General features: G+C 38.4%; 1 long non-coding RNA gene across 1 annotated transcript; it reads left to right on the top strand.

Moving 5' to 3' along the window:
• The first annotated feature begins 42,072 nt into the window (after positions 1-42,072).
• Positions 42,073-49,491, top strand: LOC309630305. The gene is made up of 2 exons (XR_014245591.1): positions 42,073-46,817; positions 47,155-49,491. It is a non-coding gene; the product is annotated as an uncharacterized lncRNA (long non-coding RNA).
• The last annotated feature ends 22,598 nt before the right edge of the window (positions 49,492-72,089 follow it).

Here is a 72,089-nt window from a genome sequence, read left to right as displayed (position 1 = left end):
TTAAAACAAATTTTGTGTTATGAAAATTGAAAAAATATTGGCTGGAGAGGAAAACTGCCAGTATCCTAAAATGTGTCTGGCTTAGAAAAGACTGACATCCTTAATCTACAGAATGATTTGTCCTGTTAAGTCGGCACGATGAAACTTACTTCCTGTCTTCACACATCCTCTGGCAGATCCAATTTCTTTTTTTTTTTTTAATTTTATTTATTTATTTATTTATTTATGGCTGTGTTAGGTCTTCGTTTCTGTGCGAGGGCTTTCTCTAGTTGTGGCAAGTGGGGGCCACTCTTCATCGCGGTGCGTGGGCCCCTCACTATCGTGGCCTCTCCTGTTGCGGAGCACAGGCTCCAGACGCGGAGGCTCAGTAATTGTGGCTCACGGGCCGAGTTGCTCCGCGGCATGTGGGATCTTCCCAGACCAGGGCTCGAACCCGTGTCCCCTGCATTGGCAGGCAGATTCTCAACCACTGTGCCACCAGGGAAGCCCCAGGTCCAATTTCTTTTGCTGAGTTGTATTTTCTTGGGACTCAGCATCTCATTATAGGTGAGAAAGCTGATAAGAGCTGCACCCATTGATTCTTGTTGTTAGGGCTGATCAGGGATCTGAATGCACAGCCAGAGCTGAAAGCAGACTTTGGAGAAACATGAACCAGGTTCATGGTTAATTTTTTCAACCCCCTTTTTTAAGATCGACTTTTTTGGAAGGAAAAATACGCAGTAAACTTAAAGACAACATCACATTATGATGACCAAATTACTCTTTAGAGATATTAAAAAATATATATGATATATTTTACCTAGGCTCCTTATCTTCAACCATCTGCGTGACTCTCAGTCTTCCTTCTCATAAGTTATAGATCCACATCCTTGTCCCTGCCCCCATGGACGTCCAGATCTACCTGGAGAGAGAGTCAACAAGGTCAACCTGCCATAAACCCAAATCACCACATCTCTCTTCATCCTCTTAACTATCTCCTCCACCTCCTCTTATAATTTCTATCTTGATTGGCAGCGTTACCTGTAACCCAAATGAAGAACACTTGCTTATTCTTTTACTATCCCAAACCACCAAAAAGTCTCTTGATTTTCTCTTCACAATATTTCTCTGTCCAGTGCTTTCTTTTCATTCCTCTGCCCTAGTTTCAGCCTACATTTTCTCTTGCTTGGAATATTGCCACAACCTTGGCCTCTCTGTCTCCAAGGCGTTGCTGGAAACAGGATATGTGATGACCCAGTGCAAGCCTGGGGGACCCAGGAAGTACTTTGGTTACAAAACACACCATACGTGAGAGGACTCCTGCTCCCTGAGTGTCCATTTAGCTCTGGACTCTTTAGACAAAAATAGGTCCAGGACTCCAAGGCTGTAGATCTTTGAGTTCCCAAACAGTTGACCATTTCCCTCAAGGCAAGGCTGGATAACTCAAAATCCAGACTACAATGGGGGTGCACAAAAATTGAGGTAAAATGTTCTTTTGAAAGATTTAATACTGCAATAGAAGCATCAAATAAACATTATTAGCTAGCTTTTAACTCTTGGATCTTCTTACCCTTATTTTACGGTTTAGTATAATGATTACTTTGAATGACATTTAGGGCAGGAATGGTGATTTGTTGGGAAACATAACTCTTCTCAGTATTTAAGGGCCCTGAAGGTTTTAAGCTGACTCTGCCTTTAGGACACTCTCAGGCTGCCATGGTGACTGGTTAGGAAGGGTCCCATGACATCATCAGCCATCAAATGTTCTTAGTACTGAGGCTCTAGTGTTTAACCCAGGCCGCCCAACTAGAATCCAAGTTCCTACTTCTGGGAAGTTTCCTGTTTGGTTGTTTTATTTTCTTACGATTGGCCTCAATCTAAACAGGCTGAGCCTAAGACTTTGAACCTAAAAGGGAGGTGTCTGGAACCACTTTCTTATCTCATAGAAGGGCCCTTAGACCCTGAATAAACTCATAGTTTCAAACTGGTTAATTAGAAGGGACACAGCCCTTTTGATTGCCAATAGGATTTGAGCCCAAGGCTACTGCAAAGCCCAGCAACACTCCTGAAATTCCCCCCCTCAGAAGAGCTGAAAGACACTTGCTTTTAAAATTGTTTATAAAGGGCCATTTCTGGTGAACTTCCTGAAGCAAAGATAGCCTGATCCAAGGTGACTTTCCTTTCCCACCTCCTAGAGTAACACTTGCTGCACATCTCAGGAGAAGTAAGAAAGCTAGCTTATGTGTGCCTGAGCATGTTTTTATTCTTGGGAAAATGGACATTTGTGTTGTTGAGTCTGTGATTTTCCATCTGGCTTTGACTTTGGTCTGCTGACTTCTTTGACTCCACCCTTGACTGGAAGGACTGCCTCATGGGACATGCAGATCAGAATTATGCTAACTAGGTTGCTGAGTGCCAGTTTGCCTGCCCGTGACACCACACTATAAAAATCCTGCCGGGCAAATTGTCAACACCCAGTTCCCATTAAGTCCTTTGAGAACACGAAGATAAAACCAAAACCACCTTGGTCAGTTGCATTAAACACATTGTCACATGATTCAGTAAAAAGGTTTGGCCAAGAAAACCATTTGGTTTATTTAAAAGTTCCATTGTCTTATCATTGTGTGAGGATTTGAAACTGCCAGCTACATGGATGACTTAGATATTTTTGCTATGTCTTTGAAACATGCTCAAAGTGTTCAAGATAAGCCAAGTTCCTGAAATTGACTAACAACATTTTTAAAAATGTAAATCTTTATGATGATATTTTTTTATATTTGATTACCTTCCCTGAGACCCTACTGGATTTGTGTAAAGGAATGGAAAAAAGAAATACTGTGAAGCATTATTGGCCTGAATTTTTCAGACTTTCTGTCAGCAAGAGTGTCAGAGAGATTGGCAGGAATTTTGCCTCCACAAGAAACATAGGTTGGGCTCCGATATTTATAGTTATCAGGGGAACTATTTTTTAGATCAAATTTGGAGCAGTTTTTTCAAGAGAGAAGTTAAAGTAACTAACTGTGGTCCAAAATATCTCAATAGAATATTTCTTTTCAAATAGATTTATACTTTCCCAAGGTTTTAATATAAGAAGTTACCCAGATCATCATGATGGGTCATCTGCTAACTACATGAATTAAAACTTTTTCATTAACATAATTGGTGTGAAAAAATCCGATTGAATTAGAAATATTTTCAAACAATTATTACTTGAATAAGAAAATATTGGGGTTCTTGACATACCTTAATTTCTTATAATTCTGATATGAAGCACTATTTTGATTTTACAGATGAGAAAACTGAGGGTGAGAGAACTTAAAGCGAATAGGTCCTTTAACCCAGATTTGAATCTGTGTCTTAGATTATAAAGTCCATCATATGTGTTCCCCTGCTCCACAGCCATTTCCCAGTGAAGCTCTGTTACTCTCAAGTTCTCATGCTAAAAGTGCTAAAAGTATCAAAAGTAACATCTTCTGGGCCTGTTCTCATGAAAAAATTAATAGAAAAGTAAGGTTAGCACTTAGATTATGCTATTGTTTTAAAACACTCAGGAATCTTTTGAAGTGAAAACTTTATCCTTGAAATCTTGTCTATATTGCTAATTTGCTTACTACATCTTTTTTTCATAAATACTGGAAACGGTACCTTGCTGATTTCACATCTTAACTCAGGGTTTAACAAAGCATTTACATATTTGTGAATATGTCTTTGTAATTTTAAGAACTCTGTAAGTTAATTTACTATTTCCTTTTAAATGTAAGTAATCGCTCCCCAAAATTGTTCAGACATGGATGGAATGACGTGAAAGACTTTCTTTTCTCTAGTGCATAGATAACTTTGAAGATAAATAGCAAACTGGAAATGAAAATTTGAGCATTTCTACTAGTTCCAATAATAGTCTTGTCCCATGATAGTAAACATCCGATAGGAATGAAACGCACTGCTGCTTTACAGACAATAAACGTCAGTCTCAATGTTGAATATCATTTCCTGTTAGTTGGTGGTTTAAAAATGTACAAGATTTGGCAGTAGTTACTTTTTATTGAGAAGTTGCTAAGCTCTAAGGTCTCTGCTTAAGTTTCGTTCACATGTTCTTCCTTAAGCCAAGGAACCACACCGCAAGGAAGGCACCACTAACCACCAAGCCACAGATGGAGAGAGTGGCTTGCCCAAGGTCACGTGATAGGTGCATGGCAGAACTGGGATTCCACTTTGACTTTGCATCTGAAGAGCCTCAAAGAAGGTGGAGAGGCTAGCCTCAGAGTACTTCAAAGAGGCATCATTAGGTTAGGTTATAGGAAAACTGAGGCTGGAAGTTAAATGATGTCACTCAGTATCCTCAGTGTAATTAGTTGGTGATGTTTGCCTTTTAGCTAAGTGCTGTTTCCTTTAGGTTGCTTGTTGTCAAACTGCTCCATACAAGTCTTGGACTCTGTGGGTCATCTCTAGGGGATCCTGGAAAGAAGTGAGAGCCATGGCTGACCTGAGGGGCTTTGCATACACAGTGGCTTAAATGAGGTTAAATAGAAAAAGCCGCTACCCCAGTGCCTGACCACAGTATATCGCACAATGGTTGAATGGAGTTTTTCATCACCTTTGGCAGCCTATCCAATGACTTGGAGTCGTGGGGCAGGGACACAGACCAGGAAGAGTCCATAAAGGCAGGAGTTCATTTCCAGTTTGTTGCATGCCTGACACAGGAGTCTCGGGGGAAAAAAAAGCAGCTGAAACCATCTGGTCTAATAACTATTAGTGATTTATAATGTTCTTATTACCTATTCTGGGCCACTGACCTTAAAATTCAGTGCTTTTTTTCTATAAATTTCTGTTGAACACTTCAAGGGGCAAATTTATTATTTTTCTCAAGCATTGCCTGAGGTTGAAGGCCTCTGGTTCCTTGCCCAGTTTCTACTACCCCGATAAAGCACTTACATAAGAGCAAGGGCCAGGGCTTATATTTAGCTGGACTTCATCAGTAGGAGCATACCAGTTAAAACATTGAAATATTTGTCTACTAGTTGGTAAGTAACTATTCTTCTGAGCCTAGTGGGTACTCTTGGACCATCTCTCTCCCTCTCCCATGGCCACCTCCCTTGGGACGCCACAGAACATCTCATGATCTGGCAACTAAACAATTAACACATGGTCAGGGGCTGATTTAGGTTTTGTGGGACCTGAAGCTTATTTAATCTGGGGGCCCTACTTTAATAAGAAGACCACAATATTAGTTACAAACACAAATAGATATATAGAATAAGAAATCACAGCAAATTATAAATTTTGAACACCTGGCAGCAGAAACATCACAAAAATTCAGAAACATAACAATACCTTTTATTAGTTAGTTACCCTTCATACTGCCATGAAACTTTTCTTCTTATGTGTGTTTCTGAGCTGCATTCTCTTTGACCTCTTTATATGGCAACAGTTTTATAATACAATCTGTAGAAATAATAGAAAGATAATTCAGTCTTCTCACATGATTAACCAGATTCTATTTTTATTTTTAATAGTTTTTTACTAATTTTACTAGGCATTAATGAAAACAGAAATCTTCGGTTTACAGTTTTGCACAGCTGATGATGGAAAAAATTTTCTAAAGATTTGCTTCTCACACTATACATTTCAAATCTTGCTTTCCTTCATACCCACTTATTTCCTCATGTTGGTGGCTTGGGACACATTTATGTTGCCCCATAACCTTTGCTTTGCACAATCATATCATGCTTCTTGATAAATTAATTGGCAGTGTAGACATTAAAAATATTCCTGGTCTTGACACAGAAAGAATGACCCATACTATGGTCTCAATGTTTGTGTCAACCCCAAATTCATATGTTGAAATCCTAGCGCTCAAAGGTGATGGATTAATAGGTGGGAGCTTTGGGGGGTGTTTAGGTCATGAGGGTGGTCATGAATGGGATTGGTGCCTAATAAAAGAGGCCCCACAGAGCTCCCTAGCTCCTTTCACTATGGGAGGATACAGGGTGAAGGCACCAGCTATGAACCAGGAAGTGGGCCGTCACCAGAGTCCCACCATAGTGGCGCCTTGACCTTGGACTTCCCAGCCTCCAGAAGTGTGAGAAATAAATTTCTGTTGTTTATAGAAATACCTAGTCTGTGGTATTGTGTTATAGCAGCCTGAAGGGACTGAGACAATCCATAAAAGAAAAAATTGATAAATTGGAAAGATCAAAATTAAAAACTTTTTCTCTATAAAAGTTCAAGTGAAGAGGATGAAAAGACAAATTACAGATGGAGAGGATATATTCACAAACCACATTATCTGACAAAGGATTATTATCAAGAATATGTACAGAACTCTCAAAATGCAACAGTAGAAAAAACAATCTTATTATAAAATGAACAGAAGACAGATACAGACATTTCACTGAAGAAGATATACAAATGGCAAATAAGCACATGAAAATGTGTTTGACATCATTAGACATTAGAAACACACAAATTAAGATCACAATGAGGTATTGCTGCACATCAGAAGAGCTAAAATTTAAAAAAATGTTAATACCAAATGCTGCTGAAGGTGCAGAGAAACTGGACCACTCATACGTTGCTGATGGGAATGTTAAATAGAACAGCAACTCTGGAAAATAGTTTGTCAGTTTTTCTTTTAAATGAACATACAACTATCATATGACACAGCAATTGCATGTCTGGAAATTTATCCCAGAGAAATAAAAGCTTACGTTCACACAAAAATCTGTACATAAATGTTCACAGCAGCTGGAATCAGTGCAGATGTCTTTCAACAGTCAGTTGCAGGCAAACAACTGTGTACAGCCAATCCATGGAACATTACACAGAAGTAAAAAGGAATGAACAATTGATATATGAAGTGACATGCATGGATCCAAGGGAATAATGCTGAATGTAAAAAGCGAATTCCAAAGGGTTACATACTATATGATTCAATTTATATAACATTTGAAATGACAAAATTTTAGAGATGGAGGACTGATGAGTAGTTGCTTGGGGTTAGGGAGAAAGAAAGGGGGAGGAGGGGAGCTGGGTGTGGTTATAAAGGGATGACATGGGGACTTTTGTGGCTTTGGAACTGTTCAGTACCTTAGCTATGGTAATAGATTCATGAACCTATGCAGGTGGTAGATTGTTGGAACTTAATACACACATACACACATAAGAATGGATACAAATAAAACTGGGAATCTGAATATAAGTGGATTGTATCAAAGTTAATATCTGGTTGTGATATTAGACCCTTGTTTTGCAAAATGTTATCATTAGGGGAAACTGGGCAAAGTGTAGAAGGGATCTTTGCATTATTTCTTACAACTGCATGTGGATCTACAATTATCCCAATAAAAATGTTAATGAAAAATAAAATTTAAAATACTCCTGTTAACAATAACTTAACTATACATGGAAGTGACTGCAAACTACATGCATGTATTACTGCTAAGCCCAAACCAATGTACAGTATTCCTAAATCAATTTTTCTCTAGCCAGATCCCCAAATTTCCATGGCCACTCCAATACCACTCAACATGGGGGAGATATCAGAGTGGAAACAGACAGTGGTATTAACCACTTGGGGTTAATTTAACTTATCTTTGTAAATTTTCCAAAAACATATCACCATGTGACATTCTTAGAATCTCGCCTCTCCCCCCAGGGCCTGTGTGAGTGAGGGGTCCTGAGGCTTAATTAAGCACCTGTAGTTTCCCCATAAGTCTGACCCTAAACCTGGCTCCGCGGGGAGGGATCTCCATGACTGTGGTCACCCGCCTCCCCTCGGATTGCTGGTGCCTGGTTGGGCTGATTATTAGATATTTTGAAACAGGGTTGCTAATCTTTACACTTTTTAAATGAAAAATTTTGTCTCTTTATTCTGAAAACATGAAAATTAAATAGTTTGGTGAAGCATGGCAGAGTACAAAGTGGCATGAGAGGTTTACTGTGCGGCGTTTTGCTCTCATGTGGACTTGAGGACAAGGTGGGCTCATCTGAGAGCCCTTTTTAAGGAGTTTATTTACTGGAGAGCTTAGCATTCTAGTGAGGAGCCCCTTTCACCTGTAAGGTGGGTCTGCTGTCTGAACTCCAAGGGCAATGTTGTCAAACTCCTTGACAATGCAGTGGGCAAAATCCTTCTGCACTCCTGTAACTTCTTCCTCCTTCTCCTGGGATAAAGTGTGATTTATCTAACCGGTTGGATGAGGAAAGGAAACCATGTAGAAGGTCACACTCAGGTCCTTAATGGCTCTTTGCTTCAGAGCTGCCTGGTCAGAGGCCTCTTATTCTCCTTGGAGAAGGCTCACCATGACAGAACCTGTTGGGAGTGAGGCAGGCAGGTGTCCAGCTGTTCTGCCCATCTGTCCCTGGGTCAGCAGGCTCAGCTGGGAGGGTAACAAGGAGGAGGAAGGAGTTTCTTTTGACCCTGGGCTTAAGCCAAGGCCTCTCATCCAGCTTTACTGGGGATAAAGTTGATGCTTGGATCATGATCTGACTCTTTTATCTGTTTGTCAATTGGTCCAGAATGTATAGGGTTGAGAAATGTGATGAAATGGACCCGTAAACACCACACACATGAAACTCGCACTTACTCAACTTGCTGTGTGCCTAACACGTAGTCTTGTGATACTTGGTGAGTGAACCAGTAATGGTTCCTGCCCTCAGGAGCCTGGCAGACACATTTCAATGTACAGGGGTTATACTGCTAGTCTATGGAGAGGAATATTCCTTTAGTTCAGTACTGTACATTCCTCCAAGATTTTTTTGAAGCAGCTGGACTCAAGCCCAGCAATCCTGGGGGAATCACTTGGCCACTGTCCCAGTCTCCCTCCCAAACATGTGGCAGTCAAGGAGAATATTCCTTTTAGGATCTCAAGTCAGCTTAAAGTAAAACCAGCTAGGCTGTAAGAGAGGAAGCTGTGGACAGGGCAAATAAATCACCTGCGTAGCAGACAGTCGGGCTTCACCTCCTGACACCCCGGTGGGCCCCTGGCCATGACTCCAAACTGCAGAAGGAGAGAACAGATGAGCCGAGCACTGAACAGCCCCCTCAGGTGACAACAAGGTGGCCAGCCTTCTTTGCCCTTTCCCCAGCCCCACCCCAAATCCAGGTGGTAAGCTGTTGTTGTAGTCTTTCTTCTTCATTTTTTTCCCCTCCTAGTGTCATTTGCTTTGGGAAAGGCATTTAAAAACACAGCTGGGAGCTTCGTATTGAGAATGAATTTTACTTTCCTAAGAATAAAATGAAGTCTAAAGGTAGCTTCTGAGTCTTGCAATGACCAATTGCTTGTTGATATACTTTATTATTAAGTGTTTGGCAGAAGAATGGGTCCCCCAGCCTTTCATTCAAGTCTTCACTTCAGAAGATGACCTCTCCTTGTTGGCACATGTGCTCTGGAGTGGGAGAAGAGCCATGTTGCCAATGACCTATGAGGACACTGGACTGATGTCTAGTTAGGAAGACTGGTCAGGTGAGCCCTTGTTCTGGGCCAGCTCCTGGCACTGCCCCTGATGTGCCACAATTATCATGTTTGGGTGGAGTCTCCTTGGACTGTGAAAGTCTTGTCCCCCTCTTTCCATCAGCAAACTGGCCCTCTCAGAAGAGACAATGAGATTTCGGGTTCACATTGTGGTAGAAATAGCAATAGGCAGAACTCAGGGAGCCTGGCTCTACTTCTGACTTTGTCACTAGCTGAAGAGCTTTAGCTAAGTTAGTTTTCATCTGTGTCTCAGTTTCCCTCTTCGTATAATGAGCTGTGGAACCACTGCATCTTTATTTCCTTTCCAGCCTTCAGTCTTTAGAGTTTGAGTGCTCTAGCTTGTAAAGGGGAAGGAAACAAAACTGCATGCCAAACACTGAGACAGACACTTGACACTGTTGTCTCCTTTACTCTTCAGGAAATATCATTCTAGTTTTACAGATGAACTAACTGATGTTTGGAGAAGTTAAGCAACCTGTGTAATATATAACTGACATATTAGTGAGCAGTCTTTCTGTTACAAGTGTCAGGAAATCCAAGTTAAGCTGGCTTATGCAAAAAGAGAATGTATTGGCTCTTATAATGAGAGGTTCCAAGGGCTTTTTGCTACAGGTATGGCTAGATCCAGAGGTTGGAACATGTGACCAGGAACTGACTTCTCTCCATCTGTCAGCTCCTTTTTCTTTGTGCTGGTTTCGTTGTCAGGTTTCATGTAGTAACAAAATGTCTGCAACAGCTCCAGCCCTCACATCCAGTGCTCACAACTAGGGTGAACAACCACTCTGGTTTTTCTGGGATGAAGGGGCTTCCCTGGATATTTTTCCATTTTAAAACAAGGAACATCCCAGGAAAATGTGGCAAGTCAGCTTCAAGTCCAGCAGGAAAGAGCATGCTTTTTTGAGTACCTCTTGCAAACTGCTCTGACTTACTTATGCCCAACCGTCTTAGACCAGGGCCCATCCCTGAACCAGTGGCTGTGGCCAGAGGGATGCAGATGTGTTGATTGGCTTAGGCTCAGGGCGAGCCCTGGTGGGGCTCAAGCACAATGGTGGGGTAAGGGAGGAGCTCTAAAAGACAACAGGGACTGCGGTCAGAAAAGAGAGAGAAGAGACCTGCGGAGGTGAATAGGCATGATCCCTCTGCTGGTAAGTGGCAGGATCAGGTTTTAAACCCCAGTCTTCCTACTGCAAGTGCTGTGTTCTTCCCCCACAACCACAGGGAGGTGGATGATGCCAAGAGCTGCTGTGACCCCTTGCCAGGTGGAGTCAAGGAAGAATGCCTAGCGTAGTTAGAGAATGGTGATTCTGATGCAATAACTTTGGGAGTTCTTGCCTCCACTGCCTTTGAATAGAGAACAGATCTATTTCCTGGCCCCTACACCATGGTAGGATTTATGGAGGTGGGTGGGCGGGATGTGTGGGAGGGTGCCTCGCCGATTCTCACCATGTTAGCATGTTGGCCACAGAACTGAGTGGGGCTGGACTCTGTGCATCCCTTCAGCATCTGGGAAGATCCTAGTTGATGCCAAGGGTATAACCAAGCCCATTCCTTGTGGAAGCAGTCTCCCCAGAGGGAGGGGACATCTGACTGGGAGATAGATACCCAAAGGAATTTAACAGATACTTCTGGGCAGTACCAGCTTGGAGGGTCCTGGCTGCTAATCCTGCCTTTTATTAAAGCGTTCAGAAACACTCACTGGAGAGCTACTAGGCTAAAAGGAAAGATTATTTTTGGCTCTCATACTTTCTGTTTCAGGAGAAAATGGTATTCCAGAAAGACTTACAAAGGCTGAAAAACTGCTAACATAATGACATTGAAGACAGGAGAGAAATTTCACACTGAAAGTTTTACTTCAAGTGAGAGAGAAAGTGTGAAAATTATTATAAGGGTGATGATGGAAACACGCTGTAATCAGGAAATAGAAATATGTTCTATTTAAAAGGGCCTAATATCAGAGGTATTTTGTATATTTTAGGGCCAAGTTTATCTTCCTGCATACAGAAAATTGTTAGGAGTGTTACTAACAGGAAAGATTCTACAGCAAAATGATTATTCAAAAATATCCTTGGTTTTGAACCTCTAGAAACCTAGATTAAATGTACTGTAATAAACTTCAGTGGACATCTCTTTTTATTTTATTTTTTTTGCCTGCCCAGCATCTGTCCTCTCTTCTACTAATAGCAATTTGATTTCATCTTAAGGAATTAACCTTAATTTTCCCTATTCTCAGTCCAAGTAGTTTTGGATGGATTGAATTCCAGGGTTGGGTACCTGATCAAAGCCTGGCCAATCAATCACTGTGATTGGTTCAAGCATGGTCATGTGACCCAATCTGGCCAATGCAAATCATTAAGACTTTTGTTCAACTACCAAGAGGAAGGTATGCTATGTAGTTTCTGTTGGGATTGGTAAACTGGTAGTATGTAAAGCCATAGATGCTGGTAGCCGACTTTGTCTGAGATCAAAGGCAACATGGCAGAAAGTAGAGCCAAAGATGTTGAGACATGGAGCTTTGACAGTATTATTTAAGCACCTGGATCTGGCCATGCCTGAAGTAGATGGACTTTTCAGCTGTATGAGTCAATACATTCCCTATTTTGCTTAAGCCAATTTGATTTGGTCTTGGGTACTTGCAAATGAAAGAGTCCTAACTAGTAGATAACGAGAACATAGTCAACCAGATCATTTATTTGGAACTCAGCTGTCTAATCACTTGGCTATGTGGAACAAAGAAAACTAAACTGAGCTTGCGAGAACCCTGAAGAGCCAAAAGCAGTGTCATGTAATACACGCTGAAGATTCTGAGATGGACTCAAGCACAAGTATTTTATTTAGGATTTCTGTGGAATGTTAAAGTCAAAATGCTCTTAGCAGTTTTGATATTTTGTTTCAAACCAACAGCAGATAATGAGCAAATCTCTAGGCAAGAAAGGGACCACTCCTGGCAGGAGGAGAGAAGTGAGGAGAGACTGGGGCAGCCTTATGTGGGAAGAGCCAGAGAAGCCATAAGGATTCCCAAGCTACCCCAGTCTTGGTCATTAATGCGAGGTGAAGAAGGTCCTGAATTACATGAATGTTCTTGGTAATCCCTGAGTCATCAGGAAAAGACTGCGTGCCGTTCCATGGTTTTCTGGTTTAAAAGGTATGAAGTACACAACGCATGATATTACGTGACACGTTTAAAAAATATTGGTTTTCTTCTTTAAAAGGTATGAAGTACGTAACAAATTTAGTGTTTTAATTTTTGAAAACAAGTTTTTATTGTGAAAAGGATACAGTTCTCTAACTGGAAGAACTCTCCATCAGGACCGATTTCCTGAGAGTAATGGATAGCCTAGAAATGCTTTTATATTGATTTAGAAGTAATGGTGTCTGAGACCTTTTACAGTTTACCGCTAAGTGAGGCAGGCAGCCTGTGTTTCTTAATTTTTCTCTGCTTTAGTTTAGCCACAAGAAGATTTTGCTGCTGATGGTAAGAGGGAGAGAGGGACATACCAACCTGATAATGAAGCCTGAGGAGGTCAGTCTCAAAGGGGAGGCAAAGTATGTGCCTGCTCTTCAAGCATTTGTTCTAGGTGAAATGTTTTGTGTGATAAGGAGATGCTCTCTGGAGTCCCTTTAACCTAAAGAATATAAAATTGCCTGCTTGGTTTAGATGTTTTTTCTTTTTAGTGGCTATTTATTTTTAAGTAGTGTCCCATCGAATAAATCTATTTCCTCAGGTTCAGTTTCTTACAAGGCATATGACACTCCTGGCATCCTTTCAAAAGTCATTTCAGCCTTAGATAATGGCTTATCTTTACAAGAATCCCAGAGTTATCTTGGGTTGTGGCCCAGAGAGCTGTCCACCCCAATGTCTGCTCCCCTTCTGTGGTGTGGAGTTTTTGTCCTGGGAAATAATGGTCCAGGTAGGGACCACATTTCGCAGCCTCTCTTGCGTCTAAGAGTGACCATATGATGAATTCTCATCAAGGGACTGTGAACGGAAGTGATGTTTATTGATCCTGAGCCAGGACTTTTAGGAAGTGGGTGTGCCTTTCCCATGATTGCTCTTTCAGTTGGGTACAGAGGACTCTAGTGGAGCCACAAGATGGAAGGCATCTGGATCTGGAGTTGCAACTTAGAGACAAGACACCCACTAACCAGTAACACCTTCATCAAAATTTCAGGCAGATGGTTAAGAGATAGCTTCAGGTGGTTCATGGATATAGGGTTAAAAAACACTGGCTTGCATAGATGATTTCCTTTTAAGTTCTTTTTTATTTTTTGATAGTGTCATTCTATTGCACTAGATTTTAATACTCTGTATTAATCTCTCATTTTAACATAAAAGATAACAGGTCATGGGCTTAGAGTCTTTTGGTAGCAACATTTAGCTCTCTAAAATTTAAAAATATTGATTTGTTTTTATAGTACTTAACAGTCATCTTTTATTTATGGCAAGTGAAACTAGTTTTCTAATTATAATAGGAAAATAATTTTTCTTTTAAATATATGTATTTTTAAGAGGAAATTTACTTGATTTAAAAGTATATTAAGTAAGTAATGGTAAAATTGGTAGTTAAGATGGATATATTGCTATAGAAATTCACTGAGAAATCATTACTGTAGAATACTACCATATTCTTCTTTCTACAGATTATGGTGTTGAGAACAAGAATGATCATCCAAAACTATTAACAGTATAACCACTTCAAGAAAGCCAAATTGCATAAAGATGATGTATTCTAATCTGAAAAATTCTATTTAGATTCTTGGGATAAAAATCTCATGGTTATTTTTCAGGCAATCCTTAATTATTTAAATGACTTTTTAAATAAAACAACTTCATCGAGACATAATTCAGATACCATAAAACTTATTTATTTAAATGCTTTTTAGTATATTCACAGAGCTGTACAACCAATTATCATAATCAATCTTACAACAGTTTCATTACTCCCCTGCAAAAAAACCCCCCTATATCCGTTTCTAGTCACTCCCCATTTCTCCCCAAACCTCTTGTCTCAAGCCCTAGGCAACCACTAATTTATTCTGTTTATACAGATTAACCTATTCTGGACATTTTGTATATATGGAGTCATACATTGTGTAGTCTTTTGTGACTGGCTCCTTTCACTTAGCATAATGTTTTCAAGGTTCATCCTTGTAACAAGTATTAGTGCTTTATTCCTTTGATTGACAAATAATATTCAATTACACAGATATATCACATTTTATTTATCCATTCATCATTTGATGGACATTTGGGCTGTTTCCCCTTTTTAGCTATTATGAATAATGCTGCTCTGAACATTTGTGTATTTTGGTGCAGGCATGTGTATTCATTCCTCTTGGTAAGTATTTAGGAGTGAAATTGCTGGTAATTCTGTGTTTAATATTTTGGGAAACTGCCAAACTGTTTTCCAAAATGGCGACCCTATTTTACATTCCTACCAACAGCGTCTGAGAGTTCCAGTTTCTCTACATATTCACTGACACTTGTTATTATCCCTTTGATCACGGCCATCCTAGCTGGATGTGAAGTGATATCTCATTGCAGTTTTGATTTTCACTTCCTTACTGGCCAGTCACGTTGAACATGTTTTAATGTGCTTACTGGACATTCAGATTTCTTCTCTAGAGAAATCCCTGGTCAGATCATTTGCTCATTCATTTTTTTTTTAACGTCTTTATTGGAGTATAATTGCTTTACAATGGTGTGTTAGTTTCTGCTGCATAACAAAGTGAATCAGCTATACATATACATATATCCCCATATCTCCTCCCCCTTGCATCTCCCTCCCACCCCTCTAGGTGGCCACAAAACACGCAGCTGATCTCCCTGTGCTATGTGGCTGCTTCCCACTAGCTATATATTTTACTGAAACTCATTCACTTTTAATTATTTATCTTTTTGTTGTTGAGTTTCAAGAGTTCTTTATATATTCTAGATACAAGTCCCTTATCAGGTCTATGATTTGCAAATATTTTCTCTCATTCTGAGGACTGTCTTTTTGCTTTCCTGGTGCTATTTTTTTTTGCAGCATTCCATGAAGTAGCCTCCATGACTTGAGAATTTCATTCATCCATTCGTTTCATTCAACAGCTCACTGAGGTAAGAGCCAAGTCTTGATTGATTTACTTTCTCAGCTTGTGAGCAGAAGAATTTTCTGTGGTGTGAACCAACTTGACTGGAGACCTACTAAGGAATATGTTTTTTTCACTGGCTAATTAATTTAATTCTTATTTAATAGGGCCTTATGTTTTGAGGCATGGGACCATGCCTTGAAAGAGATTCTCCTTGAAAGAGAATGTGGCTTTGGAAAACATGTCAAGAAATCAATATCCTTTTAAATAGTGACTTCAGTATCACTTCTATTTCAATGGAAGATTTATATACTTTCAGAGAAGAATTTTATTTAAAATGTTTGTATTCACTTTCCACTCCACACACACATCACTCCTTACATGTTAAAAACAACAACAACAACAACAACAAAAAACCCTCAAAACTAACTTGCCCCATTTGCTTTGGAAAAGTCTGGATACTTCAGAATACTCTGAGTTAAACTGCATTATAGTCTGTTCAGCTAGTAAATACAAATAGTTATCTTATGATTAGTTCAATCAGTGAGAAAACCAAGGTGTTGTGACCACACTTAATTAGCTTTGCCTTTTTCTTTGACTTGAAATCTGTTCCCTGAATTACACCTGGTTTCAATTTCCTCATTTATATCATGGATATAACAATACTTCATAAAGTTTTAAGGGAGATTAAATATGTGTATGTGCCTTGTTCAGTGCCTGGCTTAGAGTAGGTGCTCAGTTAAGACTGATTAACTTTTATCTTTCTTAATTTGGGGTACAGAGGGTCAAGACTTGAGAGTCTGTCTAGATTAACTTCATGGAGAAAACCATTTATACAAAATGCCTTGTGGATCAGTCTACTGCATACATACCAAGAGAACACATTGCAAGTGTATTTCTCATTAAGGATTGGCAGGGGCGGCGGTAGGGGGGAGATGCAGTAAGATATCAGGTGTATGGAATGCTTGGAAATGCCAGATTCTGACTCACAGAGGCCACAGTTTGCCTGGTGACCCGTAGGTGGCCAGTGGAGACACATGCGGATCAGAGGGCTGGCTCTGGCCCCTGGCTCCCTGGGCGATCTCTCCAGGAACATCTGCTTTATGAAAAGAAGCAGATCAAATGGCTCAAGAACAGATCAGGGTTAGATGGGAAAAAATGAAGTCTCTTAAGCCCTAGGCTTAAATTCATTTCCCAAAAAAGGCCTGTGGTGTACTTAGTAGCATTTTTTTAGTGGGATCTACTTCCTCGACATTGGTGATGGTCTGGGATGTGCTCCCGAGTCAAGATGGGGTGTGTGGCTCCAAAGAGAATCTTTAGATCAGACTGAGTGAATGGGGTTGGGGGTGGTTGCCTTTGCTTTCTGGTTCATGATCTTGCTTCAATTCTGGGTGATCCTCTTTGATATGAACTTCCCTTCTCATTCATAGACATGCAGACAGAGCACGTGACATAAAATTGAGCTTAAGGAACTCAATGGCACGTGTTTCTTGAACATCTACTAGTTGCAAAGCACTGTGTGAAGCTCTGTGGGGGTTACAGACTGAGAGGTATATGACGCAACCTTGTTTTTAAAGAAGCTGGCCTTGACATAAACAAGGCATCTGTGATGATTGGTTCGATGTATAAACTTCGCTAGAATATAGTACCCAGTTATTTAAACAAACACTAATCCAGATGTTGCTGTAAAGGTCTTTTGTAAATGTAGTTAATATGTACAATAAGTTGGTTTTAAGGAGTTCAACCTTGATAATGTGGGTGGGTCTCATCCAATTGGTTGAAAGCCCTAAGAGCAAAAACTGAGGTTTCCCAAATAAGAAAAAATTCTGCCACAAAACTGCACCAACTCTTAACCTGAGTTTCCAGCCTGCTGGTCTGCTCTACAGATTTCAGATTGCCAGTCCCCACAATTGAGTGAGCCAGTTTCTTAAAATCTATCATCTATCTATCTATCTATCTATCTATCTATCTATCTATCTATCTATCATCTATCATCTATCTATCTATCATTTATCATCTATCTATCATCTATTTATCTATCTATCTATCTATCTATCTATCTATCTATCTATCTATCTATCATCAACTATCTATCATCTATCATCTATCTATCTATCTCCTGTTGGTCCTGTTTCTCTGGAGAACTGTGACTGATACAGTATCAAAACAACTCTAATACAAGTCAGAAGAATGTGTGCTCCATGAGAGCAGGGACTCTGTCTTGTTCACTTCTATATCTCAGCAATTAGGGCAATGCCTGGCACATGCTTGGCACTCAATAAACATTTCTTGAATGGCTGGCTGGCTGAAAAAAATGTGGTAAGGACAATAAGAATAGTACAGAATGCTATAATTCCAGAGGAAAAATCACAGAATTCTTAAAATCAAGCTTTAATGTCAATTTTTATTCTCATTTTTTTTCCTTCTAAACCTAGAATTTAACAAGTATAACATGATGCTGAGTCTAAACCAAAGGCAGCCCATTCCACTTGCTGGCAGTTAGTTTAAGAATGAGTGAGTGCCTCTATTCTGGACTGTGAGATGTTAAGAAGAAGTCTGTTAGGTGCCACTGGGAAGGGTTTTCTTCTCATGAAACAAAAATCCCTTCTCTGGTTACAAAATTAATTGTATAAGATGCTTTAAGTTCCTGCAGCCATCTTCACCAGTTGGAGAAGGGCTGAGCCAAGGGAATTACAGAGAAATAGAGTGAGAGTCCTGAGGTAGCACATCTGGAGCTCACCTTAACTCTGGACTTTGTGTGTGTGTGTGTGTGAGATAAGAAGATTTCCTATTCCTTAAGACAGTTTGAACCATGGTATTTTGTTACCTGAGCTAAAAGCATCTTGATTCATTAAATGAATTCAAAACTATGCTAGAATGGCCAGTAGTGGCTAGTAATTAAGAAAAAACGTCTGTTTCATATCACCAAAGAGAAACTGCTTACTAGGATACTTTAGTTGTTGGTATACATTCGTTTAGTTATTCTTTAATTGTGAGGGTTTTTAAAAGTCATGGAAAAGCTCTTGAAGAATCTGAAAGAACATAAAAGTGCCCGTGTGTCAAGAGTGGAACAAGTTTTAAGAAAATGCAAGCTAGTGTTTTTCACTCTAAAACAAGTGGAGGTTATTTTCAAGGGTTCTGCAGATAGCAAACTGCAATTCTCAACAGCTCTTTATTTTTCTTGAATGAATTATCTTCTTTTACCTCCTGGGCCACTGTACCCAGATACCCCTCCTAAGAGCCTTCAGGAGCTATAGGAAGCTAGGGTAAAGATGGGAAGTGTATGTTTGTGTCTGTCTTGTTACTTTGTTCTTTAGAGGCAGTCAGGACTATGTAGGGTCTGAGGTTTTAACCCCACTTGTAAATTAACAAGCTCGTCTGCCACAGTGTCATGGATGATGGCAGAAGACATGAAACTTCTAGGTCAGAGACAGAGCACTTTATTATTCACTCATAGCACAGCAAGCACCATGAGTGTCATGTTTACGTTGGTCACCTGTCCCCCAAGTCCCACGGGGGTAATAGGGAAGGACCCAGGTGGGTACTGAGCATGTAGTGGGCTTGCATCACACCTGAGGAACCCTAAGTTTGGAAACTGAATCTTTTAAAATGAGCTGCAAGTAACTAGTCCTTTGCTCTAGAGGGAGATATTATCTTTATTAACTGGAAAGTTGGCAAATCTGCCCTTTGCTCTGGAGGGCATCACTATCTCTCTGTTCCAAAGCTATTTACTCTACAAACATACTAGAAAAGGTAGTCCAGAACAAAAGAGCTGTTAGTGCCATACTGCAAGATACTCAGAAATGCAAGAGTCTGTTTCCCTGAAAGGGCCTGGGGATGGGTTTAGGGAATCATGGTGGGCCTCAGGGGGCTTCCAAGATGATAAGGTTGAGACCTACTGGTCTACCTATATGGGCACAGAGTAGCGATTAGGAGGATGGCTCTGTGACCAGATGATATGAGCCTCACAGTCAGTTTCAGATGATTGTAGAATAAGAAGGGAAATTGCTGTACCTCTCCCTTCAGGGCGATGATGTGTTACACCAAGCTACTTAGAAATAAAGTGTTCTTTTTCATTAACACCAAGAAGAGCAGCTAACATGTTAGGTATATACCATGTATCAATGCTGGTTCCAAATCCTTTGCTTAGATGATCTTACGTAACTTGACTATCCCATCATGAGGTAGGACTCATAATCTTCCTCACCATATGGAGAAGGAAAATGAGGCACTGAGCACGATTATGATTATAAAAGATTAATTGTAGGAAAGATTGAGGGTCTGCCTGGAGAATTTCAGGGAAGGCGCTTCCTGTCCAGAGCATTGCTTGGCCAGCTTGTCAGGATCAGAGTGCGGCTGGAGCTACCTGGAGTTAAACTGGAACATCCTTCCCTCTCCTTACCTTAAGCACCACCCAAAAGTTTGATAATTAAAGTTTTTTTGCCCATGCGGAGGAGGACAATTTATGGTTGAGCAACAAGAGTCAGTGCTCTGCATTCTCACATTTACTATCTATCAACCCAAAGACTGAAAATCAGGAACTAACAAGAGATGATGATGTGGTTTGTAGTCATGCCTGTCTTAATGGGTGTCTTTAGTCAGTCTGGGCTGCTGTAATAACTTACCATAGATTGGGTGGCTTAAACAACAAACATTTACTTCTCACAGTTCTTGAGGCTGGAGCCTGAGATCAGGGTACCAGCTTGGTTGAGTTCTTGGTAAGTGCCCTTATCCTGGTTTATAGATGGCCACTTTCTTTGCTGTATCCTCACATGGTAGAGAGAGAAAAAGCTCTGGTCTCTGCATCTTATGAAGGGCACCAATCCTCTTAAGGGGGCTTCACACTCATGACCTCATCTAAGGCCCACCTCCAAATACCATTACATTGGGGATGAGGGCTTCAACACAGGAATTCTTGGGGGGACACGACATTCAATCCATAGAAATGGGTGACCATGGCCAAACCTTTTACCCTCAGTTTTCAGATAAGAAAATAAAACATTAGAAAAGTTAGCCACACCTACCTCACAAGATTAAAAGAGATAACATTTTGTATAGTGTCTGGCATAAGGGGTGCTCAGTAAGTATCAGCTCCTGCTCTTCCCAGTGTAGCTCAGTTACCTAGTCAGTGGAGTGACATTAGGTATATATACAAACTCTATGAGTGCTTCTCCTTGATGTATAGTATCAAGATTTATAGGTGAAGAATAGTGCAGTTCTCTAATTCTGCCCCTGAAGTTTGTTCTACACTTCAGCGACAACATTTAGGGAAGTGTAATGGACCTGCTGGGAGTTCAGAAAGGAGTATATGATTTGACCATGAGAGAGCAGGGGTTTGTGACAAAGGCCCTTCTTCTCTGAAAGCAGCTGCCTGTGGTAAAATAGAGACTTGAACCTGGGGAGTCTGGCTTCTGTCTGTATTCTGTCTACTTGCTACTGATAGGGGGGTCACCTTGGTTCTAGAGTCTTTCCATTTTGTAATTCTAGTCATTTCCTGATGTTTAGCTGCACCACAACCCTTACAGAGTATGTAATATCCCCACATCCTTGTACCAAATTCTTTGTGAAGGTGGCTGAAGTTGGTTTCTGTTACTTGCCTACAGAAGAAACTTAACTAAGACAGTTGCCTTATGAAAGAAAAGGCACTGAAGACTTCATGATTGTTTTTTCAGATATAAAAAGTCAACACTATTCCCCAGCTGTATAGAATCCAACAGAACATGGCTTTAATTTTCCGGAAAGAGTGTTTTGTTAGACCGTTGGAGCCCATAAAAAGCCTAATCAGCAAGAGAAAATTATGGATTAGGTTCTTGAGGTCTCCAAAAACTAAGTTACAAACCTTTGTGAAGCAGGATACCAGAGCTGAAGATCTCTTGAGGGCCTTTCCAGTTACATATTTCTAAAAATAAAAGACTGTAGGATTCCAACATTTAGAGAGCAGGGAATAGACGGGTCAACCAGAAGAGGCTCTCTGGGGACTTAATTTGAACTGAATAGGATCTCTTAAATATGTTCTCTATGATGGTTAATTTTACATGTCAACTAGACTGGGCTAAGGATGCCCAGGTAGCTGATAGAACATAATTTCTGAGTGTGTCTGTGAGGATGTTTCTGGAAGAGATTAGCATTTGAATCTGTAGACTGAATAAAGATCACCTTCACCAATGTGGGTGGGCATCATTCAATCTATTGAGGACTCCAATGGAACAAAAAAGTTGGAGGAAAGGCAAACTCACTTTTTAAGCTGGGATGTCCATCTCTCCTCCCCTTGGACATCAGAGCTCCTGGTTCTCAGGCCTTCAGACTCTAGGATTGACACCAGCAGACCCTTGGTTCTTAAGCCTTTGTCCTCGGGCTGAACTACACCCCAGGCTTTCCTGGTTCTATGAGTGCAGATGGTAGTTCGAGGGACTTCTTAGCTTCCATAACAGCATAAGCTAATTCCTATAATAAATCTCCTCTTATATATATCTATATGTATCCAATTGGTTCTGTTTCTCTGGAGAACCCTGACAGCAGGGTTGTCAATCCTGAGAACAATCTCCAATCCAACCTTCTCATTTGGGGAAAACCTCTCAGGTAGGGAAAATGAGGTAGAAGGAATAGTGTCTGCTGTAGTCTGAGTTCTCTGAGGTCATGTACTTTATCTTCATTTTCCCACTTTTCCCAGCACTGTGGGAAGCTGTGATTTGATTCTGTTGATGATGACAACTGCAAAATTAATAGGAGGTTGTTAAGCTAATAAATTGTGTTTAACTTGGTATTTTTTTTAGAGCTTCTCAGTGGCTCACATTTTGGGTTGGGGGCGGGCAGATGCTTCCTGATAATTTTAAATCATTAAATGAATGATTTGTGACTCAGATGCTCATTGGAAATCTTTAATCTAAATCGCATGGCAGCCTTCAGCCCGTCTCACCAGAACGCGGCCTTCTTTCCTGGCTAGCGCATTTCAGAAGGGACGTCATTTCTCTGAGCAACTGCAAAGAGTAACTGGAATGTTATCAGGTCCCCATTATGTGATTTATGTAAAAAGTAAACCACATGGATCTTGTGCTGTCTTGAAGAATTTACTTAATCAAAGACTTAAAACCTCTGAGGGGAGATTACCAAAAATTCTTCCCACTTGAGACAGCTGCTGGAATGCAAGACATGGCTTCCCATGCCTGGTGGGCTCCTAAGACACTGAGTGGTTCTCTACACTTATTTCCAGTGCACGAAAACCTATAGGGGAGATTTGGGCAGCTCAGATGCCAAAGAGCAGCAGTCATTGCAAGAGAGGTAGATGGAGGAAATGAATGACCATTAATTAAGAAAAAATATCAGCAAGCTGCAACTGTGGTTCTCTTTGCTTTGGTTCATGTGAACATCTTGAAGGTCAAAATTTTCTGGAAACTTAGGCCTTCCCGAACTTTTGTGACAGAATAATGACACATACTTGTCATTTGAGAGGCACTGTGCTGTCGTAAAAAGATGTCAGGATTCGGTGTCTCCAGGTATGTATCCTGTAGTTTTGAGAAGTTCCTTGACCTCTCTGTGCTTTCATTTTCTCATCTATAAGCTGATGATACAAATGATACCTCCCAAGTTGTTAGGAGGCTCAGTGGAGCTCTGGAAGTGACAGCACCAACTAGCTGTAGAGCCCAGTGCAAGCCTTGGTTATCACTACCTGCAGCGGTAGAAGGTGAGCTCTGATGTCTGACCACCTGTGTTCAGATCCGGGCCCAGCCCACTCAGTGACCACATCACCTTGAATAAGTTAAACTTGACAAATTAACTTCCATAACCTTTAACAGTTATCCATTCTGATCCTCCATTTAAAAAAAAAAATCTAAAATTCTGATAATAAATTAATAACAGCTGTTTCATGGGGTGGTTGGGAGCAGTAAATGAATAGGGAAAAGTTCTTGGTTTGGTTCATGTTAAGCCCAGTATGTATTTTTTATTTTTATTTTTTAAATTTATTTTTTATTGAAGTATAGTTGAATTACAATGTTATATTAATTACTGCTGTATAGCAAAGTGATTCAATTATACATATATATACATCCTTTTTCATATTCTTTTCCATTATGGTTTATCACAGGATATTGAATATAGTTCCCTGTGCTATACAGTAGGATCTTATTGTTTATCCATTCTATATATACCAGTTTGCATCTGTTAATCCCAAACTGCCAATCCAACCTCCTCCTTCCCCTTGACAACCACCAGTCTATTCTCCATGTCCCTGATTCTGTTTCTGTTCATTTGTGTTATATTTTAGATTCCACATATAAGTGATATCATATGGTACTTGTCTTTCTCTTTCTGACTTATTTCATTTAGTATGATAATCTTTAGTTGCATCCATGTGGCTGCAAATAAGCCCAGTAAGTGTTAACTCCTACCATTACTGGTAGTAGTTCAGATTATACAGCTAAAGATTATACCCCCGATTAGAAGTTCCCATTTCCGCACTTTTCTCATCTCTAGTGTCCTAGGCACAGCCAGCTTCTTAGTTTTAAACTGGAAGTTGGAGAAATATTTATTTTTCCTCATAAGTATTATGTTAAAAATAAAACCATGGAATGTAGGTACTTTGTCATGTATAGTTTTTCCTGTTTAAGTGTTTAAAATGGAAGGACAGAAGAGTTTACTGTCTTTCTTATTGTATTTCATGGGTGTATGGGGTCCATAGCTAGAGAGTATTGCCTTGAGGACAAGGACCAATCTTTTGGCTTTATTTTATGCATAATTTTCACATGATCTCAGTGTCTGGTAGATGGATTGTTGGAAGGTTTGATTCATTTGGATTGAGAATATTTCTGTTTCCAGTGCTACATTGAAGTATATGAAGGAAGTAGGTAGTACTTTCATCTACTTGGACCCTTTTCTATAGATCCACCCACATACTAATTCAGAAAGACATTAATTTGCTTAACAATTACTGAGACCCCCTCTAAGCCAGGTGCTGTGCTGAAAGCTGGAAAGAGGAGTAAGCAAGACAGACACTGTCCCTGCCTTCACAGGACTTAACTCTCAGTCTAATATCATACAGACAGAAAGGTTCACATATTAAGAAGAACCTTTTAGATCTACAATTGCAAGGTACTCTCTAATTTTGATTATATTTTGAGTTGATTATATACTTTCCCCTTTGTACCTTGATCATCTTTGGGATGGCAAATTACTTTCCCAAGATACTCAACCTGAATTTTCTTTTACACATTGTTGACATTTAAATAAAATTGTGCATTTTCATAAATAGGCAAGGTATTCTGTCAAAACATTTTCTATTGAATTTTAGTACGATACTGCAATGGTAGATAATCACCAGACAAATGAACGTTATTTAAAACATGGAACATAGCTCTCTATTTTTTTCTTAGGGCTTCCTGTAAAAATCAGGAATGCTAGGCAAACTTTACTTTCATGGGCCAGAGGAAAGAAGTCCAAAGGGAAACATAATTTGTAGAAGGAAAAACACCATGGAGATTCAAAAAAAACAAGTATCGAGATACTTGAAAAGAAGGAATGGGTCACAGCATGCAGAACAGCTTTGGCTGAAGACCGGAAAACACCAGGGGTTAGTTAGCCGAAAATACATATAAAAATATTTTAGTTTTGAGAAACGGCTCATAGGAGATTTAATGGCTGTGAAAGCCTCCTTTTATTTCACATAGGAAGGGGACTTAAAATAGCCCATTTGCAGCACTGGGAAATCCCATCCCCAAGGGTCTCAATTCATTTGAGCTTAACTAACAGCTGCAGAGAACCTGCTTTGTGCCAGGCACAGAGCTCTGCACGGAGACACAGGAAGAAGGAGACACAGACCCCAGCCTGGAGAGGCTTCCATTCCATTGTGGAAAAAGATATCTAAGCAGGAAATTTCTCTACACTGTGGTGAGGTCTGTGATGCAGGAAAACCCAAGTTACCATGGGCTGCTGGGAGTGTAAGCATGGAAATTTGGGAGGGGGGAGCAGTGAGGGGTTATCAGAAGAATTTTTGGAGCAGGTGATGCCTGAGCTGCGTCTCCAAAGCGTAGGTAAGGAATGGTCTTATGTCAGTGATGTAGTATGATCATTTTGAAACACTTTCTAAAAAAATAAATGAGGACTTCCATGAGATGATACACACAACGTTGAAACTTTCAAAGTTGAATATAAAAAGCAGTAGCCACATTCCAGTTCTGCTGATTCCTCCCATGTTAAAGAGTAGAAGCAAAACCATTGAACAATGCAGAGTAAATCACCTGCAAATATGTTCATATAGACTCTGCGCACTGGATTCCCTGAATAGCACGCTCTCCTCAGATGACATTCTGGTAATTGGCAAACTCAGGAAGTTTCCTCACTGAAGAGTTTTGTCGCGAGAGCTCTTTCTTGTTGACAAGTAGCCAAGATCATTCTTGCAAGGGGAACTGGGCTTTGACTTTCTTCACTTGGTGACCTGTACCAGGTTCACAACATTCCCACAGGGTTATTTCAGGATAGCTATAAAAATAGATGATGTTTGCATTAATCCTTTCTCTGATGGTATTAATCACTCAAGTCTCATCAAGAGGCACATGCTTTAGCACAGGGAGATCAGCTCTGTGCTTTGTGACCACCCAGAGGTGTGGGATAGGGAGGATGGGAGGGATATGCAAGAGGGAGAGGATATGGGGATATATGTATACATATAGCTGACTCACTTCGTTATACAGCAGAAACTAACACACCATTGTAAAGCAATTATACTCCAGTAAAGATGTTAAAAAAAAAAAAGAGGCACATGCTTGATTCATTCACAAACTCTGTTGCTGATAAGATGGATTAATTGCTTTTCATTCCCAGGAAATCAACTCAGGCATGTCTAAGTCAACCATGGTATAAACTCATGACCTCTTTCGTCCTTGGGATAATTTCCCCTACAGGAAAATACATTAGTGGCACACAACAGTTTTGAAGATGGGAAGTAATGATCTTTTGATTCTCTGAAAGTGTATTTGTTCTGAGAAATGCTCAAAAATGATTCAATTTCTAAATACGTCTCTTTCACAACATTTAAACAACTGAAGAATTTGGGGATTTTCTTCATAATGTTCTTTTTTTTAATATCTTTATTGGAGTATAATTGCTTTACAATGGTGGGTTAGTTTCTGCTGTATAACAAAGTGAGTCAGCTATATATATACATATATCCCCATATCTCCTCCCTCTTTCTTCTCCCTGCCAACCTCCCTATCCCACCCCTCTAGGTGGTCACAAAGCACTGAGCTGATCTCCCTGTGCTATGCAGCTGCTTCCCACTAGTAGTGTATATATGTCCATGCTACTCTCTCACTTCGTCCCAGCTTACCCTTCCCCCTCCCTGTGTCCGCAAGTCCATTACCTACGTCTGTGTCTTTATTCCTGTCCTGCCCCTAGGTTCTTCAGAACCAGTTTTTTTTTTTAGATTCCATGTATATGTGTTAGCATATGGTATTTGTTTTTCTCTTTCTGACTTACTTCACTCTGCATGACAGTCTCTAGGTCCATCCACCTCACGACAAATAACTCAATTTCATTTCTTTTTATGGCTGAGTAATATTCCATTGTATATATGTGCCACATCTTCTTTATCCATTCATCTGTCGATGGACACTTAGGTTGCTTCCATGTCCTGGTTATTGTAAATAGAGCTGCAATGAACATTGTGGTACACGACTCTTTTCGAATTATGGTTTTCTCAGGGTATATGCCCAGTAGTGGGATTGCTGGGTCATAGGGTAGTTCTATTTTTAGTTTTTTAAGGAACCTCCATACTGTTCTCCATAGTGGCTGTATCAATTTACATTCCCACCAACAGTGCAAGAGGGCTCCCTTTTCTCCACACCCTCTCCAGCATTTATTGTTTGTAGATTTTTTGTTGATGGCCATTCTGACCGGTGTGAAGTGATACCTCATTGTAGTTTTGATTTGCATTTCTCTAATGATTAGTGATGTTGAGCATCCTTTCAAGTGTTTGTTGGCAATCTGTATATCTTTTTTGGAGAAATGTCTATTTAGGTCTTCTACCCATTTTTGCATTGGGGTTTTTGATTTTCTGATATTGAGCTGCATAAGCTGCTTTTATATTTTGGAGATTAATCCTTTGTCAGTTGCTTGGTTTGCAAATATTTTCTCCCATTCTGAGGGTTGTCTTTTCATCTTGTTTATGGATTCCTTTGCTGTGCAAAAGCTTTTAAGTTTCATTAGGTCCCATTTGTTTATTTTTGTTTTTATTTCCATTTCTCTAGGAGGTAGGTCAAAAAGGATCTTGCTGTGATTTATGTCATAGAGTGTTCTGCCTATGTTTTCCTTTAAGAGTTTTATAGTATCTGGCCTTACATTTAGATCTTTAATCCATTTTGAGTTTATTTTTGTGTATGGTGTTAGGGAGTGTTCTAATTTCATTCTTTTACATGTAGCTGTCCAGTTTTCCCAGCACCATTTACTGAAGAGGCTGTCTTTTCTTCATTGTATATTCTTGCCTCCTTTATCAAAGATAAGGTGACCATATGTGCATAGGTTTAATCCCTAGGCTTTCTATCCTGTTCCATTGATCTATATTTCTGTTTTTGTGCCAGTATCATACTGTCTTGATTACTGTAACTTTGTAGTATAGTCTGAAGCCAGAGAGCCTGATTCCTCTAGCTCCGTTTTTCTTTCTCAAGATTGCTTTGGCTATTCGGGGTCTTTGTGTTTCCATACAAATTGTGATATTTTTTGTTCTAGGTCTGTGAAAAATGACATTGGTGGTTTGATAGGGATTGCACTGAATCTGTAGATTGCTTTGGGTAGATAGTCATTTTCACAATGTTAATTCTTCCAATCCAAGAACATGGTATATCTCTCCAACTGTTTGTATCATCTTTAATTACTTTCATCAGTGTCTTATAGTTTTCTGCATACAGGACTTTTGTCTCCTTAGGTAGGTATATTCCTAGGTATTTTGCTATTTTTGTTGCAATGGTAAATGGGAGTGTTTTCTTAATTTCACTTTCAGATGTTTCATCATTAGTGTATAGGGATGCAAGAGATTTCTGTGCATTAATTTTGTATCCTGCTACTTTACCAAATTCATTGATTAGTCCTAGCAGTTTTTTGGTAGCATCTTTAGGATTCTCTATGTTTAGTATCATGTCATCTGCAAACAGTGACACTTCTAGCTCTTCTTTTCCGATTTGGATTCCTTTTATTTCTTTTTCTTCCCTAATTGCTGTGGCTAAAACTTCCAAAACTATGTTGAATAATAGTGGTGAGAGTGGGCAACCTTGTCTTGTTCCTGATCTTAGTGGAAATGGTTTCAGTTTTTCACCATTGAGAACGATGTTGGCTGTGGGTTTGCCATATATGGCCTTTATTATGTTGAGGTAAGTTCCTTCTATGCCTACTTTCTGGAGGGTTTTTATCATAAATGGGTGTTGAATTTTGTTGAAAGATTTTTCTGCATTTCTTGAGATGATTGTATAGTTTTTCTCCTTCAGTTTGTTAATATGGTGTATCACATTGATTGATTTACGTATATTGAAGAATCCTTGCATATCTGGGATGAACCCTACTTGATCATGGTGTATATCCTTTGAATGTGCTGTTGGATTCTGTTTGCTAGTATTTTGTTGAGGATATTTGCACCTATGTTCATCAGTGATATTCTGCAGTTTTCTTTTTTTGTGACATCTTTTTCTGGTTTTGGTATCAGGGTGATGGTGGTATCGCAGAATGAGTTTGGGCGTGTTCCTCCCTCTGCTCTATCTTGGAAGAGTTTGAGAAGGATAGGTGTTAGCTCTTCTCTAAATGTTTGATAGAATTCGCCTGTGAAGCCATCTTGTCCTGGGCTTTTGTTTGTTGGAAGATTTTTAATAACAGTCTCAATTTCAGTCCTTGTGATTGGTCTGTTTATATTTTCTATTTCTTCCTGGTTCAGTCTTGGAAGGTTGTGCTTTTCTAAGAAATTGTCCATTTCTTCTAGGTTGTCCATTTTATTGGCATAGAGTGGCTTGTAGTAATCTCTCATGATCCTTTTTATTTCTGCAGTGTCAGTTGTTACTTCTCCTTTTTCATTTCTAATTCTGTTGATTTAAGTCTTCTCCCCTTTTTTTCTTGATGAGTCTGGCTAATGACTTATCAATTTTGTTTATCTTCTCAAAGTGCCAGCTTTTAGTTTTCTTGATCTTTGCTATCATTTTCTTCATTTCATTTCATTTATTTCTTATCTGATCTTTATGATTTCTTTCCTTCTGCTATCTTTGGGTTTTTCTGTTCTTCTTTCTCTAATTGCTTTAGGTGTAAGGTTAGGTTGTTTATTTGAGATGTTTCTTGTTTCTTGAGGTAGGATTGTATTGTGATAAACTTCCCTCTTAGAACTGCTTTTGCTGCATCCCATAGGTATTGGGTCAGCGTGTTTTCATTGTCATTTGTTTCTAGGTATTTTTTGATTTCCACTTTGATTTCTTCAGTGATCTCTTGGTTATTTAGTAGTGTATTGTTTAGCCTCCATGTGTTTGTATTTTTTACAGATTTTTTACTGTAATTGATATCTAGTCTCATACTGTTGTGGTCGGAAAAGATACTTGATATGATTTCAATTTTCTTAAATTTATGAAGGCTTGATTTGTGACCCAAGATATGATTTATCCTGGAGAATGTTCCATGAGCACTTGAGAAGAAAGTGCATTCTGTTGTTTTTGGATGGAATGTCCAATAAATATCAATTAAGTCCATCTCGTTTAGTGTGTCATTTAAAGCTTGTGTTTCCTTAATTATTTTTATTTTGGAATATCTGTCCATTGGTGAAAGTGGGGTGTTAAAGTCCCCTGATATGATTGGGTTACTGTCGATTTCCCCTTTTATGGCTGTTAGCATTTGCCTTATGTATTGAGGTGCTCCTATGTTGGGTGCATAAATATTTACAACTGTTATATCTTCTTTTTGGATTGATCCCTTGATCATTATGTAGTGTCCTTCTTTGTCTCTTGTAATAGTCTTTATTTTAAAGTCTATTTTGTCTGATATGAGAAATGCTACTCCAGCTTTCTTTTGATGTCCATTTGCATGGAATATATTTTTCCATCCCCTCACTTTCAGTCTGTATGTGTCCCTTAGTCTGAAGGGGGTCTCTTGTAGACAGCATATATATGGATCTTGTTTTTGTATCCATTAAGCCAGTCTATGTCTTTTGGTTGGAGCATTTATTCCACTTACATTTAAGATAATTATCGATATGTTTGTTCCTATTACTATTTTCTTAATTGTTTTGGGTTTGTTTTTGTAGGTCTTTTCCTTCTCTTGTGTTTCCTGCCTAGAGAAGTTCTTTAGCATTTGTTGTAAACCTGGTTTAGTGGTGCTGAATTCTTATAGCTTTTGTTTGTCTGTAAATGTTTTAATTTCTCCATCAAATCTGAGTGAGATCCTTGCTGTGTAGAGTAATCTTGGTTGCAGTTTCTTCCCTTTCATCACTTTAAATATGTCCTGCCACTCCCTCCTGGCCTGCAGATTTTCTGCTGAAAGTTCAGCTGTTAACCTTATCGGGATTCCCTTTTATGTTATTTGTTGCTTTTCCCTCGCTGCTTTTAATATTTTTTCTTGGTATTTAATTTTTGATAGCTTGATTAATATGTGTTTTGGCATGTTTCTCCTTGGATTTATTCTGTATGGGACTCTCTGTGCTTCCTGGACTTGACTATTTCCTTTCCATATTAGGGAAGTTTTCAACTATAATCTCTTCAAATATTTTCTCACTCCATTTCTTTTTCTCTTCTTCTTCTGGGACCCCTATATTTCGAATGTTGGTGCATTAATGTTGTCCCAGAAGTCTCTGAGACTCTCCTCAACTCTTGTTCTTTTTTCTTTATTCTGCTCTGCTGTAGTTATTTCCACTATTTTATCTTCCAGGTCACTTATCCATTCTTCTTCCTCAGTGATTCTGCTATTGATTCCTTCTAGAGAATTTTTAATTTCATTTATTGTGTTGTTCATCATTGTTTGTTTGCTGTTTAGTTCTTCTAGGTCTCTGTTACACATTTCTTGTATTGTCTCCATTCTATTTCCAAGATTTTGCATCATCTTTACTAGCATTACTTTGAATTCTTTTTCAGGTAGACTGCCTATTTCCTCTTCATTTGTTTGGTCTGGTGGGTTTTTACCTTGCTCCTTCATCTGCTGTGTGTTTTTGTGTCTTTTCATTTTGCTTCACTTACTGTGTTTGGGGTCTCTTTTTCGCAGGCTGCATGTTTGTGGTTCTCGTTGTTCTTGGTGTCTGCCCCTAGTGGGTAAATTTGGTTCTACAGGTTGTGTAGGCTTCCTGGTGGAGGGGTCTGGTGTGTGTGTTCTGGTGGATGAGGCTGGATCCTGTCTTTCTGGTGGGCAGGACCACATCCGGTGGTGTGTTTTGGGGTGTCTGTGGCCTTATTTTGATTTTAGGCAGCCTCTCTGCTAATGGGTGGGGTTGTGTTCCTGTCTGGCTTTTTGTTTGGCATAGGGTGTCCAGCACTGTAGCTTGCTGGTCATTGAGTGGAGCTGGTTCTTAGCGTTGAGACAGAGATCTCTGGTAGAGCCCTCGCCAACTGATATTACGTGGGGCCTGGAGGTCTCTGGTGGACCAATGTCCTGAACTTGGTTCTCCCACCTCAGAGGCTCAGGCTTGACACCTGGTCAGAGCACCAAGCCCCTGTCAGCCACACAGCTCAGAAGAAAAGGGAGAGAAAACAAACAAACAAACAATAAATAAAATACAGTTATTAAAATAAAAAAATTATTAAAATTAAAAATATAAAAAAGTAATAAAAAAAGGAAGAGAGCAACCAAACCAATAAACAAATTCACCAATGATATCAAGCACTAAAAACTATACTAAAAAAAAAAATCAACAGACAGAAACCTCGGACAAATAGTAAAAGCAAACCTATACAGACAAAAATCACACAAAGAAGCATACACATACACACTCACAAAAAGAGAAGGAAAAAATATATATATATAAAGGAAGAGAGCAATAAACAAATCTACCAATGATAATAAGCTCTCAAAACTAAACTAAGATAAACATAAAACCAGAAACCAATTAGATGCAGAAAGCAAACCCCAAGTCTACAGTTGCTCCTAAAGTTCACTGCCTGAATTTTGGGATGATTCGTTGTGTATTCAGGTATTCCAGATATTCAGGGTACATCAAGTTGATTGTGGAGATTTAATCCACTGCTCCTGAGGCTGCTGGGAGAGATTTCCCCTTCTCTTCTTTGTTCACACAGCTCCTGGGGTTCAGCTTTGGCCCCGCCTCTGCATGTAGGTCGACTGAGGGCGTCTGTTCTGGCTCAGATAGGATGGGGTTAAAGTAGCAGCTGATTCGGGGGCTTTGGCTCACTCAGGCTGGGGGGAGGGAGGAGTATGGAATGCGGGGCGAGCCTGCGTCAGCAGAGGCCAGGGTGACGGTGCAGCAGCCTGAGGCACGCGATGTGTTCTCCTGGGGAAGTTGTCCCCGGATCACGGGACCCTGGCAGTGGCGGGCTGCACAGGCTCCCGGGAGGGGCGGTGTGGAGAGTGACCTGTGCTCGCACACAGGCTTCTTGGTGGCGGCAGCAGCAGCCTTAGCGTTTCATGCCCGTCTCTGGGGTCCGTGCTGATAGCCGTGGCTCGCGCCCGTCTCTGGAGTTCGTTTAGGCGGCTCTCTGAATCCCCTCTCCTCGCGCACCAGGAAACAAAGAGGCAAGAAAAAGTCTCTTGCCTCTTTGGCAGCTCCAGACCTTTTCCCAGACTCCCTCCTGCTAGCTGTGGCGCACTAGCCCCCTTCAGGCTGTGATCACGCCGCCAGCCCCAGTCCTCTCCTTGCGATCCGACCGAAACCCGAGCCTCAGCTCCCAGCCCCGCCCGCCCCGGCGGGGGAGCAGACAAGCCTCTCAGGCTGTGAGTGCTGGTTGGCTCCAATCCTCTTTGCAGAATCTCTCCGCTTTGCCCTCTGCACCCCTGTTGCTGTGCTCTCCTCCGTGGCTCCGAAGCTTCCCCCACCTGCCACCCCTCCCCATCCCACGGAGGGGCTTATGAGTGTGTGGAAACCTTTCCTCCTTCACAGCTCCCTCCCAGAGGTGTAGGCCCCATCCCTATTCTTTTGTCTCTGTTTTTCCTTTTTTCTTTTGCCCTACCCAGCTACATGGAGAGTTTCTTGCCTTTTGGGAAGTCTGAGGTCTTCTGCCAGCATCCTGTAGGTGTTCTGTAGGAGTTGTTCCACATGTAGATGCATTTTTGATGTATTTGTGGGGAGGAAGGTGATCTCCACATCTTACTCCTCCGCCATCTTGAAGGTCCCCCCCACCATAATGTTCTTATAATAGGAGATTATTCATGATTCTCCTCTTTATCCTCTTACTCCTGCCAAAAAAGAAAAAAAAAAAAAAATGGAAAGGAAAATAACAGAAAAAGAAACATCCCACAATGTCATAGAGCATATAGAGTATGTTGGACTGCCTATCACCTAGCCATTCAAGTTTTTGTTCATTTCAGATACACAAGTGTTGGAGCAAAGGTATGGCTTGAAAAGGCTTCAGCCCCATTTGAATTTCCATCAGCCCCACTGCAAAGAAATATACAATCTAAATAAAAACTGGGCACTTACCATGCACAGGCAAATTCAAAAGGAGAACCTCTTGCTACCAGATTACCCACCCTCTGTGTGCCAGACAACTCTTTAGAAATTGTAGGACATATGGGGGAAGGAGCTGTGACCTATGTCTTTGAAGTTCAGGTGTGGTGACTTAAATAACACACAACTGTTTTAGTCAACCTGGCATGATGCTTGAATTTCATATATTGCCAGGCTTCCCTTGCAAAGTTAAGGAGATAGAGTTGTCTAAATCCTATTAAGCTGTCATAGCTATGTTTTCAGGTTCCTTTTCTCAATTTTATTCATTCTGAGAGAGTTGGCACAGAGCTAAAGTTCAGACAAATGAGTCCAATTCATAACCCTGCTGTTCTCTCTCAACTCATCAGGGTCTGTGGAAATCAGCTCTCTTTTCCTGTCCCTGTAGGATGACAGTGTCCAGCAGTTTGTAGGTATGGTTTGGACATGCTGAGGGTAAATCCCATCCACACCTTTTAGACGACTTCCTAAAGCCATGAGCTAGTAGAATTAGAGGTCAACATCACTGCCGTTTCAGTCCACAGTGCTGCCTACCCAAACGTAACTTAGAATCACTTCTTCACTGTCTCTAACTGACAAGTAATTAGCTTTTCTTCTCACTGGGTGTTATGAACAGAATGTTTGTTTACCCACCAAATTAATATATGGAACCCCTAGCCCCTAAAGTGATAGTATTTGGGGGTGGGGCCTTTGGGATGTAATGAGATTAAGATGAAGTCATGAGGGTAGGGCCCCCATGATGGGATCATTGTCCTTATAAGAAGAATAAGAGACCTGAGATCTCCCCAGCACCACCCCCGCCCTCTCTATCTCCCTCCCCCCCACCATGTGAGGATACAGTAAGGAAGTGTCCATCTGTAAGCCATAAACCAGGAAGAGGGCTTCATCAAGACTTGAATTTGTCAGCACCTTGATCTTGGACTTCCAGCTTCCAGAACTATGAGAAAATAAGTTTCGGTTGTTCAAGCCATCCAGTCTATGGTATTTTGTTATAGCAGCCTGAGCGAAGTAAAACAGGCTGCCATTATCATTGCATATATGCCTCACCAAAACGTACAGGATAGAAATAATTTTAACTGTATAGATGGATAAGTGTATAAACTGAGGCTCGGAGAGGTTACTTAACATTCCTGCTTCAGGATTCAAAACCTCGGAAAGAGCAGATTGATCACAAAATCCAGGGCTGAGGCCAGAGCACGAACTTATCTAGAGTGGTATTTTCCGATACGGTTGCCACTGGTCACATATAAAATTAAATTTCAATTTCAACTTAAATAGTAACTTCAGTCTTTTCATGGCTTCATTTCAAGTGCTTGATAGCCACTTGTAGCGAGTGGCTACCACATTGGACAATGCGGATATGGAACATTTCCATCATCAGGGAAAGTTCTATTGGACTGAGTGCTGAGATCTCCTTTTTGCCAAGCAACTTGATGGGGCTACGGATGGACAGTGTCCTCGCTTCCCCAGGTGGGAGGGGGAAATGCCACTCAACGCTGGTGCCTGGGTGCCATTCCTTTCTCCATGTGTTGTGTGGGGAGACAGCACACTCGAGAAGCATTAAGGGGAAAAGATTTGGGTTACCATCAGGAACATAAATAACTACTGAGCTACGCATGACTTAAAAGTGTACAAGATTAGAGGTAGAAAGTAGAATGGTGGTTGACAGGGGCCGGCGGGACTGAAGAATAGGGAATTACTATTCAATGGATATAGAGTCACAGTATTACAAGGTAAAAATAGTTATGCCTCTGGAGGATGGTGATGATTGCTTAACAATGTGAATGTGTTTAATACCACCAAACTGCACACATAAGAATGGTTAAGATGGTAAACGTTTTATGTTATGTGTATTCTATCGCAATAAAAAAGACAAAAAAAAAAAAAAAGAGACAAAAATATACCATGCAAATATTTGCATGTCAATAAATACTGAAGCATCAGAACAAGTGTTTGAGGGCTTCAACATATTAATTCTGGGGGGACCCAAACATTCCGTTCATAACACCCAGTGAGAATAAAAGCTAATTACTTTTACATTAGAGACAACGAAAAAGTGATTCCAAGTTATGTTTGGGTAGGGAGCAAAAAAGTCCATCCCTGTGGACTGAAATGATAATGATATCAATAAATACTGAAACATCAAAAAAGAATCTAATTTCACTGCACCCCTCACTCCCATATCCATATTCTCCCTTCTCCCTAAATTGGGAGTTTGAGACAATCCCGGGAGGCACTATGTGGTCCTAACCAAAATTCCATGGCAGGGCAGGGCAGTGAGACCTCTGAAAGAAGCTGACTTTGAGGGGTGGTCTCTGGGCAAGTTTGGGCTGGCAAGGTTACCCCAGGAACAGACAAGCTGCACCCATAGAGCATTGCAGTGACACCCTATGGCAATGAGACATGATGGCAACAGTGGACTGTTATGGGTCTTTCTCACTCTCTCTGTTTGACATTTGAAAGTAATACTGACTCTCAACTACTCCAAAATCGGGACCAAATGTGTTCCCAATTACTTTCATAATTTGTGGGGCGCATGTCTCAAGAAGAAAATATTAAATTTCCTGCTAATAGACCAGGTCTTAAGTGATGAACCAAAGCTGCATGACTGTATTTGTGCCCTGTTTTTGAAATAGGTCAGACTATTTACTCTCACTACCTTGACTGCACCTTGGAATCATCTGGGGTGCTTTACGAAGTGCTGATGGCTGGATCCACCCCCAGAGAGTCTACTTAGTTGTCCTGGGCGTTTGGTGTTTAAAAAACCCTCACTAGGTGATTCTCATATGCTCCCAAGGTTGAAAACCATGGGCCACGGCATAGAGGTTGAATCAAATGTTTAAGTACATGTAAAGTGCTGGGAAGTTTACCTGGCACATAGAAGAGACACAGTAAGTGTTACTGTTTTTGTTGTTATTATTGGCATAGAGCTAAAAACCAAATCAAACATTGAACACATAAATAAACAGAGTATCTCAATACTCACACACTAACCATAGCCTGACCAAAGACTTAGGTTAGGTCTCTAACTATTGGGGGGCAATTATCCACTTTGAATTATGTTTCTCTTTCTACATAGAGAAGTATCACAGGGAAGGTGGACCTTTGATGTCTGCCTCTTAAAAGGAGGTTTAGTGACCCTGGTTCCTAATGAGAAAGGCAAGTTCGTGAAATTGAAACGTTTCTTTGTTTGTTAACACCTTCAAATTTTGGAAGAAGATGTGAGATGAATAAATAATGAGCCTTAAGAACAGACTAAATGGAAGCACATTTGCCAACTTTCCATCCCTTGTGGGGACATTACTGCTGATGAATTTGCACTGATCATCTGTTATTTTAGGGCTGCATTGCAGATCCAATGTATAATATACAAAACACAAGACCTAAACTTCTCAATTTAGAAGCTTCTAATGTTTAGCCATAACATACATAAAATTTTAATGAGAGTAAAGTTCATTTCACATGCTTAAATAAAAATCACTGGGCTACTCATTTTTAGAACTGTAGAAAGTTGATTCCGTTGCTGTAACAAATTTCTGCCCACTTTGTTACATATTGCTCATGTATTACTGCACCAACTGTAACAGGATACAAAATACTTCAGTGGGTTTCTCATCCTCCTTCAGAAAACGGAGAGACATTCACATGGAAATCAAAGAATATCTTTTCCCACCCAATTTTTACTATTTTAAAGCGTTAAATCTGTCTTCATGAGTTGAAATTGCCCAAATAAAGAAGACATTTCAGAATGAGCTGAAAAATAACTCTCAGCTGCTTTTGTATTTTACGTATCTTCACCGAAAAAGTATCTGGACAAATTAGCTTCGTAGAATCTTGTTCTCATTTTACTTGGTACTGTAGCAAGATGATAGGGTTGTCCTCAGTCAGTTGGGGAGTATAGTATACATTGGACATGTCACTTAAGATTTTTCTTACAAATTGTTAAACTCTGGTTTGAGCTGTCACAGAAAGGCCAGGCTGGAAATATTACCCGGTAGCTCAATCTCTCACAATGGAAAAGTACACAAAGTCTTGATGCATGCTACTGCAACAGCTTTTTGGCTCCAGTTCAGAATGTAAGCTGGCCAGCCTCCCTGGTGCCTCTTTTTAACTATAAAAATGGAGCCTCTGAATGTTGACACTGTTTCTTTGGCTTATTTGTATTGACAGTTTTGCTAGCGATGACTTATCCTCATGAGAGCTGTGGAAGGTGACATAGAGGGTTACTTTGTAAAAGACCTTTCTCAATGAAAGCCAATAGGTCTTTTCCATAAATTAGCATTGCTAAGATAAAACCTGGGCAGAACTGAGTCTCCACAGTCATCTAGTAATTCATTCACTTTTTTGTCCACTTCATTCATTCAGACAGGTATTTACTGGATGGCTGCTTGGTGCCAGGCACTGTGCTAAGCAGGGGAGAATACAGTGCAGTAGCAAGAGGTCTGATAAAGATTTTGGTAGAATCCCCACTCTGCCACTTATTATTTGGGTGGCCTGACCATGTGACTTTTGGTGCCCCTGCCTACGGGAAGGGAGGGTTATATGTCCCCATCCTGCTGAGCTCAGATGTCACCATGTGATTTGCTTTGACCAATGAAGTGGACAAAAGTGACATGCATCACTTTCATGTGAAAGCTTTAAGAGACAGCTCTTGGTCAGCCATCTCTCTCTGTCTTCCCTCTTTTGTGAGCCTAACAATGTCCTCAGTATGGGCTGCTCCTTTTCTTTATATCCAAGAGTAAAGGCAGAGTAGAGCAGATGGGAACTGACACCTGATGCCCAGGGATCATATGAGAAGAAAATATTCTTGAGATTTTGGATTCATTTGTTACCGCAGCATAATTTAGCTTGTCCTGATTGATGCAGTGTGGTAATTCTGCAGGTGTGCACTGTAGCTATAGGATTACTGCTCTATGATGACAGGAGTCTGAAAGGTCACTTCCTGGTCAACTCCCACCCTGTTCAGGACCCATCTGAGCCTGCATCATCCCTTCAGCCAGGTTCTTTCTTTCCTGAAACTTTCCCGAGTGAAATTTGTCTCCTGCGCAATTACATCACTTACACATTGTCTCTGCTACTCAGAGGGAGGAGCCGGGCATATGGGAGGGAAAGGGGATGCAGCGTGTGCTGGGGAGGTTTAGGATGGAACAGCGAAGAACTAAGGGATTTGCTTCAAGGGCTGCATCTTCAGGAACTTCTGTTTGATTCTTACCCCAGATGTCACAGCCCACAGCTGCTTCCAATCATTAGAGGCACGCATTTCCTGTCCAAACCAAATAATAAAAAAGAAGAGACACACACCACCAGAACCCTCATCTCCCTTCCCCCTCCCCTTTGTCCTCATCCCCTCCAAATCTCTAGATGTATATTTCCACATTTAAACAAATACATTTAGAAAGATCTAGTATTTTGATTTGGGAAAGCAAAATGCTTTCTTTAGATTATTTCATTTAATGAAAAAGAGCTCCTTCTGGAGTTAGAAGTGACTCCCAAGTTGGTGGTGCAATTGTTCTATCAGCAGTGTTGGCCTCAGGATTAAACTATGATTTGACCTAGTCCCCTGAGGGAGGGAGGGAGGGATTGAGGAGCCCTTGGAGGGAAGTTAAAAGCTTTTGGCCAAGGCCCTCTGGTTTTAACCTCAGCTTATCCTTTAGCCACTGATTTGGTGAAAGCGGTATTGATTCAATCATTCTACAGTTATTTACTGAGCACTTACTATGTGCCGAGATCTTTCTAGATCCTGGATATAATACATTTTCTGATTCCTCTTTGGCTTTTAAATGAACTTATATATAAAGCACACTGCCAGTATTTTTTTAAATAATGCTGTCAGTGAAATTATATTGAGGATTCTTGTGAATCAAGTTCTTCTTTAGATGACCACCAACCTGCTTTGGACGGTGTTTCTAGTTGAGTTTTCAAGGAAATTGATTCTTTTTTTTTCCACCTTTTTAAAAAAAAAAAAACCTCTATTGGAGTATGATTGCTTTACAATGTTCTGTTAGTTTCTGCTGTACAACAAAGTAAATCAGCTATATGTATACATATATCCCCATATCCCCTCCCTATCCCACCCCCTCTAGGTCGTCACAAAGCATCGAGCTGATCTCCCTGTGCTATGCAGCAGCTTCCCACTAGCTATCTATTTTACATTTGGTAGTGTATATACGCCAATGCTACTCTCTCACTTCATCCCAGCTTCCCCTTCCCCCCTTGTGTCCTCACGTCCGTTCTCTACATGTGCGTCTTTATTCCTGCCCTACCACTAGGTTTTTCTGCTGTTTTTTTAGATTCCATATATGTGCATTAGCTTACGGTATTTGTTTTTCTCTGAGATTGAATTTTGCAGACACAAAATTTATTGGAGGGTGTGTTCTGAAGCAACACCTGTGAGAGTGTGAGGGAAGCAGGATTGGGCAGAGGGAGAAGCTGGGCATAGATGCAGCATAAACAGAGGCTGAGCCAAGCCCACTGGAGCCAAGGGGCTGAGATGGCTCTTTGTTATTCCAGTTCGGGGCTGTCCCACAGCTGACTGAACAGTGCAGAGCTGGAACAGAACTCAGAATCCTGAAATCCTGACGGCTACGCCAGTGTTCTTCCTAATATCCACAGTGCACACGCTGGTCTTTGAAAACTAGTAGGGAAATGGAGCCTTAATTTAGCCTAAAGAAAACTGATCAAGGAATTCCTTCTCTATGTAACTATTAGAAAGGTGATTTATTTATACCTACATACATATGTTTGTGTGTATATATGTATATGTATGTATATAAACATATGTATATATAACTTTCTGATATATTATAAAATTATTTGCTTGATGAGGAAACCTTGAAAATTCAAATTATGGAGAATGCTACGCACAGAAAATCGGCAGATTATCAAGCCCCGAAAATCCTTTTTTATTCTTCTTTTACATCATCTCCAAATGCTTGGCTTTGATGTTTTAAGATGTCACTGCATACTTATATTGCTGCATAATGGTATTTGGGTCCTTTGATATTCAAACTTAACCAAACATGGTTAAGTCTTATTCTTGAGGATTTAGATACTGACCTAGACAAATATCCTGACCATGTAAACGGGATTTTGGCCCACAATTCAACCAGAATTAGGTGAGTTGTTCTTATTAGAATGTGTTTATTTAGTGGAACAGCTAGCTTGAAATTGATGACAGTATTGCAATGTCTCATTCCTCTAATCTAAACATGCAAAAACACATATTAATCAAACTATCAAAAATTATATACAAAGAAAAAACATTAAAAGCAGCAAGGGAAAATCAACAAATAATATAAAAGGGAATTCCCATAAGGTTAACAGCTGACCTTTCAGCAGAAACTCTGCAAGCCAGAAGGGAGTGGCAGGACATATTTAAAGTGATGAAAGGGAAAAACCTGCAACCAAGATTACTCTACACAGCAAGGATCTCATTCAGATTCGATGGAGATATTAAAACCTTTACAGGCAAGCAAAACTAAGAGAATTCAGCACCACCAAACCAGCTTTACAACAAATGCTAAAGGAACTTCTCTAAGCAGGAAACACAAGAGAAGGAAAAGACTTACAATAACAAAACCAAAACAATTAAGAAAATGGTAATAGGAACATACATATCGATAACTACCTTAAATGTAAATGGATTAAGTTCTCCAACCAAAAGATATAGACTGGCTGAATGGATACAAAAACAAGACCCATATATATGCTGCCTACAGAGACCCCCTTCAGACCTAGAGACACATACAGACTGAAAGTGAGGGGATGGAAAAAAATATTCCATGCAAATGGAGATGAAAAGAAAGCTGGAGTAGCAATTCTCATATCAGAAAAAAATAGACTTTAAAATAAAGACTATTACAAGAGACAAAGAAGGACACTACATAATGGTCAAGGGATCAGTCCAAGTAAAAGATATAACAATTGTAAATATTTATGCACCCAACATAGGAGCACCTCAATACATAAGGCAAATACTACCAGCCATAAAATGGGAAATCAACAGTAACACAATCATAGTAGGGGACTTTAACACCCCACTTTCACCAATGGACAGGTCATCCAAAATGAAACTAAATAAGGAAACACAAGCTTTAAATGATACATTAAACACGATGGAATTAATTGGTATTTATAGGACATTCCATCCAAAAACAACAGAATACACTTTCTTCTCAAGGGCTCATGGAACATTCTCCAGGATAGATCATATCTTGGGTCACAAATCAAGCCTTGGTAAATTTAAGAAAATTGAAATCATATCAAGTATCTTTTCCAACCACATCGCTATGAGACTAGATATCAATTACAGGAAAAAACCTGTAAAAAATACAAACGCATGGAGGCTAAACAATATACTATTAAATAATCAAGAGATCAGTGCAGAAATCAAAGTGGAAATCAGATAATACCTAGATACAAATGACAATGAAAACACGATGACCCAAAACCTATGGGATGCAGCAAAAGCAGTTCTACGAGGGAAGTTTATAGCAACACAATCCTACCCAAAGAAACAAGAAAAATCTCGAATAAAAAACCTAACCTTACACCTAAAGCAATTAAAGAAAGAAGAACAAAAAAACCCAAAGTTAGTAGAAGGAAAGAAATCATAAAGATCAGATCAGAAATAAATGAAAAAGAAATGAAGGAAACAGTAGCAAAGATGAATAAAACTAAAAGCTGGCTCTTTGAGGAGATAAACAAAATTGATAAACCATTAGCCAGATTCATCATGAAAAAAAAGGAGAAGACTCAAATCAATAGAATTAGAAATGAAAAAGAAGTAACAACTGACACTGCAGAAATACAAAGGATCATGAGAGATTATTACAAGCAACTCTATGCCAATAAAATGGACAACCTGGAAGAAATGGACAAATTCTTAGAAAAGCACAACCTTCTGAGACTGAACCAGGAAGAAATAAAAAATATAAACCGACCAATCACAAGCACTGAAATTGAGACTGTGATTAAAAATCTTCCAACAAACAAAAGCCGAGGACCAGAAGGCTTCACAGGCGAATTCTATCAAACATTTAGAGAAAAGGTAACACATATCCTTCTCAAACTCTTCCAAGATAGAGCAGAGGGAGGAACACTCCCAAACTCATTCTGCGAGGCCACCATCACCCTGATACCAAATCCAGACAAAGATGTCACAAAGAAAGAAAACTACAGGCCAATATCACTGATGAACATAGATGCAAAAATCCTCAACAAAATACTAGCAATCAGAATCCAACAGCACATTCAAAGGATCATATAGCATGATCAAGTGGGGTTTATCCCAGGAATGCAAGGACTCTTCAATATGGGCAAATCAATCAGTGTGATAAACCATATTAACAAATTGAAGGAGAAAAACCATATGATCATCTCAATAGATGCAGAAAAATCTTTCAACAGAATTCAACACCCATTTATGACAAAAACCCTCCAGAAAGTAGGCAGAGAGGAAACTTACCTCAACATAATAAAGAACATATATGACAAACCCACAGCCAACATCATTCTCAATGGTGAAAAAGTGAAACCATTTCCTCTAAGATCAGGAATAAGACAAGGTTGCCCACTCTCACCACTATTATTCAACATAGTTTTGGAAGTTTTAGCCACAGCAGTCAGAGAAGAAAAAGAAATAAAAGGAATCCAAATCAGAAAAGAAGAAGTAAAGCTGTCACTGTTTGCAAATGACATGATACTATACATAGAGAATCCTAAGATGCTACCAGAAAAATACTAGGGCTAATCAATGAATTTGGTAAAGTAGCAGGATACAAAATTAATGCACAGAAATCTCTTTCATTCGTATACACTAGTGATGAAAAAGCTGAAAGAGAAATTAAGGAACAAAAAGAATAAAATACCTAGGAATAAACCTACCTAAGGAGACAAAAGACCCATATGCAGAAAACTATAAGACACTGATGAAAGAAATTAAGGATGATACAAACAGATGGAGAGATATACCATGTTCTTGGATTGGAAGAATCAACTTTGTGAAAACGATTATACTACCCAAAGCAATCTACAGTATCAATGCAATCCCTATCAAACTACCAATGGCATTTTTCACAGAACTAGAACAAAGAATTGCACAATTTGTATGGAAACACAAAAGACCCCGAATAGCCAAAGCAATCTTGAGAAAGAAAAATGGAGCGGGAGGAATCAGGCTCCCAGACTTCAGACTAACTACAAAGCTACAGTAATCAAGACAGTATGGTACTGGCACAAAAACAGAAATATAGATCAATGGAACAGGATAGAAAGCCCAGAGATAAACCCACACACATATGGTCACCTTATTTTTGATAAAGGAGGGAAGAACATACAATTGAGAAAAGACAGCCTCTTCAATAAGTGGTTCTGGGAAAACTGGACAGCTACATGTAAAAGAATGAAATTAGAACACTCCTTAACACCATACAGAAAAATAAACTCAAAATGGATTAAAGACCTAAATGTGAGGCTAGACACTATAAAACTCTTAGAGGAAAACAAAGGCAGAACACTCTATGACATAAATCACAGCAAGATCGTTTTTGACCCATCTCCTAGAGAAATGGAATTAAAAACAAAAATAAACAAATGGGACCTAATGAAACTTAGAAGCCTTTCCGCAGCAAAGGAAACCATAAACAAGACGAAAAGACAACCCTCAGAATGAGAGAAAATATCTGCAAATGAAGCAACTGACAAAGGATTAATCTCCAAAATCTACAAGCAGCTCATGCAGCTCAATATCTAAAAAACAAACAACCCAATCCAAAAATGGGCAGAAGACCTAAATAGACATTTCTCCAAAGAAGATATACAGATTGCCAACAAACACATGAAAGGATGCTCAACCTTACTAATCATTAGAGAAATGCAAATCAAAACTACAATGAGGTGTCACCTCACACCAGTCAGAATGGCCATCATCAAAAACTCTATAAACAATAAATGCTGGAGAGGGTGTGGAGGAAAGGGAACCCTCTTGCACTGTTGGTGGGAATGTAAATTGATACAGTCACTATGGAGAACAGTATGGAGGTTCCTTAAAAAACTAAAAATAGTACTACCATACGACTCAGCAATCCCACTACTGGACATATACCCTGAGAAAACCATAATTCAAAAAGAGTCATGTACCACAATGTTCATTGCAGCTCTATTTACAATAGCCAGGACATGGAAGCAACCTAAGTGTCCATCGACAGATGAATGGATAAAGAAGATGTGGCACATATATACAATGGAATATTACTCAGCCATAAAAAGAAACGATATTGAGTTATTTGTAGTGAGGTGGGTGGACCTAGAGACTGTCATACAGAGTGAAGTCAGTCAGAAAGAGAAAAACAAATACTGTATGCTAACACATATATATGGAATCTAAAAAAAAAAATGGTTCTGAAGAATCTAGGGGCAAGAGAGGAATAAAGACACAGATGCAGAGAATGGACTTGAGGACACAGGGAGGGGGAAGGGTAAGCTGGGACGAAGTGAGAGAGTGGCATGGACATATATACAGTATCAAATGTAAAAGAGATATCTAGTGGAAAGAAGTCGCATAGCACAGGGAGATCAGCTCGGTGCTTTGTAACCACCTGGAGGGGTGGGATCGGGAAGGTGGGAGGGAAACACAAGAGGAAGGAGATATGGGGACATATGTATTCATATAGCTGATTCACTTTGTTATAAAGCAGAAACTAACACACCATTGTAAAGCAATTATACTCCAATAAAGATGTTAAAAAAAAAGTTCTTACAGCTAAAAAGTCCATTTTGTCATTATAAGGTCATATTTTGTATGTAAGAAAAGTACTGCAATTATGAGTTGATTAGATTGTTCACTTGATTATTTTTATTACCTTCATTACCTCTACATTTCAGCCTGCCCTTTCTATTTTAGGGCCCTGAGGGCAGACCCATGTGCATATAAATCTTTGTTTAGGCTCCACTATGGCAGAATGTGGGACTAACCAATCAGTTTTCTTGATAATCATTTTGATGGATCTGCACAGAATTTTAATTTCATTCCTAATTGTGGATTATTTAAGATAAATACTTATCAACAAGCCATAAATCTTCAATTATTTAAGATTTAATTAACTTCTGGTGTCTGATTTTTTCTGATACAGAGTCTATATTTAGATACCTAACTACTCACATGGAGGGCTTTAGACTAGTGTGTGAAATATCAAAGTTTAGAGTTTTTTTATTTTAAAAATAAGATTCCAATGGTCTCATCAACCTTGTATCAAATTTGAGCAAAGGAACCATCCAGTTTTCAGAAGTTCTGGCAGCAAATTCTCTAGATTTTTATTTCCAGAAACCGATAAATGAAAATCTTACATAAAGAGCAAAAACATTAAATCATAGGCCCAAATATTAAAACAGTGAAATATATGAGAATGAACTTCTTGCAATTAGAGTTACAATTGCAATTTCTGAGAAAATGGATTCCAATCTCTTAACTGGAACACTCATATCACTTACATTTATACCAGAAATTATTTCTGGGAAAAAAGGGCTGCAAAGCAAAAATTGAAAATCAATTGTTATGAAAACTACATAATTTCCCCAAGTTTATCCTCAGCTTCTTCAAAGACGGTTTCTGAATTCTTTCACATTGATAAATATATTTTTCCATTTTTTGGTCTCTTTTGGAGTAATAATAAAATAAGAATTACAAAGTACGATTAAAACCCTGTGCATTTTTTTTTAAGTGTTGCACTTTATTTTTTTTTAAATTTTTACACTTTATTTATTTATTTTTGGCTGTGTTGGGTCTTCGTTTCTGTGCGAGGGCTTTCTCTAGTTGCGGCAAGTGGGGGCCACTCTTCATTGCGGTGCGCGGGCCTCTCACTGTCGCGGCCTCTCTTGTTGCGGAGCACAGGCTCCAAACGCGCAGGCTCAGTACTTGTGGCTCACGGGCCCAGCTGCTCTGCGACATGTGGGATCTTCCCAGACCAGGGCTCGAACCTGTGTTCTCTGCATTGGCAGGCAGATTTTCAACCACTGCGCCACCAGGGAAGCCCAAAACCCTGTGCATTTTTATACAAGGCTAGAACCGTGTAGCATGTTAGATATAGCCTTAATCTACTTATTGCTCTATTATCTCATTTATCTGATTTTGGTATACTTTAGAAAACGTTTATTATAAAATATGTAATTCTAACATTTATAATTGATTAAATGAGCTGCCTGAGGCCATTACTCTAAAATTGAGCATCTGAGACTTGATCGAAACTTAGAAATACACACACACACACACACAAAAACCCATGCAAAATATCTGATCAAAGATGTCTTCACATCCTAATTTATTTTTCTGTGTTTGCTGTCTACAGTGATACTAACCAGAAAAAATTGAATTCTAGTTTTCTTCTCATAAAGAATTTCTTATTTCTTACAACTTAAGTTCTAAGATAAAAAGAAAAATTTGGATTTTAGCATCTTTACCATAACAATATCAATTCATTTTACAAACACCATCTGTAATGTATTAAGGATTTCCTGTAGAAGGAAACATGGTAAAAGGATGATCTTTAGTGTTAGAGCCAGTGTGATAGTGACAAGAAATCACTGACTACCACTGACCTTGAGAGGTTCTTAATCTCTTTGAGTATCGTTTCCTTTCCTGTTAAAATGGACTTTTCTACATCTCACAAGGATGTATGAGGATTGCCTTCAATAATGCAAGTAAACCATTGGCTCATGAAACATAGTTGGTGCTTACTAAACTTTAGTTTCCATCCTCTTCTTTTTTAAGCATCTCATTTCTTTTGCTCTTATTTAACCTGTTGCTGCTGTATCTGGGAAGTTACCAGAAAATGCATGTAGTAATCTGCAGTCCACAGAATTTAAATCACACAGCATTATTTCTGTTAATGAATAAGACAAGATTAGAACCACAATGAACTATTCCTCACCTGCCAAGTGTGGTTAAGTGATTTGCCCAGATCACCCAAAAGAATGTAGAAAAACAGGAACTTCTTCACTGATGATGGGAGTGAAACTGATACAATAATTTTGGAGGTATCTCAGAACTATCTTTTTTTTTCTTTTTTCTTTTGAGGTCTTGCTTTCTCTAATGTCAATATTTTCAACTTTAGTAAAAATTATCTTTTAAAAAATAGAAGTAGATTTCCTTTGCTGTGCAAAAACTTCTAAGTTTCATTAGGTCCCATTTGTTTATTTTTGTTTCTATTTTCATTACGCTAGGAGGTGGATCCAGAAAGATACTGCTGCGATGTATGTCAAACAGTGTTCTGCCTATGTTTGCTTCTAAGAGTTTTATAGTATCCAGTCTTACATTTAAGTCTTTGATCTATTTTGAGTTTGTTTTTGTATATGGTGTTAGAGAATGTTCTAATTTCATTCTTTTACATGTAGCTGCCAGTTTCCCCAGCACCACTTACTGAAGAGACTGTCTTTTCTCCATTGTATATTCTGGCCTCCTTTGTCATAGATTAATTGACCATAGGTGTATGGGTTTATTTCTGGGCTTTCTATCCTGTTCCACTGATCTATATTTCTGTTTTTGTTCTGGTACCATAGTGTTTTGATTACTGTAGCTTTGTAGTATAGTCTGAAGTCAGGGAGCCTGATTCCTCCAGCTCCATTTTTCTTTCTCAGGATAGACATGGAAGCAATCTAAATGACAATTGACAGAGGTATGGATAAAGAAGATGTGGTACATATATACAATGGAATACTACTCAGCCATAAAAAAGAATAAAATAATGCCATTTGCAACAACATGGATGGACCTAGATATTATCATACTAAGTGGAGTCAATGACAAATATCATATAACTTACATGTGGAAGCTAAAAAAATGATACAAATGAACTTATTTACAAAACAGAAACTCACAGACTTCAAAAGTAAACTTATGGTTACCAAAGGGGAAATGTGGGGAGGGGGATAAATTAGGAGTTTGGGATTAACATATACACACTACTATATACAAAATAGATAATCAGCAAGGACCTAGTGTATAGCACAGGGAACTCTACTCAGTATTCTGTGATAACCTATATGAGAAAAGAATCTGAAAAAGAATGGATATATGTGTATGTATAGCTAAATCACTTTTCTGTACACCTGAAACTAATACAATGTTGTAAATCAACTCTACTGCAATCAAATTAAAATATTAAAAAAAGTTAAATTTAAAAAATCATCTTTAACAAAAGCTAAATAAATAAAATAAAACATAGGTAAGGAGTTGAAGCAATTAGCATGCAATGAAGATCTTGTTAAACACATGGAAGACAGAGTCATTTCAGAATCAACCATTTTGTTTTTCCACTATACAATCCAGAATGTTGATAATAAATAAATTCACATATTACATAAATAAATACATAAATACAAAAAAATAGAAGTAGAGAAATGTAAATGTTTTTGAGAATAAAATGCTACTAAATAGAGTTTGAACCGGTAGAAAATGTAGGCTTTCCTTGTACAGATAATGTTAATTCTGTAAAGTATAATTTTTTTTCATAAATACAACAGGGTTTTACATTGGGAAATAGATGTCTTCATGTTAAACTACTTCCCATGATGTATAGACACAAGCTCAAGTTTCATCTGTTAAACCTGACCTCAAGCTTCTCCACACAATCTTCTTGTAAGACCATGGCAGAAAGTGCATTCTGTTTTTCAGACACTGATGGCACCAAGGCCTGCTTGATTGTTTTGTTTGTTGTTCAGAGTCAGGAAGTATCCTTAGAAAGACTTCCCTCAGCTGGTTGGTTTCTGCACTAGCTCTTGGGGTTGGCACTTGAGGCCTATATTTTGAGAAGGTTCTGTCGGAGGGGGGAAGTAGGGTTTCTGGAGAAGCCTTGTCTTGGAGGAGCTCCCTGAATCTTTGCTGGAGGCCAGAGACTTTTGCTAAAGTGTGGGTTGAATGTGCCCTAGCTCGGCAGGGCACTGAGGAGTGGTTGCACATTACTACGGAAGATTTCTTTCTAGAGAAATTCTTCTAAACTATGTTTTGGCATCTTTTAATGGCAAGAAAACATATGAAGAACATGCCAGCCTTATTAGTCATCAGGGAAACGCCAATAACATCACAATTTTGTTTTAGTGAACATCAGGGCCACAAAAATGAAAACATCTAATGTTAAAGAGCAGGAACTCATGAAATGCTGGTTAGAACATAAATTGGTAAAACTACTTTTAGAAACAATTTAGTATTGTTTTGTAAAAACTGAAATTTACATGATTTTTGACTCAGAACTTCATCTTTCAGGTCTATGCCTATGACAAACTTGCACATATGCACTTCTGGATGATATAAAATAATTTTTCATAGCCGGTTGTTCCAAACACCCTAAAAACTGGAAACATGCCAAATATTCCTCAACATTAAAATGTATAAATAACTTGTAGAATATTTAGACAGTGGAATATTCTACAGCAATGAAAATGGATGAACCATAACTACCAATATAGTTATATTCAAAAACATAATGCTTGAAAAAGCAAGTGGAGATTCAAGTTATATGAAGTTGAAAGATGTGAAAACTTTATCAACATAGTGTTTTGGGATAATGGTAAACTATAGTAAAAATCATGATATGATAAGCAGAAAATTCAGATAGATGGGGAAGTAGTGAAGTTTAAGAAACACAGGTCCCTTATAAGATATTGGCAATTTTTTCTTAAAAGTTAATAGTATGTACACCTTATGTTTATATTATATACACACATATGAATATACATATGTACATATTATTTCATATGCATTAAGTATTTTATAATTTAAAATAATAGATTATTTTTCCTGTAAGTTCATTGGACCTTGACAACTCTACTTTAGCAATGTAAAGAATAATTCAAAAAGGGGAGAGGGAGTCTTACCATTTCTAATCAGTACATTGCATTTTATAACCTGAATAAATCTTCCTGGCCCTCCAACCAGTCAGTCTCTTTATATAGTCACTTTCCCACCCAGATTTATTGAGATATAATTGACATATAAAATTATATGAGTTTAAGATGTACAAAGTGTCAATTTGATACATTTGTATATTACAAAATGATTACCACAATAGCATTAGCTAACATCTCCATCATGTCACATAATTACCATTTCTTTTTTGTAGTGAGAACCTTCAAGTATATGATACAATATTATTAGCTATAATCACCATACTGTACATTAGATCTCTAGAACTTGTTAATCTTATAAATGGAAGTTTGTACTCTTTGACCAATAGCTCCCCATTTCCCTTACCACCTCCCATGCCCCTAACAATTACTTCTACTCCCTGTTTTTCTGAGCTGGGCTGTTTTAGATTCTACATGTAAGTGATATCATACGGTATTTGGTTTTCTCAGTCTGACTTGTTTCACTTAGTATTTGCAGTCTTTTTTTTTTTTTTTTTTAAATCAACGAACTTTTTTTTTTTTTTAATGCTATTCTTGTCTGCTTACATTCTTTTTATGTATGTATGTATGTATGTATGTATGTATGTATGTATGGCTGTGTTGGGTCTTCGTTTCTGTGCGAGGGCTTTCTCTAGTTGTGGCAAGCGGGGGTCACTCTTCATCGCGGTGCGCGGGCCTCTCACTATCGCAGCCTCTCGTTGCTGAGCACTGGCTCCAGACGCGCAGGCTCAGTAATTGTGGCTCACGGGCCGAGTTGCTCCGCGGCATGTGGGATCTTCCCAGACCAGGGCTCGAACCCGCGTCCCCTGCATTGGCAGGCAGATTTTCAACCACTGCGCCACCAGGGAAGCCCTGCAGTCATTTTTTAAAAAACAAATTTCAGTAGCCAAAAGTTATTAAAAAGAAATTGAATATTTTACTTGGAGCTCTCAGAAAAACATTAAAGGGAATCCAGACTGTAACTAAGAGGAAAAAATTCCCTTTTCCTACCTTCTCTGTTGTCTCACAACCGTTGGCAGTCAACTGGCCAACCGCGTCCCCTCCCCACAGGGTCCCACTAACAGATCAGGCCATGCATTTGATATCCCCTCCTCCTCCTCCTTCCCTCTCTCTTTTTCCTGTCTTTCTCTTTCTCCTCTCTATATTGAGGACTATACTAGCTGCATGAAATGTATTTTGTATACCACCCTCTTTTTCTCTTTGTTGGTATGGTTTGTATAAGGTTGAAAATTTCTCTTCCTTGTTGAAAATCTTCTCTCAAGCCTTTAGACTTAGAGCCTCTTGGGAGGTGGTTTCTGACTACCAATCCAATTTATTTATTTCTGGTTCTTTTGGGTTCTCTAATTCTTCTTAAGTCAATTTTGTTAGTTTATATTTTTAAATTATTTTTATTTCATTTAAGATTTGTAAAACACTGAACTATATAGTCTTTCACAGTAATATCTTTATTTTAAAGGTGTCTACTGTGTCTGAGTTTTGACACATTTTCATTCCAATATTGTTTATTTGTGTCTCTTTCTTCTTGTGCACTTTTACCACAGGATTTTCTATGTTATATCTTTCAAAAAAACCACCTGGTTTAAAAAATAAATACTATTTTTTTTTAACAAAAATGTTTCTATTTTATTTATTTATGCTACTGTGTTTATCTCTTCTCTTCTACTTTATTTTGAATTACTTTGCTGTTCTTCTTCTAGTTTCTTGACTCAAATGTTTAGGTCAATGATCTTCAAAACTTTAAAAGGTCCATATGGAAGAAAAAGGCTCTGAGTTCTGATTTTAGGTTTAGAATTGTCAGAGGCACTTTTATTTAATTCGACCTGGTTGTAAACAATTGTGGCAAGGATGCAGGAAATTATCAACCAATATTTTAAAATATTAGAAGTTGTACTGAATTTTTATAGTGGGTTATAAACAAAAAATTCAACCTAAGAAGGGAAAAGAGAAAAAAATCATGTTTTTGCCTTCAGTTATATCTGAAGTGATTGCCAATAGGTATTGTTTATGAATTATCATATATTTTATGACTTCTCACAATTATTCAAATATGCTTCAAAATCAAATATGCTTCACATATGTTCAACAAACATTTTGATAACAAAATAATTATATTATTACTATTTTGATAACAAAATAATTTTTATCTCGTTATGTTAAATGGCAATGAAGGAGGAACTGTGATATTCAGCAAGAGAGGCAGGAAAACTCAACAGGAATCTATCCTGTGTTATAAACACCAGGGTATAATCAGATTAAATACTACTTGGGAACTAGGCCTTAGTTGGTTAGCTAACCATGAAGTTGTTGTTTAAGTCACTAGGTCATGAATTCAGCTTCACTTATATAACAGTTTAAGATACTTTATAGCACAGCATCTGAATAAACAAAGGACTTCGACTGTTATGTCATTTTTTCAATTCATACACACAAGATAGTCTTTATTAAACTCTATGATCAGGTTTATAGGTTTTGCTCATGATATGAAAAGGGAATTTAGAAAATCTGCATTTCTGGAATATTGCTTGGTAATAGATTTAAGAAGTCAACTTTGTCACTGATCTCTTTGAAAATTGCCCCTTGGTTGCAGAATGTACATACTTGCTCTCACCCTGAGGCAATTAATGCCAGTGATTCAGTGTTTGGAGTAGTCATAGGAAATCAGCAGGGAAGGCTGATAAGGGATGGAGTATTATCAACATTGTAAGCATTTAAGTGCACCAACCATGCTCATGTTTCTGACAGCGGCACCTAGTGCACCTGATGGTCAGCAGTGTGAGCATGGATTATGGGTCTGACAGCTTTGGGAACAAAGGAAGATAGCTCTGTTAGCACAGACACCCTTGATGACAAGCCTGGAGAACAGAAGAACAGATAAGTCAAAAGAGTCTGAACAGGAGAGAAGAAAAGTAGCAGATGTTTTATTACAACTGAAAATACTTATTCATGAGCAACCCCTGGGGATTCTGTGACATAATTGAGAGGGAATAGGCAGTCCTTTTATTTTTAAGTTATTGTGGCAGGGAAACATAGGCAACATATTTTGTAGGCCAGGATGCCTGGGTTACGAGTAGAAGGAGAACATGGATTAAGCAGAAGCAATAATAGTAATTATTATAATATCCAGCTTCTACTGAGAATAAAGCTTTACATGCCTTAAACTGTCTATTGCATTCTTTCAATAGTTGAGCAAAACAAGGTAGGTAAAATTGTTAACCTTGTCATTACAGACTGTGAAAACTATAAAAGTCATTTAGCTTGCTCAGGACCACATAGTAAAATGCAGAATCATCATTTGATACTGAAGATTTCTGACTTTGGAATCTGAGGGCTCCCTCTGCCTCTGTAGGCTGTACTGAGGCTTAGGACCAGGAGGGAGACAGGAGTCCAGGAAATCCTAGGGCTTCTCACTGCAGCTTCAAGGGGAGTTTTTGAATATAGGATATTGGAGGATCCCATGAGACTGGCCTAGGCTCCTGATCTCCTCTTCTTATAAGGACACCAGTCGTGTTGGATTAGGGTCCACTCTAATGACTTCATTTTCACTTAATTACCTCTTTAAAGACCTTATTGCCAAATACAGTTACATTCTGAGTTACTGGGGGTTAGAACTTCAGCATATCAATTTTGGAGGGACACAATTCAGCCCATAACAGATACACTGACATATTTTAGGATTTCATAAAAGGGATTGCTGTGAAAAATTATCAATGATAATATTGTAAAATATGTGGTAAAATATAATGTGCAAATGGAAAACTTTGAACTAAGGGAAGAAATCGGTTAATAGTAGAGTCTAAGGACATTTTATAATGATCAAAAAGTTAATCCATCAAGAAGATATAACAGTCATAACCATATATGCTCTTAACAACAGAGTCTGAAAATACACAAAACAACTGACAGAATTAAAGGGAGAAATAGGCAATTCAACAATAATAGTTGGAGATTTCAGTACCTCACTTTAAATAGTAGAGAGAGCAATGAGGCAGAAGACCAATAGGGAAATAGAAGATTGAACAACACTATAAACCAACTAGATATAACAGACATCTATGGAACACAAACCCAACAATGCTTGAATACATATTCTTCTCAAGTGCATACTAAACATTCCCCAGGATAGACCATAAGCTATATTATAAAACAATCATAGATAAATGTAAAAGGATCAAAACCATACAAAATATGTTTTCCAACCACAAAGGAATGAAATTAGAAATTAATAACAGAAAAAAATTGATATATTTACAAAAAGTTGAAATTAAACAAAATATACCTAAATAACCAATGGGTGAAAGAAGAAGCCACAGAGAAAATTAAAGAATACTCTGAGATGAATGAAAATAAAAACACAACATAACAAAACTTATGAGATGCAGCTAAAGTGTTTAGGGGGAACTTTATTGCTGTAAATATCTCAAATCAATAACCTAAACTTCCACTTTAAAACACTTTAAAAAGAAAGGAAAACCAAATCTAAAGTAAGCAGACAAAGAAAATAGTAAATATTAGAGTGAAAATGAATAAAGTAGAGAATGGAATAAAATTAATAAAATAGAATCAACAAAACCAAAAGTTAGTTTTTTGAAAAGATCAACAAAATTGACAAAATCTTTAGCCAGAATGACCAAGAAAAAAAAAAAGAGAAGACTTAAATTACTTACATCAGGAATGAAAAGGGAGCATTACTGCCAACCTCACAATAATTAAAAAGAATTATAGTGGAAAACTATGAACATCTGCATATTAACAATTAAATAATTTAGATGAAAGGAAGAAATTTCCTAAAAGATACAAACTACTGAAACTAACTGAAGAAGAAATTGAAAATCTGTATAGATCCAAAACAAGTGTTTGAATGAATCCCCTGAAAGATATGTTGATGTCCTAACTCCTAGTAACTCAGAATGTGACCTTATTTGGAAATGGGGTCATTATAGATGTAATTAATTAAATTAAGGTAAGGTCATACTGAAATAGGGTGAGCTTTACTCCAATATGACTGGTGTTTTAAGCTAGCCAATTTGTGGTACTTTGTTATGGTAGCTCTAGGAACTAATGTAATAAATAAAGAGATTGAGTCAATAATCAAAAAACTTCCCACAAAGAAAAGCCCAGGCCCACATGGCTTCACTGGTGTATTCTACCAAATGTTTAAAGAATAATTAAAACCAATCCTTCCAAAACTTCTCTAAAAAATAGAAGAGGAGAGAATTCTTCATGTCTCATTCTATGAGGCCAGTCAAAACATCACAATAAATCTACAGACCAGTATCTTTTATGATCATAGATAAAAAATCCTCAGTAAAATACTAGAAAATTGAATTCTTCAACTAAAAAGAATTATACACCATGATCAAGTGGGCTTTGTCCCAGAAGTGCAAGGTTAGTTTAACATTTGATGATCAATGAATGCATTGCACCAAATTGATAGAATAAAGGGCAAAAACCACATTATAATCTCAATAGACACAGAGGAGCATTTGAAAAAGTCCAACACCTTTTCATGATAAAAACACTGAACACACTAGAAATGGAAGAGAGCTTCCTCAACTTAATAAGGAACATCTATGAAAAACCCACAACTAGCATCATACTTAATGGTGAGAGACTGAATTCTTTCTCCCTAGGATAAGGAATAATACAAGGATTCACTATTGCTACTTCTATTCAACATTGTACTGGAGATTCTAGCCAGGACAATTGACAATAAAAAGCTATAAAAGACATCCAGATTGGAAAGGAAGAAATAAAATGATTTCTATTTGCAGACGGCATTATCTAATACATAAAAAAGTCTAAGAAAACCAGTAAAAATTAACTAGAACTAGTAAATGAGTTACACAAGGTATAAAATATATATAAAAATCAATTGCATTTCCATAGACTAGCAGTGAGAAATTTAAAAATGAAATTAAGAAAACAAATCCATTTTTAATGGCATTGGAGGGAAAACGGTACTTAGGACTAAATTTAACAAAAATGCAAAACTCATACTCTAAAAACTACAAAACATTTTTGAAATAAATTAAAGAAATAAATGGAAATAGATATCCTATGCTCATAGATGGATAGATTAAATATTGTTAAGATGACAGTACTTTCAAATACAATTTGATCTAAAGAGTCAACACAATCCTTATCAAAATACCAGCTGACTTTTTTTTGTTACAGAAATTGACAAGATGATTATAAAATTCCTGTGGAAATACAAGGAACCCAGGATAGAAACAATCTCAAAACCAGAAAAACAAATTTGGAGGACTCACGCTGTCTTACGTCAAAACTTATTACAAAGCTACAGTAATCAAGACAATATGGTACTGGAAAAAAGATAGACATGTGGATCAATGGAACATTAGGAGTTCCAAAATTCTTAGATTTACGGTCAATTGATTTTGACAGGGATGTCAAGAAAATTCAATGGAGGAAAATAATCTCTCAGATGCTGGAATAACTGGATATATACTTGCAAAAGAACAAAGGCAGATCTCTTCCTTATACAATGCACAAAAATTAACTCAAGATGAATCACAGACTAAATGTAAAGGCTAAACTGTAAAACACTTTAAAAGAAAGTACAGGAGTAAACCTTCATGGTCTTGGGTTAGGCAAAGCCTTCTTAAATATGACACCAACAGTACACACAGCAAAAGAAAAAGAAGATAAATTGGATTTCATCAAAATTAAAAACTTTGGTGCCTCAAAATATACCATGAAGAAAGTGAAAAGAAAACCCACAGAATAGGAGAAAATAATTGAAAATCATATATCTGATATATGAGAGCTGTATATAGAATACGTAAAGAACTCTTACAATTCAAAAATAAAAAGATGAGAAACTAAATTTAAAAATGGGTAAAGGATCTAAATAGACATTTACCCAAAGAAGGTATATAAATGACTAATAAATCCATGAAAAAATGCCCAACATCATTACTTGTTAGAAAAGTGCAAATCAAAACCACATGAAATACAACTTTTCACTCACTAGAATGGTAATAATAAAAAAGACAGATAGTAAATGTTGTGTTGAAAAGAATGTAGAAAAATTTGAACACTTGTACTCTTTTGATAGGAATGTAAAATAGTACAGCTGTTTTTAAAAACAGTGACTGTTCCTAAAAAAGTTAAAATAAGAGTTATATGTCCTAGCTATTCCACTCTTAAGTATATACCCAAGAGAAATGAACACTATGTTCATACAAAATCTTGTACATGAATGTTCAGAGTAGCATTGTTCATACTAGCCAAAATGTTGAAATAACTCAATGTGCATCAACTGATGAATGGATAAACAAAATTTGATATAGCCATACAATCGAATATTATTGGGTAATAAAAAGTAATGAAGTACTGATACATGCTTCCACTTGGATGAACCTTGAAACATTATGGTAAATGAAAGAAACTAGTTAGAAAAGACCACATATTGTATGATTCCATATAGGAATGTTCATAATAGGTAAATCTATAGAGATGGAAAGTAGATTAATGGTTGTCTAGGAAAAGGAGACTGGGGAAGAAATGAGGAATGACTGATAAAGGTTTCTTTTTGAAGTGATACAAATATTCAAAAATTGACTACTGTGATGGTTGTACATGTCTTCGAATATGCTAGAAAACATTGAATGGTACATGTTAAATGGTTGAATTGTATGGTATGTGAATCACATCTCAATAAAGTTGTTATGTATATTTTAAAAAAGATTAGAATATAGAAGGGACTGACCTAGGCTCCAAGAAGAAAAGTAGAAGATCTAAAAGGAGGATATAGAAAAATACAGGCTACTGGGTGAACCTAACTCATAGTGAAGAGGGCTCCTGATGCCCAAAGAAGCTACAGGTATCAGTAGAAAGAAGTGGGGGATAAAAGGGAAGAAAACTGTCCAAGAACCTACTATAAGCTCAGCACTGTGATAACTGCTTCAAGTGTATTAACTCACGGGGTCATCTTAGCATCTTATGAGATGGGCATTGTTATCCATAGTTTACAAATAAGGACAGTGAGTCTCAGAGAGGTCAGTTGGCTCATCCAGAATTATACAGCCACCAATAAATAAGAACTAGAATTCAAGACAGGCTGGGTCACTCCAAACCCTAGTTCTTTTTCCTGTACCTGTGTGCCCCGGAAGCCCCGCGGGGACCAGACTCCAGTGACTGCTGTCAGACCTGCTCTTGGCCCCTCCTTATTAAGGGGGTAAATCTCTAGGAAAGAGGGGAAGCAGTGAGAGGGTGGGATTTCATCAGGTGACTGAGGTGTGGAGGGGAGGAAATCAACAATGAGGCTCAAATACCACCCGGAGTCCCCAAGTCGGCTTTCATTTCCTGCACCTCTTTTCTGGGCTCAGTCTCATAACCAAAGGAGAGTGCTTAAAGATGGGCACAGTGGATACTAATTAGAAAGCAGAGTATCTGTGGGAGTTACATGCAGAACATGTCTAAAGTCAGTTTGACAAAGAGTTAAATGTCACAATTTGGAATTTACTACAGGAGAAACTGAGATTAAGATCAAAAGAACTTCAAGAGCTACAAGAGCTCATTAGTGTCTAAGAGCCTTGTTTTTCCTACTGTGACATCATCAAGCTGCTTACTTTGTATGGCTAGAGTTTATACAACTACTGCAAAGAAAGACATGGCAGAATGTAAATGTTTGTTAAATCTCTTCATTATGGGTCTTTTGACCTGTTTTCTTGTGTAGATTCAGTGTTTATCACATTGCCCAGAAATTAACACAATGCCTGGTGCCTAATATAGTGACTGGATCTTGGTAGAAGCTTAATAACTATTTACAGATTGAATGTGTTGGAAAAAAATTTGTATTCACCTGTTAAAGTCTTTCTCTCACTGCCTTTGAAATTCCATTTGGCCCTTTTATGTTCAAAATGATTTTGTAAGGCCTCAAATTGAAATCATTCATCTTTTATTTTGCTGATTAAAATTCATTTCTTTAGAAAGTCCCAACAACAAGAACAGAAAGATGCAGAGTTGTGAAATGAATACGAAAACTGTAATTGGATGGCTGCCTCTGGAAACTGAAGTTAGTAGACAGATTGTTTTGGCTTCCTAATGTTCAAACTTTTTTAGGAGCTGTTTTTATTACGTTTAAGCATTTCCATCAGCGTGGCAGTGACTTTCAAAAAGTATACCTCCTCCAGCACTTTTCACCAGCCAGTTCTGTCAGCAAATCCAACTTGCAGAGTTTTCTGGCATTTCAGCCAGCCGGGAAGGACAGTTGCCTACCCTAGTGGTTAACATTAATGGCACTATGCAAGGCCCAGAGACATACAAAGATTAAAAAAGGGGGTGATTTCTATCCTCAGTGTGGCATGACCTGGAATGGGGAGACCCTCATTTTTATATTTATTTTCTAATCTATCCAGTTGAATTTATATTCATCTAAAATTTTAACTGAGAATCGTGACAAAGGTCAATTACAAAGCTATTTTCCTATCTAATTCAATTAACGTCATGAAGATTTGTAACAGACTGAACTCAACTTCCTGTCCTTCGGGATGGTGAAGTGTTTTCAAATTAAAGGAGGGGTCAGGGGTTTTTCCCAAGGGGACACAGTGTCTCCGGACAGCTCCCTCAAATGGGTTGATCTACTCAGGGGCCCCTTGACTGATGGTAACCTTCTTCTGCAAAGAGGGGCTTTGTCAGTACATGGAGGGGCATGCTTTGGGACATTTCCTGCTGCCTAGATTGGCCAAGTAACAAAGTTCTAGCTAGCACCCTTCTCCCAGCTGAAATTTTTGTTTTGTTGGCAGAAGGATGTGGACTGATTGTACTGGAGAATCTGGGAGAGAGTGGCCTCTGTGCGTGAGCCAGGACTTTTATTCCCAGTGCTCAAAAAATCAGATTTGTTTCCTGATCACAAATATTTGATTTCTGGTTATACTAATTAATGAAGTTCTCAAAATCTCTGAATAGGATAGGCTTAGGGGCAAAGTTTTTGAAAGAAAGGAGCAGAGGACTTGTCTTGAAGGTATAGACTACGTAGATTTTAAGGTTTGTTTGCAGATGGTTATTCAAGTGTTTATCTAGGATGACTCGGAGAGAGACTGTGGTGAAGGGGCTTAAGCCTCAGTCCCCACCAGCCTACTCTGTGATGTAACCCTCGTTATAACATTGCACAAGGGTCAGTCGACACAACACCAGTCTCAGAAGAGAGAGGAGAACTCTAATTGTAAGGTTTCCTTTTATGCGCTGCTCAAGACCTCCATTCCCTCTTTCTTCACTTTCATCCCCGTCATCATATTCACATGGGGATTCCTTCGACTTCTGCCATCTAAGCCGCCTCCATATCCAGCCACCTCCATTTTCATTCGTTACCATTAAAGTTGTGCTCATTTTTTTTTTTGTCAAAAGCAAACCTTCTGCCTATGCCCTCTCCTTCATCTCCTCTGACACCTCTTTTTACTTTTTCCTTGACCTAGAGCCCCTGGTGCTCCATGTGGTCTATGAATGTGTTTTAGGTTCTTTGTAAACCCCTTAAAATTATATGCAGAGCTTTCTTGATATGCGTTTTTGTTTTAATTAATTTTAATTTACTTAATTTGTATACAAGTGATATCTGCACATAGTTAAATAATGAAATAATGCTAGCAAACTCAAATGCTTCACTAAGATGTTTTTTCTCACCTAACTTAACTTTTTGAGTTCCTGCAGTTCCACTCTGACATTTGATCAATAGTTGAAATATAGAATTTTAATTGAAAATCATTTGAAGGCCTAGTTCAATTATTTTTCAGCAAGCAGTTTTGTTGTTGAGAATTTCAACTCTATTTTGAATTTTGTTCTGTGTTACCTATCTTTCCTTTCTGGACATTTAAGTACTTTTATTTTTAGAGTACTTGAATTTCACAGTGTTTAGCGTGGATTTTTTCATTCATTTTTTTCTGGACCTGCACTGAACCTGCTTACTTTGAAAATCCATGTCCTTCCGTTCTAGAAGTTTCTTTGTTTTTTGTATTATCTATTTGATAACTTCTTCCTCTTGATTTCTCTCTGCTTCCTGTCTCAAATTCCTATTAGTTAGATGTTGGGTTTGTCCGTACTTTTAATTTTTTACACTTTAAAATTTTCATTATCCTTATTTTTCTTCTTTATGAAAGATTATATTTACCTTATATTCCAATCCTTCTATTTAATTTAAAATGTTGTCTACTACATTCTTAAAATTTCTGGATTTTTAATTTTGTAATTATTTATTTTAAAAAATCTGTGACACACAAAGAGGTATAGAGAAAAACATAATGAATACGACATGCCACCTGATTTTAAAAAATCACTACAAATATAGTCGTAGCCCCTTGTGAATAATTTCCCTATTACAGTGCCTCCTTTTCCTTTCCAGAGGTATCTGTATTGGTGTTTATCACTGCTATGTAGATTTTTATGGTTTTACTACAATTTTCCCTTACATATTGTTTTACATTCTTAAACGTTTTATATAAATGGCATCATACTGTAAGAATTGCCACATAACTTGCTTTTTTTTGCTCAAAATTGTGTTTGTGAGGCTAAGTCACAGTGATATATGGAACTCATTTATTCATTTTCATAGTTCCCATTGTATGACTATACTACATTTTACTAATCCACATTCCTCTTAATGGATATTTTGGTTTTTTTCCAGTTTTTCTTTTCTGTTATTTCAAACAATTCTACCATGAATATTCTTGCACAAGGCTCCTTGTGTACATGTTTAAGAGTTTTTCTGGGATTCATACCTAAGAGTAGAATTGCTAGTCATAAGATATGCTTAGCTGCAACTTGGCAAGATACTGCTTTCAAAGACAGTTTACATATTTACTCTCCCTCTTCCAGAGCTTCTGTTACTTCACATCCTTGTCAACACTTAATATTGTCAGAATTTAAAAATTTCCCCAATTTAATGATTGTCACATTGTATTACAGAATGGTTTTAATTCTCATTTCTCTCACTACTAATGATATTAGCTGTTTATATATTCCTCTTTTTATAATTTGCTAATTTATCATCTTTGCTTTCTCTTCTGCTGGGTTGAATATATTTTTCATATTATTTGGTATGATTATTCCTTTTATATAGCACCCTGGTTTTGCTTTATGGATGCAATGTCTTCTGTTATCACTCTCTACTTTTGAAGTGCTCTTCTAGTTGGAATACTGACTTTGTTTTTTCCAGGTCTTTATATTTTTCTTTCACATGGTGCATTTCAAATACTTGGTAATCTGTGATTTTTCACATTTAAGAGTGAGGCCTACCACACTGGTTTGTAGCTCTGTACACTTGAGTGATGTTAGCTGACTGCAAGGTTCTTCATTGTCCAGTTTTCCCTTGTACAGGGGACTTTTATTTAGGGCCATTCAGGTTTTCCAGAGAAGGGTCACCCATTATGTGCCTTGGGTATTCTGGGATATACTGGGAACAGGGTGATTATCCTGGTATATACTAGGAGCAGGGTAGAGAGAACAGTTCCTCCACTCAGTGTGTAGAGTTATGCTTAGTTCTTAATGGTACAGCCTCCAGAGTTTGCCTGGACTTGCAAGCCTATCACTATTATTTGTGGGGCCATGGGAAAGTGAATTAACTCTATGTGTCTCAGTCTCCTCAACTGTAAAATGGGAAGGACTACCTGGAAAGTTGTTATGAGAATTAACAGATATTCAGGAGAAGTTGTAAAACTTAAGCATTGAGGACCATTGGGGGGAAAATCTCAGGTTTTCAGAAAAATCCCCCAAGAGCTAAAGACCAAATCCTCACACTTTATAGAAGGCACCTGCCTCAGTCCCTCCGCAGGACCACAATCATGAAAATGTAACTATGGTACACACACACACACACACACACACACACACACACACACTCCTGGCAAACTGGAAAGTGAGTGCTCAAACATACCCCAGAAAATTCCATAGTTTGTGTCTATACTTAAAATCACCCCTGTACCAAGCTCTCATGAGCACAAATTTCTCTCCTCTGGGTTGGCAAGGAGTCATTGATCAGATTGCCTCAGTATCAGACTAAGCTCTCAGGGCATTATCTCTAAAGTCTCTTGAGTCCTGAGCAGGGCTGTTCTAGAAATAATGACAAGTGGGGGCTGTCCACCTATAGTAAATGGACCAAAAATTTCTTTCCAGAAAAAGTCTATTTACTGAAATTAACTCCTCCACTTTCCTATCCTTAACCTTTGAGCTGTTGGAAATTAGATCAAAATGGAGTAACTCTTCACAGTAAGCTTAGATTACAAAGAGCCCAGAGGTGGAAGAATTATTGCTGTTTTAAACAAAGAACCTTAATTTAGCAAGAGACCTTGAATAGATGCTGAAATTTAGGCAGCTCCATTTTAACTTGTCCTGGTTTGCAGGTGAAAGGATTTTATTATCTGAAAAGTAAAAGCTAGCTTGGAGTGCCTCAAATGTATAATCTTCAAACCTATGGCTTTGAAAATGTGCCTTCCAAACAAGCAATAAAGATACGTATGGCAAAAAAAAAAATATGAGATGTGACTAATTTGCATTTGGAGATTTTGATGGTTTGTTTATTTATTTATTTATTTGCCAGAAGACAGGGTGACACCATTCGGTTCGTGTCTAAACGGAATAACGAAAAATGCATCAAAATGTTTTAACGCAATTCTTCTTCTCCTTATTCTTCCACCCAGCTGCACATTAAGTTCAGACAGAAATGTAACTTAGGGTAAGACGCCACACCCCAAGTAAGTGGAAAGAGGCTTGTGCCAGAGGTTGGATTAATTTTTTTAAAAAAGGTTAAAATCTTGTATAATATCAAAACTCCAGGTTCTAGAAAGACGGGGGGTTGAACTCTTTTTTTTTTTTTTTTTCTGTCAAAACGTATTCTAGATTGGTGGATTTCTGGAGTGAGTGGGTGGGTGGGTAGAAGCATGTATCTAAATTTCAAAAGCTAATAGTAAAAAAATACAGCAAAAGAGAACTGGAATATTAGTGTTTACTAATATCAACTGAAGAATGTATTTGTGTGTGTGTATGTGTGTATGTGTGTTTTATTCTGAGTGGCAATTACAGTTACTATGATATAAAAAATTGAGCTTTATGGGCATGACATATTTAATTCCATGTCAGATTTTGGATTTCTGCACTGAAACTAGTTAATGGAAATGTTTTGCAAAACAGGATTTCAAAGAAAATATATTACAATTAAAATGTTAGAGTTGAAATAAACTAGTATCTTTTATGGTACAGTCCTAGAAGTATTCAATCTGGAAATTGTATGAATCTATAGAAAGGTTTCCACTTATACATTCTGGGTATGGTGTAAAAGAATGACATCTGATGTACTTTCCAGTTTTTTTAAAATGTAACTATTCTATTTTCATATATTGAATCACAATTCATAAGCATTCTATTTTGAAAAGTTCTGATTATATTTTCAGACAATTTAATTGTCTTTATTTTTTATTTTTATTTATTTATATTTTTTAACATCTTTATTGGAGTATAACTGCTTTACAATGGTGTGTTAGTTGCTGCTGTATAACAAAGTGAATCAGCTATACATATACATATATCCCCATATCTCCTCCCTCTTGCGTCTCCCTCCCACCCTCTCTATCCCACCCCTTTAGGTAGTCACAAAGCACCGAGCTAATCTCCCTGTGCTATGCGGCTGCTTCCCAGTAGTTATCTGTTTTACATTTGGTAGTGTATATATATGTCAATGCTACTCTCTCACTTTGTCCCAGTTTACCCTTCCCCCTCCCCATGTCCTCAAGGCCATTCTCTACGTCTGTGCATTTATTCCTGTCCTGTCCCTAGGTTCTTTAGAACCATTTTTTTTAGATTACATATACATGTGTTAGCATATGGTATTTGTTTTTCTCTTTCTGACTTACTTCACTCTGTATGACAGACTCTAGGTCCATCCACCTCACTACGAATAACTCAATTTCATTTCTTTTTATGGCTGAGTAATATTCCATTGTATATATGTGCCACATCTTCTTTATCCATTCATCTGTCGATGGACACTTAGGTTGCTTCCATGTCCTGGCTATTGTAAATAGTGCTGCAATGAACATTGTGGTACATGACTTTTTGAATTATGGTTTTCTCAGGGTATATGCCCAGTAGTGGGATTGCTGAGTCGTATGGTAGTTCTATTTTTGGTTTTTTAAGGAACCTCCATACTGTTCTCCATAGTGGCTGTATCAATTTACATTCCCACCAACGGTGCAAGAGGGTTCCCTTTCCTCCACACCCTCTCCAGCATTTATTGTTTATAGAGTTTTTGATGATGGCCATTCTGACTGGTGTGAGGTGACACCTCATTGTAGTTTTGATTTGCATTTCTCTAATGATTAGTGAGGTTGAGCATCCTTTCATGTGTTTGTTGGCAATCTGTATATCTTCTTTGGAGAAATGTCTATTTAGGTCTTCTGCCCATTTTTGGATTGGGTTGTTTGTTTTTTAGATATTGAGCTGCATGAGCTGCTTGTAGATTTTGGAGATTAATCCTTTGTCAGTTGCTTCATTTGCAGATATTTTCTCTCATTCTGAGGGTTGTCTTTTAGTCTTGTTTATGTTTTCCTTTGCTGTGCAAAAGCTTTTAAGTTTCATTAGGTCCCATTTGTTTATTTTTGTTTTTACTTCCAATTCTCTAGGAGGTGGGTCAAAAAGGATATTGCTGTGATTTATGTCATAGAGTGTTCTGCCTGTGTTTTCCTCTAAGAGTTTTATAGTGTCTGGCCTTACATTTAGGTCTTTAATCCACTTTGTTAATTTTTGTGTCTGTAGTTAAGGAGTGTTCTAATTTCATTCTTTTATATGTAGCTGTCCAGTTTTCCCAGCACCACTTATTGAAGAGGCTGTCTTTTCTTCATTGTATATTCTTGCCTCCTTTATCAAAGATAAGGTGACCATATGAGCATGGGTTTATCTCTGGGCTTTCTATACTGTTCCATTGATCTATATTTCTGTTTTTGTGCCAGTACCATACTGTCTTGATTACTGTAACTTTGTAGTATAGTCTGAAGTCTAGGAGCCTGATTCCTCCAACTCTGCTTTTCTTTCTCAAGATTGCTTTGGCTATTCGGGATCTTTTGTGTTTCCATACAAATTGTGAAATTTTTTGTTCTAGATCTGTGAAAAATGCCATTGGTAGCTTAATGGGGATTGCACTGAACCTGTAGATTGTTTTGTGTAGTATAGTCATTTTGACAATGTTGATTCTTCCAATCCAAAAGCATGGTATATCTCTCCATCTGTTTGTATCATCTTAAATTTCTTTCATCAGTGTCTTGTAGTTTTTTGCCTCCTTAGAGAGGTTTATTCCAAGGTATTTTATTCTTTTTGTTTCAATGGTATATGGGAGTGTTTCCTTAATTTCTCTTTCAGATTTTTCATCATTAGTGTATAGGAATGCAAGAGACTTCTGTGCATTAATTTTGTATCCTGCTACTTTACCAAATTCATTGATTAGCTCTAGTAGTTTTCTGGCAGCATCTTTAGGATTCTCTATATATAGTATCATGTCATCTGCAAACAGTGAGAGCTTTACTCCTTCTTGTCCGATTTGGATTCTTCTTATTTCTTTTTCTTCTCTGATTGCTGTGACTAAAGCTTCCAAAACTATGTTGAATAACAGTGGTGAGAGTGGACAACCTTGCCTTGTTCGTGATCTTAGAGCAAATGGTTTCAGTTTTTAACCATTGAGAATGATGTTGGCTGTGGGTTTGTCATATATGGCCCTTATTATGTTGAGGTAAGTTCCCTCTATGCCTACCTTCTGGAGAGTTTTTATCATAAATGGGTGTTGAATTTTGTCAAAAGCTTTTTCTGCATGTATTGAGATAATCATATGGTTTTTCTCCTTCAATTTGTTAATATGGTGTATCACATTGATTGATTTGCATATATTGTAGAATCCTTGCATTCCTGGGGTAAACCCCACTTGATCATGGTGTATGATCCTTTGAATGTGCTGTTGGATTGCCTTTGCTAGTGTTCTGTTGAGGATATTTGCACCTATGTTCATCAGTGATATTGGCCTGTAGTTTTCTTTCTTTGTGACATCTTTGTCTGGTTTTGGTGTCAGGGTGATGGTGGCCTCACAGAATGCGTTGAGGAGTGTTCTTCCCTCTGCTCTATTTTGGAAGAGTTTGAGAAGGATAGGTGTTAGCTCTTCTCTAAATGTTTGATAGAATTCGCCTGTGAAGTGAGACCAGCCAAGACCAGATGGTCTTGGGCTTTTGTTTGTTGGAAGATTTTTAATCACAGTCTCAATTTCAGTGCTTGTGATTGGTCTGTTTATATTTTCTATTTCTTACTGGTTCAGTCTCAGAACGTTGTGCTTTTCTAAGAATTTGTCCATTTCTTCCAGGGTGTCCACTTTATTGGCATAGAGTGGCTTGTAGTAATCTCTCATGGTCCTTTGTATTTCTGCAGTGCCAGTTTTTACTTCTCCTTTTTCATTTCTAATTGTATTGACTTGAGTCTTCTCCCTTTTTTTCTTGATGAGTCTGGCTAATGGTTTATCAATTTTGTTTATCTTCTCAAAGAACCAGCTTTTAGTTTTATTGATCTTTGCTATTGTTTCCTTCATTTCTTTTTCACTTATTTCTGATCTGATCTTTATGATTTCTTTCCTTCTGCTACCTTTGGGGTTTTTTTGTTCTTCTTTAATTGCTTTAGGTGTAAGGTTAGGTTGTTTATTTGAGATGTTGTTTCTTGAGGTAGGATTGTATTGTGATAAACTTCCCTCTTAGAACTGCTTTTGCTGCATCCCATAGGTTTTGGGTCGTCGTGTTTTCATTGTCATTTGTTTCTAGGTATTTTTTGATTTCCTCTTGATTTCTTCACTGATCTCTTGGTTATTTAGTAGTATATTGTTTATCCTCCATTTGTCTGTATTTTTTACAGATTTTTCTCTGTAATTGATATCTAGTCTCATAGAGTTGTGGTCAGAAAAGACACTTGATGCTATTTCAATTTTCTTAAATTTACCAAGGCTTGATTTGTGACCCAAGATATGATCTATCCTGAAGAATGTTCCATGAGCCCTTGAGAAGAAAGTGTATTCTGTTGTTTTTGGATGGAATGTATATAAATATCAATTAAGTGCATCTTGTTTAATGTATCATTTATAGCTTGTGTTTCCTTATTTATTTTCATTTTGGATGATCTGTCCATTGGTGAAAGTGGGGTGTTAAATTCCCCTAGTATGATTGTGTTACTGTCAATTTCCTCTTTTATGGCTGTTAGCATTTGCCTTATGTATTGAAGTGCTCCTGTGTTGGGTGCATAAATATTTACAATTCTTATGTCTTCCTCTCGGATTTATCCCTTGATTATTATGTCATGTCCTTCTTTGTCTCTTGAATAGTCTTTATTTTAAAGTCTATTTTGTCTGATATGAGAATTGCTACTCCAGCTTTCTTTTTATTTCCTTTTGCATGGAATATCTTTTTCTGTCCCCCACTTTAAATCCGTATGTGTCCCTAGGTCTGAAGTGTGTCTCTTGTAGACAGCACATATACAGGTCTTGCTTTTGTATCTATTCAGCCAGTCTATGTCTTTTGGTTGGAGCATTTAATCCATTTACATTTAAGGTAGTTATCGATATGTGTGTTCCTGTTACCATTTTCTTAATTGTTTTGGGTTTGTTATTGTAGGTCTTTTCCTTCTCTTGTGCTTCCTGCCTAGAGAAGCTCCTTTAGCACTTGTTGTAAACCTGGTTTGGTGTTGCTGAATTCTCTTAGCTTGTCTGTCAAGGTTTTAATTTCTCTGTCGTATCTGAATGAAATCCTTGCTGGGTAGAGTAATCTTGGTTGTTGTTGTTTCCCTTTCATCACTTCAAATATGACCTGCCACTCCCTTCTGGCTTGCAGAGTTTCTGCTGAAAGATCAGCTGTTAACCTAATGGGGATTCCCTTGTATTTTATTTGTTGCTTTTCCCTTGCTGCTTTTAATATTTTTTCTTTGTATTTAATTTTTGATAGTTTGATTAATATGTGTCTTTGCATGTTTATCCTTGGATTTATCCTGTATGGGACTCTCTGCACTTCCTGGGCTTGATTGACTATTTCCTTTCCCATATTAGGGACGTTTTCAAGTATAATCTCTTCAAATATTTTCTCAGTCCCTTTCTTTTTCTCTTCTTCTTCTGGGACTCCTGTAATTCGAATGTTGATGCATTTAATATTGTCCTAGAGGTCTCTGAGACTGTCCTCAAGTTTTTTCATTCTTTTTTTTTATTCTGCTCTGCAGTAGTTATTTCCACTATTTTATCTTCCAGGTCGCTTATCCATTCTTCTGCCTCAGTGATTCTGCTATTGTTTCCTTCTAGAGAATTTTTAATTTAATTTATTGTGTTGTGCATCATTGTTTGTTTGCTCTTTAGTTCTTCTAGGTCCTTGTTAATTGATTCTTGTATTTTCTCCATTCTATTTCCAAGATTTTGTATCATCTTTACTATCATTACTCTGAATTCATTTTCAGGTAGACTGCCTATTTCCTCTTCATTTGGTCTGGTGGGTTTCTACCTTGCTCCTTCATCTGCTGTGTGTTTCTGTGTCTTCTCATTTTGCTTCACTTACTGTGTTTGGGGTCTCTTTTTCTCAAGCTGCAGGTTTGTGGTTCTTGTTGTTTTCGGTGTCTGCCCTCAGTGGGTAAATTTATTTCTACAGGTTGTGTAGATTTCCTGGTGGAGGGGTCTGGTGCGTGTGTTCTGGTGGATGAGGCTGGATCTTGTCTTTCTGGTGGGCAGGACTGTGTCTGGTGGTGTGTTTTGGGTTGTCTGTGGCCTTATTATGATTTTAGGCAGCCTCTCTGCTAATGGGTCAGGTTGTGTTCCTGTCTTGCTAGTTGTTTGGTATAGGGTGTCCAGCACTGTAGCTTGCTGGTCATTGAGTGGAGCTGGGCCTTAGCATTGAGATGGAGATCTCCGGGAGAGGTTTCACTGTTTGATATTACGTGGGGCCTGGAGGTCTCTGGTGGTCCAATGTCCTGAACTCAGCTCTCCCACCTTAGAGGCACTGGCCTGACACCCGGCTGGAGCGCCAAGCCCCTGTCAGCCACACGGCTCAGAAGAAAAGGGAGAAAAAAAGAAAGAGAGAAAAAAGTAAAATAAAATAAAATAAAGTTATTAAAATAAAAAATAAAAAAATTATTAAAAATTAAAAGATTTAAAAGTAATAAAAAAAGAAAAAGAAAGAAGGAAAAAAGAGAGCCACCAAACCAAAAAGCAAATCCACCAATGATAACAAGTGCTAAAAAACTATCCAAAAAAAAAAAAAAAAAAAAGGACAGACAGATCCCTAGGACAAATGGTAAAAGCAAAGCTATATAGACAAAATCACCCAAAGAAGCATATACATACACACTCAGAAGAAAAAAAAATCTATATATATAATAGAAAGGAAGAGAGCAAAGAAATCAATAAACAAATCTACCCATGATAATAAACTCTGAATTCTAAACTAAGATAAACATAAGACCAGAAATAAATTAGATGCAGAAAGCCAACCCAAGTCTACAGTTGCTCCCAAAGTCCACTGCCTCAGTTTTGGGATGATTCATTTTGTATTCAGGTATTCCAGAGATGCAGGGTACATCAAGTTGATTGTGGAGATTTAATCCGCTGCTTCTGAGGCTGCTGGGAGAAATTTCCCTTCCTCTTCTTTGTTCGCACAGCTCCTGGGGTTCAGCTTTGGATTTGGACCCGCCTCTGCGTGTAGGTCGCCTGAGGGCGTCTGTTCTTCGCTCACACAGGACGGGGTTAAAGGAGCCGCTGCTTCGGGGGCTCTGGCTCACTCAGGCCGGGGGGAGGGAGCGGTACGGAGGAGGCGGGGCGAGCTTGTGGCGGCAGAGGCCGGCGTGACGTTGCATCAGCCTGAGGCGCGCCGTGCGTTCTCCCGGGGAAGCTGTCCCTGGATCACGGGAGCCTGGCAGTGGCAGGCTGCACCGGCTCCCGGGAGGGGCGGTGTGGAGAGTGACCTGTGCTCGCACACAGGCTTCTTGGTGGCGGCAGCAGCAGCCTTAGCGTCTCATGCCCGTCTCTGGGGTCCGCGCTTATCGCCGCGGCTCGCGCCCGTCTC

Source organism: Balaenoptera borealis (genome assembly GCF_965194805.1).
Source record: "Balaenoptera borealis genome assembly, chromosome: 6".
NCBI lineage: Eukaryota > Metazoa > Chordata > Mammalia > Artiodactyla > Balaenopteridae > Balaenoptera > Balaenoptera borealis.
The sequence above is the reverse complement of the archived record's forward strand: the minus strand, read 5'-3'. Positions and strand labels throughout refer to the sequence as shown.